The following is a 72,089-nucleotide window of genomic DNA, read 5'->3' on the forward strand; positions in this document are numbered from 1 at the left end:
TGTCCAGGGCACTGCAATGGGATACATTTATGTACAGCCGGTGGGTTCCAGGGAGCCACCCTTGCTGTGGGTGCACACGGAATACCCATTTCGGAGTTGTACCTGCCTGTGACTATTTATAAAAAACCGCGGTCTGACTGGGGCATGCAGACACCTTTACAGAATGAATAGTGTGTGGCACATAGGTTCCCCGTTGCTATGCCCACGTGTGCAGATCCCGATGGAGGTGGCACTGGATTGGATTTCTCATTGCTTCTGTACAGCATTGTGGGCTATCGCCCCGCCCTTTTAAAGAGGGTCGCTGCCTAGCCGTGCCAACTCTCTGCAGTGTGTGCCTGCGGTTTCTCCTCATGGCAGACGCACTTTTTAATAGACATGAGGGTGGTGTGGCATGAGGGCAGCTGAAGGCTGCACAGGGACACTTTGGTGTGTGCTGTGGACATTGGGTCGTGCGGGGTTGGGGGGGGGGGGGGGGTGTTGGGCAGCATGTAACCCAGGAGAAGTGGCAGCGGAGTGTCATGCAGGCAGTGATTGTGCTTTGTTGGAGGTAGTGTGGTGCTTAGCTAAGGTATGCATTGCTAATGAGGGCTTTTCAAAAGGAAAAGTTGTTGGGAGGGGCCCACTCTTGCCGCTATTGTGGCTTAATAGTGGGACCTGGGAACTTGAGATGCAGCCCAACATGTAGCCCCTCGCCTGCCCTATCCGTTTCTGTGTCGTTCCCATCACTTTCTTGAATTGCCCAGATTTTCACAAATGGAAACCTTAGTGAGCATCGGCGATATACAAAAATGCTCGGGTCGCCCATTGACCTCAATGGGGTTCGTTATTCGAAACGAACCCTCGAGCATCGTGAAATTTTTGTCCCGAGTAACGAGCACCCGAGCATTTTGGTGCTCGCTCATCTCTAATCCTAACCAATCCAAAAAACAGGAGACGGGTCAGTCGCTGAGTGAGTGGAGCGAAGGTTGCGTAGGTGCATAGCAGCTCCATTGACTTCAATGACATAGCTGGATATTACTAAGTTCAAGTGCTTTGGCAATCTGTGGCGCTGTCTTTGAAGTGAATGGAGCAGTGCTTGCATGACCTCTGCTCCATTCACTTGGGAACCAATTGGTTCCTTGGGAGCTTTGGAGGTCCCAGTGGTCAGTCGTCTACCAATCATATAATTATTGCATAAGGGATAATTTTATAACTTAGTATAACCTCTTTAATAAAATTAGAGGTCCCTACATGCTTAGTCAGCTACAAAATAACAAAATAGGTAAAGGGGAGGGAGTTTAGCAAAGCTGAACTCTATTTCCCCAGCTGACGGTATTCCGGGCTGCAGTGTATACACATCGCACCCGGCCGTCTGAATGGGCAAGAAAACGGTAGAAGCAGACGCTTCTTGGTGGCTACTGGCTCTCTTTCATGTGATTTACGGCCACGATTCAGGCGGAAAATCGCATGAACGCAGAACATCACAGTGCTCAGAGCGTTAAATGTTGTAGACCAAGCCCCCTCACAGCAAATCTGTCCCCTTTTCAAAAGTGGCAAATGCCAACAAAAGAAGCAATAATGAAGCTTGGGGCCCAAAACTGGTGGATACTGATTAAAAAATGTGTACCTTCCTGGATGGTATTTTAGATAGGTTATGAGGGTAACACTAAAGTACATTATTGCATTAGTATTTAGAAAAGAGTTTTCAAATCCCATCTCCTGGGTGACTCTGAGTAGGGCAAAGACAAGCCATCAAAAGTTTTTTTTTAAGCCTTTAAGCTTTATGCTTTTTCAATATTTAGGGCAAGAATTACCAAAGCGGTGTTAGATTTATTAGTGATATGAATAGAATTAAAACATTTCTGGACACCATCAGGGGCTTACCTTCCAAAAGTAAATCATGTCTGATCATGGTGACTTATAGAAGGAGGAAGTTTTAGTCTGTTGGAGATGAAGATTTCAGAGTCTGCATTCAAAAGAGAGACAGATTGACAGTTTAGAGATTGTAGAACAAGGCTATCTTCACATGGGCAGTAAACGCTGTGGAATGTCTGCAGCGGATTTATTCGTACTGAACCAAACTTTTTTCAAAAGTTGCACATTGCTACTTACAACGATAATCTATAGCTAAACATATCAGAGATTTTATATAGGGCTTGCTGCTGAAATATGCTCACTTCAGTCAAGAAATAATACACAGTAGTCATTAAAGGGGTTGTCCAGACATACTCTCCTACCCGATCTGAGATTGTTAATGTAGAGATGCAACTGCACTCTGGACAGAACAGCTGCTGAGGCAGCCATGTGACAGCCAGCGACTATTGTGCATGAGTCCCGCTATAATTGATGGGACCCTTTGCACAATACTTACTGGGTTTCGGGATGGTTGTCTGAGCAACTGTCCCATCTAGTGTGCAGTTGCCTCTCTACATGATTAATAACAGATCAGGTAGGAGAGTATGCCTATATTACCCATGTAATGCATTGAACCTGTACATGAAATGCTTAGCCTGGATTCACACAGGGCGGATTTGCTGTGGTTTTGCTGCGGATTGCCGTTGCATATCCGCACTGCGGCAAAGCCGCTGAATTTGCAGTGCAATGCAGCACAAATGAGTTTTGGAAAAAAGCTGTTCTCACAGGGCGGATTTTTTCCGCACAGCCGCAGTGCGGAAATGCAACTGTGGCGCGGTTTTAAAAGAAGCAGCATGTCCATTCTTCTGTCTTTTCCGCAGCGCTTTTTTGTCCATAGACCTCTATGGATGCAGCTAAATCCGCACCAAAATATGCTGCAAAATGGAAAAAAGCGCTGCGGAAAAAAACACTTGCAAATTTTTCCGCAGGAAAATCGGTCAGCCAAAATTAACCTTTGAAGCGGTTTTGCCGCAGAAGCAGTTCTTCTGCGGCAAAACCGCAACGGAAAAACAATAATATAAAAGTGACAATTATCACTGGTTGTTTTTAAAAGTGCATATTCTCTGTAAGAAACCTGAGGGAAAAAGTCAGCTTTTTACTAACATACACCTATTCCGTGCTATAGTTGTCTGAAAAGTACAACAGAAGAAACAACCCTCTGCTGTTATAACCAACGCGATTATATTGTCCACTGATATGTGGAGTAAAGTTAGAGATGTTAAAAACATCTGAGTCTTATGAGTCTCATGATACAAATTGGCATATTGTAACTGGGGGCAAACTTGATCCCTATGGCAGTTTTCTGACAACTGTAGGGAAAAAAGTCAGATCCAAGATGGAAAGTGGTCCAAAAAAACAATATTATATAGAATTGATCCTCATTGTAAAAAATCCTAATTGTCTAGTCAATAATAACGTCACTTTTATTAGATTTTACAGAGCTGCTCTATGCTTTTTATTACAAATGCAGGCTGTTCATCTGATATTTTTTAACTAAGGCCTGGCTCACACGAGCGTAATTTAATTGCGTATTACACGTGCAAAATACGCCGAGAATGGAGTCAATGAAAGTACATTGATTTTCATTGATCCACTCACACTTGCGTACATGGATTGTGTAAAATATGCGCATAAAAAAGAATGCAGCAAGTTCTATTTTACCATGTATTATGTGCGATAGAGCCCTATTCTTAGTGACTGCACATGAAATGCTGCACATACGCAAATACATTACGTATGTGCGCTGTTTATACAAAACATTGTTAAGTGACGGAGGGGAAAATTTTAAAAAAATGAAACAAGGAAGACTGTGCATGACAGAGCTTGTAGAAACAAAGATGGGTGAATTGCTTCTCTGACAAACTGATAAACGCTGTACATAGTATTCATCGGTCTAAGGCCTTAGTCAGACGGGCGTTTTTTCGCGCGATTTGCGGATCGCATGACGGATGCGCATCCGCAAATCGCGTGACCGGTGCGCGCAAGTCGCCCGCAAATCGCCCGAAAATCTGCTCCTAGCCGCGTTTCATTAGAAACGGGCCGGAGCTGTCCAGCGCATTGCATTCAATGGAGACGGCAATAGAGCCGCCTCCATTTAAAGCAATGCGCTGCGGGCGAGCCCGGGATGAATTGTCGGTAAGGGCTTAAATATATAAGCCCTTCCCTGCAATTCATCCTAAAATGTGTTAAAATAAAAAAAAATTGTATACTCACCTTCTCCCGGCAGCCGGAGCTCCGCGTGGCCGTCCTGCAGTGGGTGTGAAGGGGGTGTGAGTCAGAACTGCCCCCTGATTGGCTCAGCGCTGAGCCAATCAGAGGCATGCCTCACTCACACCCATTCATGAATTCATGAATGGATGTGAGTCAGACCTGCCCCTGATTGGCTCAGTGCTGAGAGGCAGCAGTCACTCACCCATTCATGAATTCATGAATGGGTGTGTGAGTGAAACCGGCCTCTGATTGGTCAGGGCTGTGACCAATCAGAGGCAGATCATTCAGCAGGCGGGGATTTTAAAGCCCCGCCGGCTGAATAGTGCCGAGAAGCAGTTCAGGAGAACTGACAGCGGCCGCGGCTGGACTCCGGCTGCAGCGGAAAGGTGAGTATACAATTGTTTTTTATTTTAACACATTTTAGGATGAATTGCAGGGAAGGGCTTATATATTTAACCCCTTCCCGACAATTCACCCCGCGCACGCCGGCAGCCCATTGCTTTCAATGGAGCGGCTGTATTGCCGCTCCATTGAATTCAATGGGAAAACATTGTTCTTCTCTGCCACAGCTGTTACAGCTGTGGCAGAGAAGAATGATTTGTCTTCTATATGTTCTCAATGGGGTCGGCGCTGCTGCCGCCGGCCCCATTGAGCGCATATACAGAAGAGAACAGGAATCGCAGATCGCAGATAGGTGCGATCTGCGATTTTTTGTTCTTTAATTTATCGGACAAGCGCATAAAAAGCGCTCATGTGTCCGATACCATTGCAAAGCAATGGTTTTATAAAATCGCCGGACGCATGCGCAAATCGCGGCTAAAAACGCCCGTCTGACTAAGGCCTTAGACACAACATGCTGCTCTGGCTGGTCAGTACCGTTCACGTGGGCAGCACTGGTTAAGCAAAGCAGGTGCAGTGTCTTAGACTTACAATACATACAGTGTGCATCAGGTAGTCAGAGAAGCTGGTGTGACCAACTTTTTTTTCTCCAGGCCTAGAGAGTCTCTTTAAATGCTACACAGAGACTCATAAACATTACTTTAGGCTTTCTCATTTCTCATTTACTTTAGGCTCTTTCATTTTGGCAATGCAGAATGCTTGCCAGGGATCCCTAGAACTTAAGGCCCATTTACACACAAAGCCAAACTTTCAAATGACTGAAATATTGAAAGATTTTGCGATCTATTTGCATAAAGTGTTAATGGCCATTAATGGCCTTAACACTTTATCGTCTTCATTTGCATGTAAAAGGGCCTCCAGGAGCTGTTTGCAGAGCCCAGCTTGTGATTAATGTGTGCACACAGCTGCATTGTTCTGCACGAGGCTGCCTGCAGCTTGCAATGCTATCTGCCAACTCCTGTGGAGTTAACAGCCTGCGGTCTGTTGGAAGATACTTTATCTCTCAGTAGCTGAACAATGGATTTTAACTTCACCTTAAAATCATCATTCAATCAAAAAGTGTAATGATTATCGCCAATTTTCAGTTGTTTGAACAAATTTTGAACAATAATTATAATTGTTACGTGTAAATGGGCCTCTACTGTTGATTCTCTCTCAGCCTACAGCCACCACTAGTGGAAGCTTACTGTTTATGAATTTGTGCAGCTATTGTTGAGTTCATTGGTTGCTGAATAACTTTGCATGGAGTGAGCTCCCCTAGTAGTGGCTGCAGATAGCCAGGTTTTTATCATTTAACCGTTTAAAAAAAACAAGGGATTTGGAGTTATCAGAACAAGTGGAACGCTAACCAATATGAAGATATATGTTATTTAGAGATGAGCGAGCACCAAAATGCTCGGGTGCTCGTTACTCGGGACGAAATTATCGCGATGCTCGAGGGTTCGTTTCGAGTAACGAACCCCATTGAAGTCAATGGGCGACCCGAGCATTTTTGTATTTCGCCGATGCTCGCTAAGGTTTTCATGTGTGAAAATCTGGGCAATTCGAGAAAGTGATGGGAACGACACGGCAACGGATAGGGCAGGCGAGAGGCTACATGTTGGGCTGCATCTCAAGTTCACAGGTCCCACTATTAAGCCACAATACCGGCAAGAGTGCCCCCCCCCCCCTCCCAACAACTTTTACTTCTGAAAAGCCCTCATTAGCATGGCATACCTTAGCTAAGCACCACACTACCTCCAACAAAGCACAATCACTGCCTGCATGACACTCCGCTGCCACTTCTCCTGGGTTACATGCTGACCCCCCCCCCCCCCACAGCGCACACCAAACTGTCCCTGCGCAGCCTTCAGCTGCCCTCATGCCACACCACCCTCATGTCTATTTATAAGTGCGTCTGCCATGAGGAGGAACCGCAGGCACACACTGCAGAGGGTTGGCACGGCTAGGCAGCGACCCTCTTTAAAAGGGGCGGGGCGATAGCCCACAATGCTGTACAGAAGCAATGAGAAATATAATCCTGTGCCACCGCCATCAGGAGCTGCACACGTGGGCATAGCAATGGGGAACCTACGTGCCACACACTATTCATTCTGTCAAGGTGTCTGCATGCCCCAGTCAGACCGCGGTTTTTAATTCATAGACACAGGCAGGTACAACTCCCTATTGTGAAGTCCCTGTGGACCGACAGCATGGGTGGCTCCCTGGAACCCACTGGCGGTACATAAAAATATCCCATTGCATTGCCCAACACAGCTGAGGTAGTAATGTTGTGCTTAATGCAGGTGGGCTTCGGCCCACACTGCATGCCCCAGTCAGACTGGGGTTCTTTACAAGTGGAAACAGATGCATTTATAATTCCCTGTGGACCCACAGCATGGGTGGCTCCCTGGAACCCACCGGCGGTACATAAAAATATCCCATTGCATTGCCCAACACAGCTGAGGTAGTAATGTCGTGCTTAATGCAGGTGGGCTTCGGCCCACACTGCATGCCCCAGTCAGACTGGGGTTCTTTAGAAGTGGAAACAGATGCATTTATAATTCCCTGTGGACCCACAGCATGGGTGGCTCCCTGGAACCCACCGGCGGTACATAAAAATATCCCATTGCATTGCCCAACACAGCTGAGGTAGTAATGTCGTGCTTAATGCAGGTGGGCTTCGGCCCACACTGCATGCCCCAGTCTGACTGGGGTTCTTTAGATGTGGAAACAGATGCATTTATAATTCTCTGTGGACCCACAGCATGGGTGGGTGCCAGGAAGCCACCGGCGGTACATAAATATATCCCATTGCATTGCCCAACACAGCTGAGGTAGTAATGTCGTGCTTAATGCAGGTGGGCTTCGGCCCACACTGCATGCCCCAGTCTGACTGGGGTTCTTTAGATGTGGAAACAGAAGCATTTATAATTCTCTGTGGACCCACAGCATGGGTGGGTGCCAGGAAGCCACCGGCGGTACATAAATATATCCCATTGCATTGCCCAACACAGCGGATGTAACGTCAGCTGTAATGCAGGTGGGCTAAAAATTCATTTGATTACACTGTAGGCGAGGGCCCACAAAAATTGCTGTATCAACAGTACTAATGTACATCCAAAAAATTGGCCATGGCCAACCAAGAGTGCAGGTGAAACCCATAAATCGCTTTGGTTAATGTGGCTTAAGTGGTAACTAGGCCTGGAGGCAGCCCAGTTTAACGAAAAATTGGTTCAAGTTAAAGTTTCAACGCTTTTAAGAGCATTGAAACGTTTAAAAATTGTTTAGAAAAATTATATGAGTGAGCCTTGTGGCCCTAAGAAAAATTGCCCGTTCGGCGTGATTACGTGAGGTTTCAGGAGGAGGAGCAGGAGGAGGAGGAATATTATACACAGATTGATGAAGCAGAAATGTCCCCGTTTTGGATGGTGAGAGAGAACGATGCTTCCATCCGCGGGTGCAGCCTACGTATTGCTTAGGTATCGCTGCTGTCCGCTGGTGGAGAAGAGAAGTCTGGGGAAATCCAGGCTTTGTTCATCTTGATGAGTGTAAGCCTGTCGGCACTGTCGGTTGACAGGTGGGTACGCTTATCCGTGATGATTCCCCCAGCCACACTAAACACACTCTCTGACAAGACGCTAGCCGCAGGACAAGCAAGCACCTCCAGGGCATACAGCGCGAGTTCAGGCCACGTGTCCAGCTTCGACACCCAGTAGTTGTAGGTGGCAGAGGCGTCACGGAGGACGGTCGTGCGATCGGCTACGTACTCCCTCACCATCCTTTTACAGTGCTCCCGCCGACTCAGCCTTGACTGGGGAGTGGTGACACAGTCTTGCTGGGGAGCCATAAAGCTGGCAAAGGCCTTGGAGAATGTTCCCCTGCCTGCGCTGTACATGCTGCCTGATCTCTGCGCCTCCCCTGCTACCTGGGCCTCGGAACTGCGCCTTCTGCCACTAGCGCTGTCGGATGGGAAGTTTACCATCAGTTTGTCCACCAGCGCCCTGTGGTATAGCATCATTCTCGAACCCCTTTCCTCTTCGGGAATGAGAGTGCAAAGGCTCTCCTTATACCGTGGATCGAGCAGTGTGTACACCCAGTAATCCGTAGTGGCCAGAATGCGTGTAACGCGAGGGTCACGAGAAAGGCATCCTAACATGAAGTCAGCCATGTGTGCCAGGGTACCTGTACGCAACACATGGCTGTCTTCACTAGGAAGATCACTTTCAGGATCCTCCTCCTCCTCCTCTTCCTCTTCCTCTGGCCATACACGCTGAAAGGATGACAGGCAAGCAGCATGGGTACCGTCAGCAGTGGGCCAAGCTGTCTCTTCCCCCTCCTCCTCATCCTCCTCATGCTCCTCCTCCTCCTCCTCCTGAACGCGCTGAGATATAGACAGGAGGGTGCTCTGACTATCCAGCGACATACTGTCTTCCCCCGGCTCTGTTTCCGAGCGCAAAGCATCTGCCTTTATGCTTTGCAGGGAACTTCTCAAGATGCATAGCAGAGGAATGGTGACGCTAATGATTGCAGCATCGCCGCTCACCACCTGGGTAGACTCCTCAAAGTTTCCAAGGACCTGGCAGATGGCTGCCAACCAGGCCCACTCTTCTGTAAATAATTGAGGAGGCTGACTCCCACTGCGCCGCGCAAGTTGGAGTTGGTATTTCACTATAGCTCTACGCTGCTCATAGAGTCTGACCAACATGTGGAGCGTAGAGTTCCACTGTGTGGGCACGTCGCACAGCAGTCGGTGCACTGGCAGATTAAACCGATGTTGCAGGGTCCGCAGGGTGGCAGCGTGCGTGTGTGATTTGCGGAAATGTGCGCAGATCCGGCGCAACTTTCCTAGCAGGTATGACAAGTGGGGATAGCTTTTCAGAAAGCGCTGAACCACCAAATTAAACACATGGGCCAGGCATGGCACGTGCGTGAGGCTGCCGAGCTGCAGAGCCGCCACCAGCTTACGGCCGTTGTCACACACGACCATGCCCGGTTGGAGGCTCAGCGGCGAAAGCCAGCGGTCGGTCTGCTCTGTCAGACCCTGCAGCAGTTCGTGGGCCGTGTGCCTCTTCTCTCCTAAGCTGAGTAGTTTCAGCACGGCCTGCTGACGCTTGCCCACCGCTGTACTGCCACGCCGCGTGACACCGACTGCTGGCGACGTGCTGCTGCTGACACATCTTGATTGCGAGACAGAGGTTGCGTAGGAGGAGGAGGAGGGTGGTTTAGTGGAGGAAGCATACACCCCCGCAGATACCACCACCGAGCTGGGGCACGCAATTCGGGGGGTGGGTAGGACGTGAGCGGTCCCAGGCTCTGACTCTGTCCCAGCCTCCACTAAATTCACCCAATGTGCCGTCAGGGAGATATAGTGGCCCTGCCCGCCTGTGCTTGTCCACGTGTCCGTTGTTAAGTGGACCTTGGCAGTAACCGCGTTGGTGTGGGCGCGTACAATGTTGCGGGAGACGTGGTCGTGCAGGCCTGGGACGGCACATCGGGAAAAATAGTGGCGACTGGGAACCGAGTAGCGCGGGGCCGCCGCCGCCATCATGCTTTTGAAAGCCTCCGTTTCCACAAGCCTATACGGCAGCATCTCTAGGCTGATCAATTTTGCAATGTGCACGTTTAACGCTTGAGCGTGCGGGTGCGTGGCGTAGTACTTGCGCTTGCGCTCAAACTGTGGCACTAGCGACGTCTGAACGCTACGCTGAGAGACATTGCTGGATTGGGCCGAGGACAGCGGAGGTGAGGGTGTGGGTGCAGGCCAGGAGACGGTAGTGCCTGTGTCCTCAGAGGGGGGTTGGATCTCAGTGGCAGGTTGGGGCACAGGGGGAGAGGCAGTGGTGCAAACCGGAGGCGGTGAAGGGGCATCGTCCCACCTTGTGGGGTGCTTGGCCATCATATGCCTGCGCATGCTGTTGGTGGTGCCTCCCCAGCTGATCTTGGCGCGACAAAGGTTGCACACCACTGTTCGTCGGTCGTCAGGCGTCTCTGTGAAAAACTGCCACACCGTAGAGCACCCTGACCTGTGCAGGGTGGCATGGCGCGAGGGGGCGCTTTGGGAAACAGTTGGTGGATTATTCGGTCTGGCCCTGCCTCTACGGTCTGGCCCTGGCCCTGCCTCGGCCTGTGCCCACACCCTGACTTGGGCCTCCGCGTCCTCGCCCGCGTCCACGTCCTATAGGCCTACCCCTACCCCTCAGCATGGTGTATTACTAGTGATTTGATTTCCCAGGCAGGAAATAAATTGGCGCAAGCCTGCTGTTAAACGTAGCTGGCTGCGTATGATTTGTTTACTATCTCCACCCACCACACACGTACACAGAATGCTGAGGACTGACAGAGGCAGGGCACATAGAATTTTTCCCTTTTTTTAAAAAGAAAAGGCCCACTGACTATATTCAATCAGATAAGAAATCTGTTCCACAGAAATGCAGTTATATGAAGTGCAGCAGAGCGGAGACTTTTCACAGGCAGCAAATAAATTGGCGCAAGCCTGCAGGACAAATAGAATGTTTCCCTTTTTGGGAAACGGAGGGCCCACTGACTATATTCAATCAGATAAGATATGTGTTGCACAGAAATGCAGTTATATGAAGTGCAGCAGAGCGGTTACTTTCCACAGCCAGCAAATAAATTGGCGCAAGCCTGCAGGACAAATAGAATGTTTCCCTTTTTGGGAAACGGAGGGCCCTCTGACTATATTCATCAGATAAGATATGTGTTGCACAGAAATGCAGTTATATGAAGTGCAGCAGAGCAGTTACTTTTCACAGGCAGCAAATAAATTGGCGCAAGCCTGCAGGACAAATAGAATGTTTCCCTTTTTGGGAAACGGAGGGCCCACTGACTATATTCAATCAGATAAGATATGTGTTGCACAGAAATGCAGTTATATGAAGTGCAGCACAGCGGAGACTTTTCACAGGCAGCAAATAAATTGGCGCAAGCCTGCAGGACAAATAGAATGTTTCCCTTTTTGGGAAACGGAGGGCCCACTGACTATATTCAATCAGATAAGATATGTGTTGCACAGAAATGCAGTTATATGAAGTGCAGCAGAGCGGTTACTTTTCACAGGCAGCAAATAAATTGGCGCAAGCCTGCAGGACAAATAGAATGTTTCCCTTTTTGGGAAACGGAGGGCCCACTGACTATATTCAATCAGATAAGATATGTGTTGCACAGAAATGCAGTTATATGAAGTGCAGCAGAGCGGTTACTTTTCACAGGCAGCAAATAAATTGGCGCAAGCCTGCAGGACAAATAGAATGTTTCCCTTTTTGGGAAACGGAGGGCCCACTGACTATATTCAATCAGATAAGATATGTGTTGCACAGAAATGCAGTTATATGAAGTGCAGCAGAGCAGTTACTTTTCACAGGCAGCAAATAAATTGGCGCAAGCCTGCAGGACAAATAGAATGTTTCCCTTTTTGGGAAACGGAGGGCCCACTGACTATATTCAATCAGATAAGATATGTGTTGCACAGAAATGCAGTTATATGAAGTGCAGCACAGCGGAGACTTTTCACAGGCAGCAAATAAATTGGCGCAAGCCTGCAGGACAAATAGAATGTTTCCCTTTTTGGGAAACGGAGGGCCCACTGACTATATTCAATCAATAATATATGTCTTCTGGCCCTGCCTACACAATTCTCTCCCTGTAGTATTATTGCAAGGCGCAATGCTCTGCAGACAGCCGATTTTGAAAAGAAAAAAATATGCAACACTGCTAACAGCAGCCTGCACAGTACTGCACACGGATAGATGTGGCCCTAAGAAGGACCGTTGGGGTTCTTGAAGCCTACACTCACTCCTAACACTCTCCCTACCTAAGTACCACTTCTGTCCCTGTAGTATTACTGCAAGGCGCAATGCTCTGCAGACTGCCGATTTTGGAAAAAAAAAATTTGTGCAACACTGCTAACAGCACCCTCCACAGTACTGCACACGGATAGATGTGGCCCTGAGAAGGACCGTTGGGGTTCTTGAAGCCTACACTCACTACTAACACTCTCCCTACAGCAGCTCCGGCACCAGCAGCACTTTCCCTCAGCTAACTCACAAGACATCTGTGGCGAGCCGCGGGAGGGGCCGACTTTTATACTCAGGTGACATCTGATCGCCCCAGCCACTCACAGCAGGGGGGTGGTATAGGGCTTGAACGTCACAGGGGGAAGTTGTAATGCCTTCCCTGTCTTTCAATTGGCCAGAAAAGCGCGCTAACGTCTCAGAGAGGAAACTGAAAGTAACCGGAACACCGCGTGGTGCTCGTTAAGAGTAACGAGCATCGCGAACACCCTAATATTCGCACGAATATCAAGCTCGGACGAGTACGTTCGCTCATCTCTAATGTTATTACATTAATAAACACCTGTTTCAATTAACTGAAATGCATTTACATTATCTAAAGTACTTGAAAGTTATATTTTCTTGAAACGCCAGTGACATTTTTGTTTGTCAGAATAAGGAATGTGGTTTAAGATTTTTGACCTACACTTGTCTTTGCAAACCACAATTTTTTGAACCACATTCTGTGCCCTACTGAGTAATGACGCATGCTACACAATAATTACACACTTACGTCCTGTAGAGTAGTAAATCATTGTTAGTAAAAATGTTATATCGATCATGTAGTAAACGCATGGTAAATTGTGGAGGAAAGCCACTGAAAAAATGAGTAACATGATTATTAACTCCTTCTCCCTGCAGCCAGTCTTGACCTTCCTGACCAGGCTTCATTCTTTAAATTTGACATATGTCACTCTAAGGCTAGTTTCATATGACCTAGAATCTCGAGTGAGATTTGTGCGTTGCGAGACTCACAAATCTCATGCAAATATGAACCCCATTCTTTTAAATGGAGTCATATATATGAGCAATTCGATGCAGGGAAAAAAATTGTTGCATGTCCCATCTTTTCACATTCCTTGGATCGTCCATGGTTTACAATGAGACAGTAAAACACATTGTATGGCGTGTGATGGGAGATTTCCTATTGAGAACAATGGGAGAGACTTGCTGATCCTCTGATGCACCTGAAAGCTGTGCCTGAGCATCGTTACTTCACAGAAATGATTAGAGATGTTTTTGGCAGAAAAACGCCTTGCATCGGTGTGAAAACGCACATTGCCTGGCCCGTGTGTAGGTAGCCTAAGTAATAATAACTTTGGAATGCTTTTACTTATGCAAGTGCTTTCGAGAGTGTTTTTGCATAAACAGTATTTAGAGAGTTGGACCTATGAAAGGACAGGATTTTTACAGGCCAAGTTGATATTTTCTTTCGTACCATATTGGGATGCATACAACTTTGATTGCTTTTTTTCTTTAACACTATTCCACAACCTCAGAGGAATAATATGATAATTTTATAGTACCAGTTGTTACGAATGCATCAATACCAAATCTTTGTGGGTAAATTTTTATTTAGCATTTTTCCAATAATTGCGTTTCATTGGAAAAACTGTGATTTTAAGATTTTTTTATTCTTTTTTTTTTGGGGGGGGGGCAGGGTTTGCACGTAAAATATTTTTTTATTATATCTTTTAATGTACCACATTTGTTCGTTCTATAAGTATACAGTGTAATACATATGTAGTACAGTATAATAACTCACATTGGCTGTCTGCAGGTGCCCGGGTCGGATCCCCTGCGAGGATTCTCGCAGCGGTTCCGACCTGCGTTCCTTCGGAGACCAGTGCGGCTCACACCTGCTCCCGCGGCTCTGGCTCTATGATGTGCCGGCTGCTGCCCAGCTGGCGCGCCGGGAGTGACATTACTGTGCGGGCCTCTGCGAGACCCGCACAGAAATAGAAGATGCCACGATTTGTTTTCTGCGTGTATTTTTACTCCTGCAATCTTATGCAGGCGGGCACGGGCGGAAATTCTGTGGGAAATCCTGCCACGGAATTTCCACACCTTGTGCAGGGGGCCATTGGCAGTTCATCACTGACAGTAACAAGCTGTACTGACATTCACAGACCACCGTACATGGCAGACCTGGAAGTCATGGTCTAAGCACTGCTTGCCATGGCATTCATTGCCTCTTCCCCCCAGTAATCTCTTGGCAGAAGTGCCAATGGGGAGAAGAAAGGAGCCCTTTCTCTTTCCAAACCCTATAGATGCCGCTGTCTACATATGCAGGGTTAAATCACCAGGATCGGAGCTAAGCTTTAAGTTACAGCCGAGATCTCACTCTGAGGTTTAGTTTCTGAGAACCCGGTATTCAGTGGTGTGCATGTGTGGTGCGATGCAGAAACTACTGGCCCATGAATTGCCCGTGTTGGGAAGGAGATGAAGGAGTTTTCCGCACTAGTTTTTTTTATAAAAATATACTGTGCATGTTAAAAGGTAGCAAACCATCGATGGTGGTGGCCCTGGGACCACGGGATGTTACACTTTCATAGCTTTTTTTTCTTTTATAAAGAGGTATTGTAGACATTATCAATTATAGATGGGTGATAAATATTATAGGTGGGGTCTGGCTGCTGGGACTGCCATAGTTGTTAGAATGGATGACTCCCATCCCCAGTCCTTCCTAACCTGCTGTCATGTCCATTCAGGCTGTGAGGACAATGACCTACACGGACCCAACGCAAACATGGGCTAGACATTCACCCTGAGTATTGGACGCACCACTCTCACACCGCCCAAGATGAAAGTAAGGTTGTGTTCACACAGGGAAAGAGAACACGCATATACAACAACAATCTGTACTGTAATGCTATAACAGATACACCGAATGTGCATGCAAAAAAACAACGACTGACAAGCGCCCAAAAAACACAATGTTACGCCTGTCAGCTCATAGTTAATCTTGCCAGCACACCTTGCTCTGTCCAGACAAGCCAGGGTTAACAGCTTCTGTGCCTTTCAGTCAGGTTAATTACTATGTGTCTGAGTAGTGTGCTGGTGATTGACAGGTCTATCTACCTATCTGCTCCTCCCGCCTCCCTATAAGATCCAGCTCTGGCTGCCTGGGAGGGGCCGATTATTGTTCAGTTTTTCAGTGACCTTAGAGTAGTCCAGCTGCTCTGACCTGCTGGCTGTCGGTCCTGTACTTTGTTCTATTGTTCAGTTTTTCTGTGGCTTGTACTTTGTGTTCAGTTTTCAGTGTCTTATACTTTGTGTTCAGTTTTCAGTGTCTTATACTTTGTCTTCAGTTTTCAGTGTCTTATACTTTGTCTTCAGTTTTCAGTGTCTTATACTTTGTCTTCAGTTTTCAGTGTCTTATACTTTGTCTTCAGTTTTCAGTGTCTTATACTTTGTCTTCAGTTTTCAGTGTCTTATACTTTGTCTTCAGTTTTCAGTGTCTTATACTTTGTCTTCAGTTTTCAGTGTCTTATACTTTGTCTTCAGTTTTCAGTGTCTTATACTTTGTCTTCAGTTTTCAGTGTCTTATACTTTGTCTTCAGTTTTCAGTGTCTTATACTTTGTCTTCAGTTTTCAGTGTCTTATACTTTGTCTTCAGTTTTCAGTGTCTTATACTTTGTCTTCAGTTTTCAGTGTCAGCTTAGTAGCCCAGCTACACTGACCTGCTGGTAATCTGGACCCCTTGCTGTAATCAGCCAGGGTTTTCCAGTCTGCCTTGTTTTGCTTCTGTTAGCTTGTCCTCTAGACCTTGCTATTGCCTGCTTTACTTTCTGTTATCAGCCAGGGTTTTGTCATCTGCCTTCCTGTCTGTACTAGTGGGTAGTATTCTCTTGCATAGGTACTGCGGTCCCTGCGTTTCCCCTCTAGGAAGTGTAGGGTCAGAGTTGGCGGCCTGGACGTGTCCACCATCAGGGATATCTCCAGAAAGGGACAGTGGCGTGGGTTTAGATCAGGGAGCTCCGCGCTGTGCGTACCTACGCACCCCACTAGTACCGTAACACAATTTACCAATAATATCAACATACATCAGCAGATAGAACTGCTAATAAATACAAGGTATTAGTCAGTAATTTGTCCAAAGTACGTAAACTCACAAGCCCATTACAAGGGACTCTACTCCAACAAGATAACTTAACCCCAGGAGTCCTGCCTACAAGCAAGGTGATCATCCCAATAGGGATGACTGCACACTGGAACCTAGGGTCTTAATTTGCCATAGATGGTAAGAGTCAGAACACCATTCACATGCACCAATAAACAAGGGACATACACCCGGAACAAGTAACTGTTCACACCCAATGTCTGGTCACCCACAGAGACACTGAACACATTGCTATTCACACCACCAAACATACAGAAACCCCACTCAGAATTCTCAGACATACATATATAAAACAGAAACTAGTGCAAGTGTTATGGGGGCCACACTTGTCAAAGGGAAAGGGAGAAGGGGCCTGCATAACATGCAAGTGGGGAATGCAAGTGTCCAGGTCATCCTCAGGGTAGGTGGAAGAAACACTTCAGACTAACATCACATATAACCGCAAGCTCTGAGTGGGAATGGGATAAAGGAAGAATAACTGACTAGCACTCTCTAGTAAGAGGGGCTGGTAATTATATGCAGCAGACCAATGGTGATTGGCTGGAGAACTCCACACCATCAGCCAGCCATATCAATCACACCTGCAGTAGTGTGCTCCTGGAAACCCACAGAACCACAAGTCCCAAGAGCACAAAGAGGACAGCAGCATTACCACAGCTGAAAGAAGCTCTACGGGAGGTAGGGGGCACTATTAGAATTATTCCCTTTGGTGGACTCAAATTACTCCAGTTGCATATATTTGATTCTTTTTAATTTTTGCATCCTATATTATGTACTCCATCTATTGGGCAAAACACTGTGCTGGGGTATTTATCTAGGTTGGTACTGTATATTGTATAAGTATGCTCATTTACTTTGTGTTGTAATATGCAACTGCTATTTATGTATTTTGATATGATGCTTGTTATACATTGTAACACGCATATGGGACATCAACCATTATACTAATGCATATTTGACTGATGATGCACTGTTTTTGTGTGAGGGCTGCACTCTTGTGAAACTGGTAAATTTTAAATAGAAATGTTTTAATATGACTGGTAAATAAAGATTTTTTTATATATATTCCTAATCTGTGTATTGAAACTATCTTTTTGGGGTTAATCTATATTTTGTGCAAAAGTTTCCCAAAACTAATGGGTTCACTGCCAAAGTCCTTGAAACCAGGGGTGTAACTATAGAGGATGCAGTTGCGCCCAGGCGCCTTAGGGGGCTCATAAGGCCTCTCGTCTCCATATAAGGAGCCAAATACTATGAATAAAGCATTATAGTTGGGGGCCCTGTTACAAATTTTACATTGGGGCCCAGGAGCTTTAATTTACGCCTCTGCTTGGAACCATACTTTTAGAACAAGCCGAGAAAGTTGTCCAGCATCTTATTAGGCTTCATACAGGAGTATGCGCAATTGTGTACGCTTCAGCACAACATATTTGCGCAGTGAACAAGTTTGATCAAGATATAGCACTATACTTTTTAAGCACGCAGGGCCTGTTCACACACTCATTCAAAACAGCTTAATTCAAATTAGCTTAATGAGGTCCAGATGTGTTCTCTCATTCACAGAATTGTGTGGTGTATTGGGCATTTGTATGCACATTGAAAGGAAATGAGAATGAACCCATTGAAATCATTGTATTGTCTGTTTTACACACACATTTTTGGGCGCAAATACGTTTGCCCGAAGTATCTCTTAATATGAAATCAATTAGCCATTTATATAATGTGCTTAGTCTTTTTCAGAAATAGATGTACAGCTGATAGGGTTTTCATAAATTGTGAATTTTCTGCTGTTTTTGCCCATTGCTACATTTGGTTTAGCATTAGGAAGGTCACACAGAAGTCCTAATATGGCACTGATTCAAAATGCATTGAGGTGTTTTCTACAAAGGAGGCTGAGTCTCCTGTTATTGCCCTGCTATTACAAAGAGATTCTTTTGCAATGGGTGGAGTAAAAGCACAACATTTGCCAAAAGGAATGTTGCAAATTATAAGAGACTTCAAAAGAGCACAATATGTTCTTGTACTCTCCTTTCACTGTATTCACAAGCATTACTCTTGTCAAGTAAAGGATACTTGTCTGTCTTCATCTAGAATAAGGATCTGGCATCAAATAGTAAGTGTGTATTTCTATTGCTTTTATTACTTTCCTAATATTCTGTATATCTGAAGTTTCTGAGTTCATAAAGTTCTATAAGACAATTAAAAACACCTGATATGCATTAAGTCTGTAATGTCATCTAACCCCAGCTATTGTATATCTGCTCTCCCTGTAAGGGGCTGTTTGGTTTGTTGATTAACACCCATGTGGTTGTAATTTATACAAAGAGATCAATGTCTGATTAAGATGCTACAAGTTTTGGCATGTGTACAAAAAGACATTTCAAAGAGAGAGACCTTTAAATCGCTTCAGTTTGTGGCTTGGTGTGTAGATAAATACATATTCCAATATGCTTTCATTTTAAATCAGTCTGGAAATCAGACAATCCACAAAGTAAAAACTTGATTTGACTGTAACTTTATTGTCATTATACATAGAAGGTTAAATCCTTCCTATTTAAATGGGACTTTTATAACCATTTTATTAACCCTGAATTTGCAAGACTTTAGCCACCTTACTTTTATTTTATATTGATCTTTCTAATAATTTTATGGATATTTGTTAACCCCTTAACGACCAGCCCATAGTCTTTTTACATCCTACCTAAGTGGGCTTTATTCTCTAAGGACGTAAAAACATGCGTCCTGCAGAGAATAAAGCCCCGTGGGCTCTGGACGTGACAGCTCCATGCTGTCAGTGCCCGCAGGTAGCTGACAGCATGGAGCTGTCATCCTGGGCTGCGGGCAGTCCCCCACGGCATTGCGATCAGCGCTATCCGATGGATAGCGCCGATCGCAATAAAGTTTTTAAAAAAAGTTTAAAAAGTTAAAGATTCAGCTGCCCTGATGGATTGGATCCATCAGGGCAGCTGAAAATACTCACCCGGCTTCCCTGATGTCTGCCGCGGAGAATGGGTCCTCCGGGACCCGGCGCGGCTCTTCTGTGCATGCGTACGCCAGACGAATGACGTCACGCGTTTGCACAGAAGAATAGGAACCCCGGGGAGTTTGAAATTTCCTGGTTCCCGCCTCTGAAGGTAGCCGGGAACCAGCAGATGCCCCGGGGACCGCGGCGAGTGGTCCCCGGACCCGCAATCGGCGATCACGAAAAAGTTTTAAAAAAGTAAAAATAAAGTTAATTTCACCTCCCCTCATGGATCGGATCCATGAGGGGAGGTGAAAATACTCACCCCCGGTCCTCAGCGGTGTGCCGGTCTTCCAGGACCAGAGTCCCCTTCTGCTCATGTGCGCCCGATGATTGACATCGGGCGCGTGCACAGAGGGGCTCAGGACCTGGGAAATTTAACATCCCTCTGCTCCTGGCTGCCATGTAGCCAGGAGCAGAGGGATGTCCCTGCAGAGATGATCACTGTTATCCAATGGATAGCAGTGATCATTTAAAGTAAAAAAAAAGTGTAAAAAAGTTTTAAAACAATTTTTTTTACTTTAAAAAGTTTAAAACGCTTACATTTCATCTCCCCTCATGGATCATATACGTGAGGGAGGATGAAATTACGTACCTGAGGCCCCCAGATTTATCCGCGGACCTTACCACAGCTTCTGCGCATGTGGCCGTCGCCAAAGCGGCAGACGCATGCGCAAAAGCCGTAGATTGCCAGGATAACTTAAAATCTCCCTGCTCTTGGCTACAAAACTTAGCCAAGAGCCTGGAAATTTCACGGGGGGCCGCGGTTAGCGGTTCCTGATCATGTGTTCGCCATTATCCAATGGATAATGGCGATCACGTAAAAAAAATTTTAAAAAGTTAGTTTCATCTCCCCTCACCGATGTGATCGGAGGCCTCTGTATTTGCACCCTGACGCGATCCTCATCCGTGAACTTACCCGGATTCTGCACATGCGACCGCCGGCAAAATACCAGACATATGCGCAGGAGTCGGGGAAACTTAAAATCTCCTTACTCCCAGCGACCAACGGTCGCTGAGAGCCAGGAGCAGTGAGAGGTGGCCTCGTTGAGCGGTCCCTGGTCACGTAATAAAAAAAAGTAGCGATCTACCTTAGGTCGGTCTCACATGGCTGGATAGGAATTACGGATTCCGCATGCGTCTGATCCGCGGTATTATGCAGATCAATCGCATTGGATTACACAATTCCGCTCACATTCGTGGGGTCGGAACTGCGTAATCCACTCGCAGTAAAGAGAACGCAGCAGGTTCTATTTTACCGCGGCTATCCGCAGCATAGAGCCTATTATGCTCCATGGTCATGGATATACCCGCTGCCCATACGCAACTACGTTGTATACGGGCTGCGGGTACCCACGTCATCGCTAAGTGACGGTGCGGGAACTGCAAAAAAGAAAAAGGTACTGCGCATGACCGCCTGTGTGAGTAGGCAGTTATGTGCAGTACATTACGCGGCCGTACGCATGGTCACAGCCGGGCTCACAGCTGGGATTCGCTGCGGGCCTCTGCAAGCAGATTCCACCTACGGCTGCGTGAGCTCGGCGTTATTCAGACCGCTACCTGTAATGCGTATTTTACGCACCTTGTTGAGCGCCTTCTGTGTGAGACCGCCGCACCTCAGCAAACTTACGGAGACTCACAGAGTGCCAATTTTTACACCCCATACCCACCACTGAGGTCAAGAAATGACCCCCAAAAAGCATGAGAGGAAGGGGGATACACGGTTTTATTGCCCCATGGGCCCATTCCAAACAGCCTCCGTAATTACCCATGTCTTCGGAAATACCACACAGTTCACATCATAACTTTTATCTAAGACTTGTGAACGCTGAAAAGGGCACGGAGTGTGTGTGTGTGTGGGGGGGGGGGATTTTTAGGGAGTCAATTTTTATTCCGTACAAATAAGCAATGGGGCCTGGAATTTATTCAGTTGTGCCCTGAAATCCAATGGGTGTTCCCTCCTTTATAGGCCTTGCCATGGGTCCTGTAAGTAAATTAGGGCCATAATAGGTATGTTTCTGAACACAGGACAAACGGGGGTATCCATTTTGGGGTGAACATCTTCATTTATACATGTGCTGTAAAAAAAAAACCTGTTTTTAAATTAACGCAATAGCCCAAAAAATGAAAATCGTAATTTTTTTCTTACTGCTTTGCTTAGATCTATTCAAAAAATATAGGGTTAAAATACACAGTACACCGCTAGATAAATTCATTAAGGGGTCTAGTTTTCAAAATGGGGTCATTTGTGGGGGTTCTCTTTGGTTTTGGGCGCTCAAGAACTCTACAAGTGGGCAATGGGGCCTAAAAGGAGTTCAAGCAAAATCTATGTTCTGAAAGCCACTGACTACTCCTTTCATTTTGGGCCCTGTTGTGCATCCAGACATAAGATTAGGGCCACAATGGGTATGTCTCTGAACACAGGACCAACAGGGGTATCCATTTTTGTGTGCAAGTCTTCATTCATATGTGTGCTGTACAAAAAAAGCTGTTTTTAAAATGACAGAATTGCCAAAAAAAACGAAAATCACAATTTTTTCCTTCTGCTTTGCTTAAATTCATTCAAAAACTGTGGGGTCAAAATATGCAGTACACCCCTAGAAAAATTCCTTAACGGGTCTTGTTTTCAAAATGGGGTCATTTGTGGGTGCTTTTTATGGTTTTGGGCGCTCAAGAACTCTACATGTGTGCTATGGGGCTACTCCTTTCATTTTGGGCCCCGTTGTGGACTTAGATATAACATTAGGGCCACAATGGGTATATTTCTGAACAAGGGAGAAACGGGTATCCATTTTGGGGTGTAAATCCTCATTTTCATGTAAACTATAGGAAACAAAATATGTCTTTAAAATGACAGATTTGCAAAAATATGAAATTTTACTTTTTCTCCTCTAAATTGAATTAATTCCTGAAAAAAAATTTGGGGTCAAAATACTCATGACACCCCTCAGTGAATACACTAAGGGGTGTAGTTTTTAAAATGGGGTCATTTGTGGGGGTATCTGTTATTCTGACACTCATGAGCCTTTTCAATCTTGGCTTGGTGTAGAAAAACAAAGTGTTCCTCCAAATGCTAAAAAGTAATGTTAAATTTGTACGTCTCCTAAATGGTTAAAAAAACGAAAGTTTTTCCAATGTGCGCCCAAAATAAAGTAAACTGGTGGAAATATATATCTTAGCAAAAATTTCTATATTATGTTTGCACATATTTAAGATATTGCAGTTGGAAATGTAAAAAAATGACGATTTTTTTCAAAACTTTCCCAATTTTGGCGCTTTTAATAAAGAAACACAAATTCTATTGATCTATTTTTTCTGCCTAAATGAAGTACAACATGTGGCGAAAAAACAATGTCAGAATCGCTTGGATATGCAAAACCTTTCTGGTGTTTTTCCATGTTAAAGTGACACGTGTCAGATTTGCAAAATTTGGCCTGGTCATTAAGGCGCAAACAGGCTTGGTCACTAAGGGGTTAAAAAAACTATATTAACCTCACTACATCAATAGACACAGAACAAATCAGTCTTGGCATGCATGCCTGATGGTATTCTGGTTTTTAAATTCATTATCCAAAAAGCCTCTCGTTTAAGAATTGTCTCATGACTAACACTTTGTCTCCTTATATCTGTGACTAATTCTGTGGCATATAATTTAAAATTGTGTGTGTCACCTCCGTGTTGCTCAGTAAAATGCTTGGCCGTACCAGAATAAGAAGAAATTAAGTTTCTAATACTTCTTAAATGTTCACTTATGCGTATTTTTGCTTTTCTGGAAGTGCAACCAACATATTGTATATTGCATTCAAAACATTCTATGATGTGTATTAAATTAGTTGAATTGCAATTGATGTATTTTTTTTTATTTTCTATTCCTTATTATTTTGGTTATTCAAAAAAAAAATTGGTTTAATAGCTATGCCGCATGCACTGCATTTTAAACCTCCACATTAGAAAAAAACAGCCTTGGTTAACCAGTTTTTCTTGTCACTGGATACAAAAAAGCCTGGAGACAAAATGTTACTCAGACTTCTATTTTTACGTGCTACTACGGAGACTCCACCTTCAAGAATGCTGCAAATGTCGGCATCTTGTTGTAAAATAGGTAAATGAGCACAAAAAAGTTTTTTTTATGCTATAAAAACTGTTGCTTTACTGAGTTGAGAGAAACAATTTTTTTCCTTCAATTTCAGAACCACTTTGTATTCTATTGCCTAACAATTCGTCCCAACCTCGATGTTTGATTTTATTACATGCTCTATTTAGGATGCACTTAGAATAACCCCGTTTATATAATCTTTCACAAATTGATCTTTCTGTTTCTTTATAAGTAACTTCAAATGAGCAGGCTCTTCGGCTCCCTTTTTCTAGACCTCACTATACGAGAAAATAAACTAACAAATGAAATTATTACTGGGCTCTATCGTAAACCATCTGCCAGTAATACGATTTTGCATGCTAACCGTAGCCACCTGAACCATATATTCAAAGCAATTCCCGTAAGAGAGCTCACAAGAGCCAAAAGAGCCTGCTCTTGGCGCACAACTCTAAAGTTTGTGCACCCGTTCAGATGGCACAGGCCCTGGTGCATATACGCCGAGGCCACAATGCCATTGCCTCCCCTTCCCTCTCCCTCACCAGCTCACCACCTCTCTCCTTCCCTCTGGCTGTTTGCAATGGGAGTAGGTGGGGCATAGATGGAGCTAAGCACCCTCTCTGCCCCTGGTCGACAGCCAGGAATGGTAGGGGGAGGAGCAGGGGGAGCTTAGCTCCGACCCTGTCCCGCCCCATTCCATGGCGATCAGCCAGAGGGGAGGAGAGAAGAGGCAGGGAGTTGAGCAGTCCCGCTGCTAAGCTCCCTCCACCTCCCTTCTCTGGCCGCTATCATTGGCTCCCATAGGAGCCAATGCAGTGGCCAACGAATTTCGGCCAGAAAAATAGTTCCAGGACTATCTTTTCAGCTCTACGTGAAAGCGCCCGGCACTATATTGGACCAGCCAGGCGCTTTTACGCCACAGGAATATGGCCATGTATTCTCATGCATTGGAATCTAATACATCAGATCGTAGCGAATATTGTCCGGACGTGAAAACGGCGGCCAATACACGTTCGTGTGAAAGAACCCTAAGGGCTCATTTACACAAGCAGTGTTTTAGAGAAATATAGGCGTGTGAAAAGATCATGGCTACGCTGCACTAAAGATTGCGTGAAGGGGTGATCTACAGCTATTTTAGTTAGCTGTTAAATTGCCTGCTCACACGATCGGAGGTGCGTGTTTTCCAGCTCCCTATGGAAAGCACACATCGAAGATGGGTCAGGTCCTATCTTTTCTCGCACCACAGACCTTAGATGAGCGCATTGCAGGCACATGTCTTATCTTTGTTAGGTGTGAGTATTTAGCGCACCTACAATTCCTTCATCTAAACGTTTCTATAGGAAACCATTGGTTCTATTAAACACAATCTCTTCACACGTCTAAACTGCGCTAAAACAGCGCTTGTGTGAATGAGGCCTAATATGCATAGAACATTACCTCACCAAAACAATACGATCAATCAGAACTATATTTAAGCAAATCATAATCACCACTACCCCACACCCACATAAAAAAAAAAACATTTTAGGTACATAGAAAAAAGCCCAAACACCTAAGGGCTTCTTCTTATGGGTTCTCTTACATTATTCATTTTTTTCACACAAATTTTTCACTCTCAAAAAAATACATGACATGCTGTATAGGAGTCTATGGGTTAACAAAATCACAGTCCTGCACCGATGTGAACAGTCTTGGCAGCGCAGAAAAGTAAAGAAAAGAGCGTCAATACACATGTAATAGCCCACGATAGCGCTCCCTTCACAGCTTAGATGCATCAGGCTATCGCAAGGAAATCTATGCCTGTGCTCATCTGCAGGAGCTCTAACTCTTCTTTGTCTTCTCGACCCTCTCTGCTCTCTAAAACCCATCAACTTTTCTGCAATATCATTCTTGACGCAACCAGGACTCAATTCATTCTATATATTGGACCATCTCCTCAAATTTTATCAAACTTTCTCAAACAGCCTCTTTTTTGATATATCCCCCATTCTCTTATTTTTGCAACAAAATTTCCTAATTTCGGAGAGTCAGGCTGCATCCAAAGGGCAGTAATCAACTTCTGCACCTGATGTCCAAATGGTGTGGATTTTGACATAGATTTTGTCACACCAAAATAGGCTGTTGATTTTGGTGAAGATTTGCACCAAAATCTGCTACATGTGAATATACCCTTATGAATTTATTTCTAAATAAATTGTTAAAAATGAACCCTTAACTTTACAATCACCTATACTAACTAAATAGTATAGGTGACTGTAGTAGACCTAGTTGGGCTTTATTCCCACAAGTGTATATCGGCTGCCGTTTTCACGGCGGCCGATTACACTACGATCTGGGGAGTAAAAACTCGTGATTGGGCACACAAATCTAACGTTTGTGTGCTCGTTCAGATGTCATGGTCCTCGGCGTATATATGCCAAGGTCGCCATTCCATGGCCCTTCCTTTCCCTCGCTGGCTCACCTCCTCTCTCCTCCCCTCTAGCTGCTTGCAATGGGAGGGGATGAGGCGGAGGTAAGCTACTGCCCCCTCCCACCCCTTGTCCACAGCCAGCAATGGGAGGGGGTAGAGCTAATCGCCGCCCTGTTCCGTCTCCTCACATTGCAGTCTGCGGACAAGGGGGGGGGGGGGGGCAGGAGCTTATCTCTGCCCCCCATCCCACACCCTTCTATTGCAAGCAGATGGAGAAGAGGGAGGGAGTTTAGCAATCACGCTCCCCTCTTCGGCTGCTGTCATTGGCTCCCATAGGAGGCCATGCAGTGGCCGACCTATTCCGACCCAAAAGATGGTACTGGAACTATCTTTTGGGCCCGACGTAAAAATGCATGGTGCTATATTGGCTGGGCGCTTTTACGACACAGGAATACGGCCATGTGATCTGATTCATTGATATCCAATGCATCATATTGTACCGGATATAGGCCGACTGTGAAAATGGCTGTCCGATATACACTCGTGGGAAAGAACCCTTGATGTGTGGAAGAGGTTCATTTAGGGTTAATGTGTGGTGTTTTACATACTACATTCTCATTCTCTCTCCTCCAATCTCACACGAACAGGAGAACATGAGAGAGAGAAACAGCACTGAAAAGCTGGGAAGGTTTACAGTGTACAAACATTTCCAGCCAATGCTGTGATTGGCTGTCACTGATAACATCATCGGACCTGAATCAATCTGGTCCCGATGATGGCATCCAAACAGGCTGTTAGTAACAGCCTGTTTGGGTGTTTACTAGAGATGAGCAAGCACCAAAATGCTCGGGTGCTCGTTACTCGAGTCGAACTTCCCGCGATGCTCGAGGGTTCGTTTCGAGTAACGAACCCCATTGAAGTCAATGGGCGACTCGAGCATTTTTGTATGGGACCTATGCTCCGCTAAGGTTTTCATTTGTGAAAATCTGGGAAATTCAAGAAAGTGATGGGAACGACACAGAAACAGATAGGGCAGGCGAGGGGCTACATGTTGGGCTGCATCTCAAGTTCCCAGGTCCCACTATTAAGCCACAATAGCGGCAAGAGTGCCCCCCCCCCCCCAACAATTTTTAATTCTGAAAAACCCTCATTAGCAAGGCATACCTTAGCTAAGCACCACACTACCTCCAACAAAGCACAATCACTGCCTGCATGACACTCCGCTGCCACTTCTCCTGGGTAACATGCTGCCCAACCGCCCATTTCAGTAATAGTAGCAGTCAAGACAGGCCCCAGTAACAATTCCAAAGCAGCAGTATAGGGGAAGCACAGTATTAGTTCCATTTCAGTAGTAGTAGCAGTCTAGACAGGCCCCAGTAACATATCACTAGCAGCAGTATAGGGGGAGCACAGTATTAGATCCATTTGAGTAGTAGTAGCAGTCTGGACAGGCCCCAGTAACATAATGAGCGACTACTACCCCCAGCAGACACGCAGTAAACTGAAGACGGTCACAGGCAGCCCAAATATAGTATTTTTTTCCAATTTTTGGGAAAAAGCCCACTGCCTATATAGCCTGTATATGGATTTCCCTGTTGGAGGATGACTGTGGTTATTGAAAGCACAGTGCAGCCAGAAAAAATTATGCGCAAGGCTGCAGTAACACCTAGCTGGGTAATAGTGAGCGACTACTACCCCCAGCAGACACGCAGTAAACTGAACACGGTCACAGGCAGCCCAAATATAGTATTTTTTTTCCCAATTTTTTTGAAAAAGCCCACTGCCTATGTAGCCAGTATATCTCTTTTCCTGTACCACTGTCCCTGCCTCACCAGTACTGCCCCTATACTCAGTAAAATGACTGCAGACTGAGGACGCTATGCTGCCCCTGAGCCAATCAGAGGCAGCACTCACTCACCCATTCATGAATTCATGAATGGGTGTGAGTGAGACCTGCCTCTGATTGGCTCAGCGCTGAGCCAATCAGGGGCAGGTCTGACTCACACCCCCTTCACACCCACTGCAGGCCGGCCGTGCTGAACTCCGTCTGCCGGGACAAGGTGAGTATATATATTTTTTTTATTTTTACACATTTCTGGATGAATTGTAGGGAAGGGCTTATATATTTAAGCCCTTCCCCGACAATTCATCCTGCGATCGCCGGCAGCCCATTGCTTTCTATGGAGCCGGCTATATTGCCGGCTCCATTGAATTCAATGGGCTAACATCGTTCTTCTCTGCCACAGCTGTTACAACTGTGGCAGAGGAGAACGATTTTTATGCTGACAGTGCGCGGGGGGGGGGGGGGGGGGGGTCTCACTCTTGCCACTATTGTGGCTTAATAGTGGGACCTGGGAACTTGAGATGCAGCCCAACATGTAGCCCCTCGCCTGCCCTATCCGTTTCTGTGTTGTTCCCATCACTTTCTTGAATTTCCCAGGTTTTCACAAATGAAAACCTTAGCGAGCATCGGCAATATACGAAAATGCTCGAGTCGCCCATTGACTTCAATGGGGTTCGTTACTCGAAACGAACTCTCGAGCATCACTGAAAGTTCGACTCGAGTAACGAGCACCCGAGCATTTTGGTGCTCGCTCATCTCTACAGCCTAACACTCTCCCTTTAGCAGCTACAGCAGGACGGCACTTTCCCTAATGTTTATGTACCGCCGGTGGGTTCCAGGGAGCCACCCATGCTGTGGGTGCACACGGAATTCCCATTGCGGAGTTGTACCTGCCTGTGACTATTTATAAAAAAAACCCGGTCTGACTGGGGCATGCAGTGTTGGCCGAAGCCCACCTGTATTTAATCTGACGTTAGCTCTACTATCCGGGGCACTGCATTGGGACAAACTACAGGAGCAATACAGCGCTAATGAGACGTGCACAGCTACGCTAGCATAGGAGTCCGCTGTAGGCCCGCGATTGCTGAGGGTTTGTGCAGAGGCCTATGTCCTGGGTGCAGTTAAAGTCCGCTTCCTGCCTAGGATTGCTGAAGCTGTGGGCCGAGGCCTATGTCGTGGGCGCGGTGCAAGTCTGCCATGTTTGGTCGCTCAGATCAATTTTTGGTTCATGTCTTGGGTTTCCTAGGACCCACCTATGCTGTTGGTGCAAACGTATCTCCCATCGCAGTGTTTGACCTGTCTGGCACAAAGACACTGACTGACTTGGGTAGGGGGCAGAGCGCAGATGGCTTTCCCCTTGCAGTGTGGATTGAGCTATGCGAGACCTTGACAGAATGAATAGTGTGTGGCACATGGGTTCCCCATTGCTATGCCCACGTGTGCAGCTCCTGATGGAGGTGGCACAGGATTGGATTTATCATTGCTTCTCTACAGCATTGTGGGCTATCGCCCCGCCCCTTTTAAAGAGGGTCACTGCCTGGCCCTGCCAACCCTATGCAGTGTGTGCCTCCGGTTCATCCTCATGGCAGATGCACTTATACACTGGGTCGTGCGTGGGGGGGGGGGGGGGGGGGGGTTGGGCAGCACATAACCCAGGAGAAGTGACAGCGGAGTGTCATGCAGGCAGTGATTGTGCTTGGTTTGGAGGTAGTGTGGTGCTCAGCTAAGGTATGCCTTGCTAATGAGGGTTTTTCAGAAGTAAAAATTGTTGGGGGGGGGCCCACTCTTGCCGCTATTGTGGCTTAATAGTGAGACCTGGGAACTTGAGATGCAGCCCAACATGTAGCCCCTCGCCTGCTCTATCCGTTTCTGTGTTGTTCCCATCACTTTCTTGAATTTCCCAGGTTTTCACAAATGGAAACCTTAGCGAGCATCGGCGATATACGAAAATGCTCGAGTCGCCCATTGACTTCAATGGGGTTCGTTACTCGAAACGAACTCTCGAGCATCACTGAAAGTTCGACTCGAGTAACGAGCACCCGAGCATTTTGGTGCTCGCTCATCTCTACAGCCTAACACTCTCCCTTTAGCAGCTACAGCAGGACGTGTGCTGCTCGTCTCGAGTAACGAGCATCTTGAGTACCCTAATACTCGAACGAGCATCAAGCTCGGACGACTACGCTCGCTCATCTCTAGTGTTTACCAGCTGGGAAGGGTTGTGAAGTGCCTGACATAAATTTATGTTGCTGCTGCACAGAGCCCAGGCAGCGGTGAGATACGTTTACCATCAGTGGTCACAAAAGGATTAATAATTGAAAGATTGCCTGTTTTCAGATAATTCTGCACACAAATCATATGATTAAATGGGACAATTAGATTATCTTATAAATCCAAGGGGGCTGTCCAGGATTAGAAAAACATGCATGCTGTCTTCCAAAAACAATACTACACATCTCCATTGGTTGTATTTGGTATTGCAGCAGAGCTCTATGCAACTTAATGAGAATAAGCTGCAATACCACAACAACCTCTGCATTGGTGTGGCACTGTTTTTGGAAGATAGAAGCCATGTTTCTGTTCTCTTCAATAATCTCCATAACTAATTTATTAGTATACCCACAAGTGCCTGGAGAGTTAAAGGGAACATGTAATCAGGTATGAGCACCCTAAACTACATTATGTGCTCATTCAGCAGGTGCCCTTGAGTCCGGGGAGGTTTTTCTTATATTGATCTGGCTCCCCAATTCAGTGCTGTCCTCTCCGAAAGTCTGCACGGACCATGCAACCAGACTGCTGTCTGTCTGCTGCGTGCACACTCCCATAGAGATCAATGGAAGTGCGCACACAGCAAACAGTCCGGCAGGGGAACTAGTTAAATATAAGAAATGCCTTTTCAGACTCCATGGAACCTACCATATGAGCAACATAATTTATGGTGCTCATATCTGATGACGGGTTCCTTTTAAAAGACCTTTTCCATGGCTCAATGATGGAGCAAGGACATTTGTAAAGTTTGCCTGATCATCAGGCTGTGCCACTGTTCACCTAATCATCTCGTTTATTGGGTGATTGCATCTTTCATGCAAGACCTAAAATAAATGTTATTGGCAGCACAAATGGGGGATGTATAAAGGGGAGATGTGCTGCCAACAGCCGTGAAACACTACGAGGGCTGAACAAGCACATGAACAATTCATTCCCCATACTGTCTGAACTGGCTGGTGTCAAAGCCAGGTAAGAGTGCCGACCTTATTGATCAACGTGTGTCATCTAGAACAAGAGGAGTGTGTAAGAGGACCCTTACGCCCCTTTTTTTACAAAAGCCGATTGTCATTTGGACGAGCGAGTGACATCATCACTAATTTGTTTACAGTTGTTTGCGCTCATGCAGAATGTTTATACAGGCAGATCATCCCTGAGACTCGCTCACTACTTGTTCTTGAGTAAGGAATGTTTGGACGTAACGAGAAGTAAGTGAACCAGCTATGACTTTTATGCAGGCTGAAACTGAGTGACGAAATGAAAAGTGAGCTAAAAGTGCACAATGGCTCACATTTAGAAGTAACGATTACCGCACGCTTTCCTTAGTTTGAATGAATTTTGAGCGACAATCGTGAGCCTTTACGGAGAGGATATCTTAGTATTGCTGATACTACCTGATCTCTAGCAATTGTAGAATTTACAATATCTAGGTGCTTTTGAGTTACAGAGGGTAGTTCAGTTTGGTCTTAAAACTTTCTCTCTGCTTGCATTCTCTATATGAGTGGTGCATAAATTCCTAAAATAATCAGCCCAACTTGACTTTATCTGAAGTAGTTCTGTAAATGTTTGCCCTTTTCAATATCATTGTCCTAATTTGTTCAAAAAAATATTTTATTAAGCTTGGTAATAAGTGATCTGATTTCCAAATCTTAATAGTTGAGGCTTTTCTTAATAGCCAGAGTTCTATCCATTTGCAGGTCATTTTCAGTTTGACTTGATCATGTCTTTGTGGGACTTTTAGCCAATGTACATAATTATATCTTGTATATTAGAACTAGCGAATGAGCAGAAAAATCAAGGAACACATGGCCAGTGCTGGATGGAGGAGAGAGACTTGTATCCAGTGAAATTCAGTTTGTTTCAAGACTATGCATTTCAGCATCTGGCAGGTGCCTTCCTCAGGCCCAATAACTAGTGCACATAAAACAATAGTATATACAGTGGTGAAAGAAGGGAAATTACATAATAGGGTCAAAGGTAAAAGTTATATAGATCACGCAAAATTGCGAATAAGATTGCCAAAAAATAAATGTATGATTAAATAAAAGCATTATGCATAAATATGGTGCACTGGCAATGTGTAGATGAAAAACATACATTAAATTAATATTCAAAAAGAAAACAAATTAAGTATTTAATGTATCATTTAGACATGAAGAGCACAGTGAGACCAGTGAATACATTAACAAATACTTGGCAGAGCTGGATTGAGACAAACAATAGAGGCAAATAGGATGCTCAGATCTAGTATGTATGCAAGTTGGTTAACTTACTATATACCAGTCTCAGTATATTAGTAAGTTACACTGTAGACCTCTAAAGAGCCCCCACCCACCCCCCATAAGCATAATTAGTGCATAGGTTACGTTAACATCACACAATAATAAATTAGAGCATTACTGAAACATATAAAAAACTGATAATTTAAAAAATTAAATAAAAGTTGTGCAGCGCAAAAGTTATCATAGAGAAAAACCCTGCATTAATTAGCATAGAGTCCGGCAGCGGTGGTGTTGTCCTGAAAACGGGACACTATGAAGTGCCTAGTGTGGATGCCAATGTAGGTTAAAAGAGAATTGTCATCCCCACTGTAGAAAGAGAAGCTGCAGGGGTCAAAAAAAGTATAAAGTATCAGACAAATAATGACATAGAAACTCTTTTTACTATTACAAGAGAAACATCCATAAATTGTGAATCAGACTTTTTTTTTAATATTGCCATGTATATACAATCTACTGAAGTTCAGATATGGTTTTAAAGGGTGTAAGACAATATGGAAGATTTAACAATAATAGTTTATTCTAATAAGTGATCGAGCACAGTGATGAATAATTGTCCTTTTGTAGATACAAAGGAAATATATATATAAAGGATAATATCTATATACAAAGTATAAAGATTGCAAATTACATCACATCATTATCTATATATAAAGATTACTGCTTACATGGCATCACTGGGAGGTAGCATCATCTGATTTGTATATCGGCAGCCAGAGAAGCCCCCTTTCAAACAGTGCCAAGACAGATAAATTTTCCAGGAACTGGATAAGTAGTGCGTCCCCTTACTTGTCTCTGCATGGCTTCTGTCTTAGTTCCAGAAAGTAAAACTTCTACACTATCTTAGCAAAAAATGCCTACGAGTCGATTTCCTATTCTTCATGACAAAATGACATCATAATCTGCCATAAGACAGAAAAACAAACCTATTATGTGCAATCTTTATCTAAAACATACACAACTGATCCTCCTCCCAGATGCACAATAACATGACTCTTTAATGTGTGCTAATTTACTCTTAATAAATGCACAGCTTCATTTTATTACACAGCCATAAATACCTCTTTTCTGACAGTCCATAAATATGGACTTTAGCGCTCTGCTCAGAACAGAAGATGACTTTTTTGTTCATGCATGCCTGAGAGAAGTGAAATGGAGTCTAAATAATCATACAGTCAGCATATTCCTGACACACATATTCATATTCCAGAATAATACAAATCTACTATTCACCTGCCCACTCGTGTCTTAGACATCATCATCCTCCCCCAACATACTTCTTACATACCCAAATTATATGACCATTAAAAGGAATGTGCCATCGTGAAATGACTAGAGATGAGCGAACGTACTCGTCCGAGCTTGATATTCGTGCGAATATTAGGGTGTTCGGGATGCTCGTTACTCTTAACGAGCACCACGCGGTGTTCCGGTTACTTTCAGTTTCCTCTCTGAGACGTTAGCGCGCTTTTCTGGCCAATTGAAAGACAGGGAAGGCATTACAACTTCCCCCTGTGACGTTCAAGCCCTATACCACCCCCCTGCTGTGAGTGGCTGGGGCGATCAGATGTCACCCGAGTATAAAAGTCGGCCCCTCCCGCGGCTCGCCACACATGCCTTGTGAGTTAGCTGAGGGAAAGTACTATCGTGCTGGTGCTGCTGTAGGGAGAGCGTTAGGAGTCAGTGTAGGCTTCAAGAACCCCAAAGGTCCTTCTTAGGGCCACATCTACCTGTGTGCAGGCTGCTGCTAGCAGTGGTTTTTTTTTCTCAAAATCGGCAGTGCAGAGCATTGCACCCGGTTTTAGGGACAGAAGTGGTGCTTAGGCAGGGAGAGTGTTAGGAGTGAGTGTAGCCTTCAAGAACCTCAACGGTCCTTTCTAGGGCCAAATTTAACCGTGTGCAGTACTGTGCTGGCTGCTGTTAGCAGTGTTGCATTTTTTTTTTTTTTCTAAAAATCGTCTGTGCAGAGCATTGCACCCTCCATTGATACTACAGGGACAGAATTGTGTAGGCAGGGCCACAACACAGTTAATGTTCATTGAATATACGCAGTGGGTCCTTCCCTTTGCAAAGAAGGAAAAGAAATTATATTTGGCCTGCCTGTGTCAGTCCTAAGGTCTCCGTGTACGTGTGTGCTGCGTGGACAACGTACAAAAATCAGACGCAACCAGTTACAGTTTACTGCAGGCTTGCGCCATTGTCTTTCCTGACTGGCAAATACCTGCTCTGCCAGAGTTAATAACTCTGCTACACTAAAGTTGTGTGACACTTTTTCAGGGCCACACCACAGTTATTAAACTTCTTGTTCATTGAATATACGCAGTGGGGTCTTCCCTTTGCTAAAAAGGACAAAAAATTATATTTGGCCTGCCTGTGTCAGTCCTAAGGTCTCCGTGTACGTGTGTGCTGCGTGGAGAACGTACAAAAATCAGACGCAACCAGCTACGGTTTACTGCAGGCTTGCACCATTGTCTTTCCTGACTGGCAAATACCTGCTCTGCTAGAGTTAATAACTCTGCTACACTATAGTTGTGTGACACTTTTTGAGGGCCACACCACAGATATTAAACTTCTTGTTCATTGAATATACGCAGTGGGTCCTTCCCTTTGCAAAAAAGCGAAAACATTATATTTGGCTGCAGGCTTGCGCCAATTTATTTCCTGCCTGGGAAATCAAATCACTGGTAATACAGCATGCTGAGGGGTAGGGGTAAGCCTAGAGGACGTGGACGTGGCCGAGGACGCGTAGGCCCAAGTGAGGGTGTGGGCACAGGCCGAGCTCCTGATCCAGGTGTGTCGCAGCCGACTGCTGCGCGATTTGGAGAGAGGCACATTTCTGGCGTCCCCACATTCATCGCCCAATTAATGGGTCCACGCGGGAGACCTTTATTAGAAAATGAGCAGTGTGAGCAGGTCCTGTCCTGGATGGCAGAAAGTGCTTCGAGCAACCTATCGTCCAGCCACAGTTCTGCGCCGTCCACTGCTGCAAATCCGAATCCTCTGTCTGCTGCTCCTCCTTCCTCCCAGCCTCCTGACTCCACTACAATGACACCTGCTCAGGAGCGGGAACACTCCCAGGAACTGTTCTCGGGCCCCTGCTTAGATTGGGCAGCAGTGGTTCCTCTCCCATCAGAGGAGTTTATCGTCACTGATGCCCAACCATTCGAAAGTTCCCGGGGTCCGGGGGAAGAGGCTGGGGACTTCCGCCAACTGTCTCAAGAAGTTTCTGTGGGTGAGGAGGACGATGACGATGAGACACAGTTGTCTTGCAGTGAGGTAGTAGTAAGGGCAGTAAGTCCAAGGGAGGAGCGCACAGAGGATTCGGAGGAAGAGCAGCAGGACGATGAGGTGACTGACCCCACCTGGTGTGCAACGCCTACTCAGGACAGGTCTTCAGAGGGGGAGGCAAGGGCAGCAGCAGGGCAGGTTGCAAGAGGCAGTGCGGTGGCCTGGGGTAGAGGCAGGGCCAGACCGAATAATCCACCAACTGTTTCCCAAAGCGCACCCTCGCGACATGCGACCCTGCAGAGGCCAAGGTGCTCTAAGGTCTGGCACTTTTTCACAGAGACGCCTGACGACCGACGAACAGTGGTGTGCAACCTTTGTCGCGACAAGATCAGCCGGGGAGCCACCACCAACAGCCTCACCACCACCAGCATGCGCAGACATATGATGGCCAAGCACCCCACAAGGTGGGACGAAGGCCATTCACCGCCTCCGGTTTGCACCGCTGCCTCTCCCCCTGTGCCCCAACCTGCCACTGAGATCCAACCTCCCTCTCAGGACACAGGCACAAACGTCTCATGGCCTGCACCCACACCCTCACCTCCGCTGTCCTCGGCCCCATCCAGCAATGTGTCGCACCGCACAGTCCAGCCGTCGCTAGCGCAAGTACGCCACCACGCACCCGCACGCTCAATCGTTAACCGTCCACATAGCCAAATTTATCAGCCTTGAGATGCTGCCGTATAGGGTTGTGGAAACGGAGTCCTTCAAAGCTATGATGGCGGCGGCGGCCCCGCGCTACTCAGTTCCCAGTCGCCACTACTTTTCCCGATGTGCCGTCCCAGCCCTGCACGACCACGTCTCCCGCAACATTGTACGCGCCCTCACCAATGCGGTTAGTGGCAAGGTCCACTTAACTACAGACACGTGGACAAGCACAGGCGGGCAGGGCCACTACATCTCCCTGACGGCACATTGGGTGAATTTAGTGGAGGCTGGGACAGAGTCAGAGCCTGGGACGGCTCACGTCCTACCCACCCCCAGAATTGCGGGCCCCAGCTCGGTGGTGGTATCTGCGGCGGTGTATGCTTCTTCCACTAAAGCACCCTCCTCCTCCTCCTCCTCCTCCTCCTCCTCCTCCTCCTCCTCCTCAACCTCTGTCTCGCAATCTAGATGTGTCAGCAGCAGCAGGACGTCGCCAGCAGTCGGTGTCGCGCGGCGTGGCAGCACAGCGGTGGGCAAGCGTCAGCAGGCCGTGCTGAAACTACTCAGCTTAGGAGATAGGAGGCACACGGCCCACGAATTGCTGCAGGGTCTGACAGAGCAGACGGACCGTTGGCTTGCGCCGCTGAGCCTCCAACCGGGCATGGTCGTGTGTGACAACGGCCGTAACCTGGTGGCGGCTCTGCAGCTCGGCAGCCTCACGCACGTGCCATGCCTGGCCCACGTCTTTAATTTGGTGGTTCAGCGCTTTCTGAAAAGCTACCCACGCATGTCAGACCTGCTCGTAAAGGTGCGCCGGCTCTGCGCACATTTCCGCAAGTCCCACACGGACGCTGCCACCCTGCGCACCCTGCAACATCGCTTTAATCTGCCAGTGCACCGACTGCTGTGCGACGTGCCCACACGGTGGAACTCTACGCTCCACATGTTGGCTAGGCTCTATGAGCAGCGTAGAGCTATAGTGGAATACCAACTCCAACATGGGCGGCGCAGTGGGAGTCAGCCTCCTCAATTCTTTTCAGAAGAGTGGGCCTGGTTGGCAGACATCTGCCAGGTCCTTCGAAACTTTGATCAGTCTACTCAGGTGGTGAGCGGCGATGCTGCAATCATTAGCGTCACTATTCCTCTGCTATGCATCTTGAGAAGTTCCCTGCAAACCATAAAGGCAGCCGCTTTGCGCTCGGAAACAGAGCCGGGGGAAGACAGTATGTCGCTGGATAGTCAGAGCACCCTCCTGTCTATATCTCAGCGCGTTCAGGAGGAGGAGGAGGAGGAAGAGGATGAGGAGGATGAGGAGGAGGGGGAAGAGACAGCTTGGCCCACTGCTGACGGTACACATGCTGCTGGGCTGTCATCATTTCAGCGTGTATGGCCTGAGGAGGAGGAGGAGGAGGAGGAGGAGGAGGATCCTGAAAGTGATCTTCCTAGTGCGGACAGCCATGTGTTGCGTACAGGTACCCTGGCACACATGGCTGACTTCATGTTAGGATGCCTTTCTCGTGACCCTCGCATTCAACGCATTCTGGCCACTACGGATTACTGGGTGTACACACTGCTCGACCCACGCTATAAGGAGAACCTTCCCAGTCTCATTCCCGAAGAGGAAAGGGGTTCGAGAGTGTTGCTATACCACAGGACCCTGGCGGACAAGCTGATGGTAAAATTCCCATCCGACAGCGCTAGTGGCAGAAGGCGCAGTTCCGAGGGCCAGGTAGCAAGGAGGTGCGTAGATCGAGCAGCATGTACAGCCCAGACAGTGCAACAGTCTGTAAGGGCCTGGCCAGCTTTATGGCTCCCCAGCAAGACTGTGTCACCGCTCCCCAGTCAAGGCTGAGTCGGCGGGAGCACTGTAAAAGGATGGTGAGGGAGTACGTAGCGGATCGCACGACCATCCTCGGTGACGCCTCGGCCCCCTACAACTACTGGGTGTCGAAGCTGGACACGTGGCCTGAACTAGCGCTGTATGCCCTGGAGGTGCTTGCTTGTCCTGCGGCTAATGTCTTGTCGGAGAGGGTGTTTAGTGCGGCTGGGGGAATCATCACAGATAAGCGTACCCGCCTGTCAACCGACAGTGCCGACAGGCTAACACTTATCAAGATGAACAAAGCCTGGATTTCCCCAGACTTCTCTTCTCCACCAGCGGACAGCAGCGATACGTAAGCAATACGTAGGCTGCACCCGCGGATGGAAGCTATGTTCTCTCTCACCATCCAAAACGGGGACATTTCTGCTTCATCAATCTGTGTCTCCCACTATACTGCTGCTTCGGAATTGTTACTGGGGCCTGTCTTGAGTGCTACTATTGCTGACATGGAACGAAGACTGCGCTCCCGCTATAATGCTGCTTCGGAATTGTTACTGGGGCCTGTCTTGAGTGTTACTATTGCTGACATGGAACGAAGACTGCGCTCCCGCTATAATGCTGCTTCGGAATTGTTACTGGGGCCTGTCTTGAGTGCTACTATTGCTGACATGGAACGAAGACTGCACTCCCGCTATAATGCTGCTAGTGATATGTTACTGGGGCCTGTCCTAATGCTACGGCTGAAATGTTACGAATTCTGGGCTCTGCCTATACCGCTGCTAATGGTATGTCTCTGGGGTGTGGAAACAGAGGCTTCCCAAAGACATGATGGCGGCGAGGCCATTTCCCACCAACGCGGTTACTGTTAAGGTGCATATAACCACGGACACGTGTAGAGGACACGTAGTGCCTCAAAAACATCCCCCTCCTCCTCCAACAGGGAAAACAAACATTCTTGGCAAATGCCTTTGCATTGGTTCGTCTGGTGGCAGTCCAAGAATTTCACCTTTACCGACACTACAAGAGAGCCCCCCCACCATCCCCCCGCCACGGCCCACTTAATCCTGGCCACATTCCGAAAACCAACAAAATAAAACCGCGCTACTAGGTCCGCAGTCACCACCACATTACCACCAACGCGGTTACTGTTAAGGTGCATATAACCACGGACACGTGTAGAGGACACGTAGTGCCTCAAAAACATCCCCCTCCTCCTCCAACAGGGAAAACAAACATTCTTGGCAAATGCCTTAGCATTGGTTCGTCTGGTGGCAGTCCAAGAATTTCACCTTTACCGACACTACAAGAGAGCCCCCCCACCATCCCCCCGCCACGGCCCACTTAATCCTGGCCACATTCCGAAAACCAACAAAATAAAACCGCGCTACTAGGTCCGCAGTCACCACCACATTACCACCAACGCGGTTACTGTTAAGGTGCATATAACCACGGACACGTGTAGAGGACACGTAGTGCCTCAAAAACATCCCCCTCCTCCTCCAACAGGGAAAACAAACATTCTTGGCAAATGCCTTTGCATTGGTTCGTCTGGTGGCAGTCCAAGAATTTCACCTTTACCGACACTACGAGAGACCCCCCACCATCCCCCCGCCACGGCCCACTTAATCCTGGCCACATTCCGAAAACCAACAAAATAAAACCGCGCTACTAGGTCCGCAGTCACCACCACATTACCACCAACGCGGTTACTGTTAAGGTGCATATTACCAGTCTGACTGGGGCATGCAGAGACACCTTGACAGAATGAATAGTGTGTGGCATATAGTTTCCCCATTGCTATGCCCACGTGTGCAGCTCCTGATGGCGGTGGCACAGGATTCTATTTCTCATTGCTTCTGTACAGCATTGTGGGCTATCGCCCCGCCCCTTTTAAAGAGGGTCGCTGCCTAGCCGTGCCAACCCTCTGCAGTGTGTGCCTGCGGTTCCTCCTCATGGCAGACGCACTTCTAAATAGACATGAGTGTGGCGTGGCATGAGGGCAGCTGAAGGCTGCGCAGGGACACTTTGGTGTGCGCTGTGGGGGGAAGGGGGGGCGGTTGGGCAGCATGTAAGCCAGGAGAAGTGGCAGTGGAGTGTCATGCAGGCAGTGATTGTGCTTTGTTGGAAGTAGTGTGGTGCTTAGCTAAGGTATGCATTGCTAATGAGGGCTTTTCAGAAGTAAAAGTTTTTGGGAGGGGGGGGCCCCACTCTTGCCGCTATTGTGGCTTAATAGTGGGACCTGTGAACTTGAGATGCAGCCCAACATGTAGCCCCTCGCCTGCCCTGTTCATTGCTGTGTCGTTCCCATCACTTTCTTGAATTGCCCAGATTTTCACACAAGGAAACCTTAGCGAGCATCGGCGAAATACAAAAATGCTCGGGTCGCCCATTGACTTCAATGGGGTTCGTTATTCGAAACGAACCCTCGAGCATCGCGAAAAGTTCATTCCGAGTAACGAGCACCCGAGCATTTTGGTGCTCGCTCATCTCTAGAAATGACCAATTGAAAAAAATCAAGATTTTATGTTAAACATATGATAACGGGGTTTAATATCAAAACAAAGAAGTTTTGACGTCTATCCCTCTATCAAGTATGAGTATATTACTCTTTAGTTTTATTTAAGCTGGATATTCATTGGTCATCAGCCCTGAGCGCTGCCTAATTTTTTTTATTCTTTGATACTACATTCAGGACATACACAAATTATAAAACATGGAATATGTTTCACTGTCTGATTTTAATTTGTAACAATTTAGGGGATCATTTTACGAATAGCATGACTTTATTCATTTTCTGTTCTGTATTTTTCATTTCAAAATTCAGATTGAATATGAAGATTGCTGTAATTGGAGCTGGATTAAGCGGCTTGACATGCATTAAGTGCTGTCTGGATGAAGGGTTGGATCCCACCTGCTTTGAAAGGAGTGATGATATTGGAGGGGTATGGAGGTTTTCAGTAAGTAGGAGTGGACTTCATATTTTTCATACTTATTCTTCCTTACTATTATACATGTTTTTGTTTCCTACCTATAATCATACTTCTTACATTCTTTATAATTGTTTTTCTGTAAGCACCTTTGTGCCTGTGACTACAGTTGTGAAATATGTTTGAATGATAGCATGACCAATACATGAACAATATAGGATATATTTTCACTATTGGCATTTGATCGCACATTTTTTGGGAGGGAAAGTGTTTGGAGTCGGTACTAAGGGCTAAAATGGTGCCCACTTTTGCAACCAATACATTTTTTAATCCATTTAGCAAAACTTTTGAATACAAATTTTATGTCTTCAACTCCAATGCAGTCTTTTGTGTCTCCATGGTTACATACTACAAACAAACCTTGTGTTTGCTCTGATCCTGCAGTTGTGTTATTCTCTTCTAAGTTGGGCAACAACTGTGGCACACAGGCCATCATTAACTTTCCACCTATGTATTGGGGATCACTGTCTCTGAAAGACAACCATTTTTAAATTGAAGTCTTCACGGTGATGAAATATTTATGTGGATCCAGATTCTCTAATCCCCAAGATCAGCTATTATCACTTTTCTGGCATAAAATATTTGTGTTGAGGTTGAGTGCATGGCTCGATAGGGCTCTCCAACCTCTCATCGCACGCACCCCAGGATATTTAAAGGATAGTGGAAATGTATTAAAACAATTGGAGGATTTCCCGTGAAATACAGAATATATGTGGGTTACTTGTGATGTGGTTGGCTTAAAACTCATTCAACTATTTGGCTATTTCAATGGCTGCATATTTTTTTGTGCTTGCATATCATAACCCTGATCTGAAGGGTATGTTCACACATAGCTTATTTCCTGAGAACTTTCCACCTGGATTTCCAGGCTGAAACATTAGCAGCAAACTGGAAGAGACATTTGACATCATTCACATACTGTTGGAAAATATGTGTAGAGATGGACCTGCGGTGTAGTTTTTAAATCTGCAAAATGTCCATATTTTCTGCAGATTTCGCAAAAACATGCAGATCTTGCCATGGATTCCCGGGGGAATTTTACATCTCTTGTAGATGTACTCTAATGCCCCATAATGCTGAATAGAATTTGTGCTGCACTGGGGTATTTGTTTGGCACCTTAATACCTGGGAAAGTATTTAACATGTTGTTATTTGGCTCTGCTACACCTTCACCTCTAGGCAGACAGGGTGAATGGACTTTTACAAAACGTAGTTGGGTTCCTCTATTCTATATGGGAAAAATAACAGTAGGCTTCCTTCACAAATACTGTAGTTTTGTTTTGTGGCATTTTTTACAGCTTATAAACTCTTCTAAGTCAGAAGCAGTCAGTTCATTGTAATCACAGCCAGAGAAGTAAAGCTGGAGTGTCTAGCCAGGGGTCAACAAAGGAGGAAGTTAACCCACACCTCCTAAGTCTACTCAAAGTGTTTGTCTACTGTCCAAGTGTCTTAATCCACTTCCAGTAAATGCAATTCAAGTGTGTAACTGCTACCAAGAAAAGAACTCTCTGAATAAAACTGTTAAACTATTTTCATCATACCAATCTGCTTCCTGGAGTGCTTCACATCACTTATTACCCTACGCGAGCTGGCGTCACAATAAACTAACATCTTTCCCTACCCGACTCCGCAGGTAGCAGTAAAGAACTGCCAAGATATTTGCAACTGCAGTTTTACCAGCCCCAGATCTCCTTTACCACCTCTTCAGGAGGAGCAGTAGAGCCACCGTGACTACCATCCTAATCTCCCCTCGCTGCTTTAACCCTCCTGGGTTTGGGGCGCTGCATATGCATGATACGAATTTCCTTAGCTGTTTGATTTTGGCCTAAACTTTGTGTATAAGAAGCTGTGTTATGGCTGTACAGGCAGGGAACACAGCCTGAGGGTTTGGGAGAACTAAATCTCCATCAATTTTTGCAGTCTACAATATTGCCTTGTTAATAAACTATGGTTTAACTTTTCTTATATAAGCTTGACACTTGAATCAGTGCTTTCTTTGGCTCTAAAAAAAAAAATATCCATAAGCACTTATTTTTATGCTCCACTTAGTTGTACTTGATTGATTTCACACAATTGGAGTTTTAGAATCCAAGAAATATGTCTTTAGAAAAGAATCATGCATTCAGCAAGTTTGAGCTTGCGTGGTGGCACAAAAAGGTCATACAGGCCTGAATTATGGATTCAGTTTGTCATCATTTGACATGTGATGAATGTGTGAGAAAAACGTTATACAACATGGGTCTGTAGCAGTCTATAGGCACATTGGTATAAATCCCTACAACACAGATCTGTAATACAGCTGGGACCAGATATTTATAAATTTGTTCTGCTTTCTGCACTGTGCGAAGTGGGAATCATGTAAGGCTAGATTTTTATTACATATTTTGCTTTATGTATTTCTTGTGCTTATTTTATTAATAATTTGTAGTTCTATCTATCCCATCTATCGGAGTTGGCCCGAATTTTCTGTTCCTGTTAAATTGTTTTGTTTTTCTTAATATAATTTCTTTTATGTTGTCTTTTTTGTATTGTTTATCTTATTTGAGAAAAACTTTTCAATAAAACTGATTAAACAAAAATTTGTACAGTCAATAGTAGAAAAACATAAATCTACTGCAACAAAAAATGTTCCTCAGGCTACTTTCCCATTTGTGTATTTTCAGTATTTCGGTAGAATTTTGTAATGTAATCTAAGAGCAGTTCTGCAATATACACATTGCTATGTTTTTAAATGTTGTTTTTCCTTGCTCCAATAATAAAAGCATTTTTGACTAATTTTGGGTTTAAAGTGGTCCTGGGCTGTTTCTAAATTATGCAGAGCGGTCTGGTGGGTGGGCTGGACTGTCTCTGCGTGCATCACCTAATTCCGTCCCTCTGTCTCTGTCATATAGAGCAGCAAAGTCTTACCTGTGCGGCCTAGGTTCTTCAGCCAGCACATGTGCAGAAGAGCATGTTGAAGCTGCTCACAAAAGGTAAAGTTCTTTTGAACATGTGCCATCTGATGAACGCTCAGTGCACACCTGATATGTCGCTGCGCTACCTGAAGGGGAGGCAGAGAGGGGTGGAATTAGATGAGGAGCAGGCTGCAAGAAGAGATTGTCTGGACCACCCTCTGGACTACTCTGCATCATTCACATACGGCACGGGACACAACTTACTCAGGTTTGCTTTTATTATCGGAGCAAGGGAAAAGACTACGTTACGTAAAACAGAGCAATGTGCATATTTCAGCACTGCTCTTGGATTACATTACAAAATTCTGCTGACAGGCTCCCTTTAACCATTTTTTCTTGAGCATTTCTTCTAGGGGTTTTCATATATATTATTTTAATGGCATGACAATCAGATATATTAAAATGGCATTTGTGGATGTATGCTAGCTGGGTCCATCATTGCTACCAAGATTCTTTGTAGAAGGGTCACTGTGCAAGCATGACGACGACCTCTCATTCAAAACTGATTAGACCTAAGGACATCTACAATAATTGCTTCACATAAATAAGCTTCTTTCTTTTTTCATCTTCTTTGCTAGAACGACATAGAGGATGGCAGAGCCAGCATCTATCAATCTGTAGTCAGCAATACCAGCAAAGAAATGATGTGTTTTAGCGATTTCCCATTCCCAGAGAACTATCCAAACTTTGTTCATAATTCCAAAATGTTGGAGTACCAAAGAAAATATGCAGAAGAGTTTAATCTACTGAAGTATATCCAATTCAAGGTAAAATGGAAACTTTCACTTTCAAAGCTGGAGGCTATTCCCTTCCTGCCTGCTGGGGTCACTTTAATTATCATTACCTTCTATATTCACCTAAGTAACTACAGGCCATAAGTTTACAGCCAGGAGGCTGTGCTGTGATCTCCTCTATTATAACAGTGACAGGAGCTGTGTGATCATCATTAATAACCGTGGCAGGAGAATTTCTGTGGCAGGATCTATGCAACAGCCTAAGGGCTTATTTAGATGACCGTATATCAGCTCAGTTTTCACGCCGAGCCGATATACGGTGTCCTTGTCTGCAGGGGGGGGGATGGAAGAGCCAGGAGCAGGAACTGAGCTCCCGCCCCTTCCCCGCCCCTCGCCACTATTTGCAATGTGAGGGGCCATTCATTATGTGCCTATACCCCTATATATATATTTTGGGGTACAGGTACATAATGAATGGGGAAAAAATCACTGGAGTGGTCCTTTAAAAAATAGTATCACACCCGAACAACCCCTTTAAAGAGTTAGCTGGCCCCCATTTGTCATCCATGTCTGAGATAGTCCCTTTAAGGACATGACCACCCTCATGTGAATAAAGTTTAGAGAAATATTATGCTAATATTCTGTGTGTTTCATTTCCTTGCTTTTTACTATCAAGATCTCCTGGATAAAACCGATCCTGAACATCCCTGTTTAGGCTCTGTTCATGAATTGACAGAATCAAAATGACAGAATCTGGTAGCGCCTGCCAGAACCCATTGTTTATAATGTGTTTTGGTGCAAACAGAGTTGGTGTAAACTCAAAAAAAAACTCCATAAAAAATTGTGACTTTTCTTGGCATTTGCTAAATTTGAAATATGCTGAGAAAAGTGGCTGTGCTCTCCAAGTATTAGACATATTTATTAGTAGATATGCAAAACATTTTGGAGCAAATCTACACCTCCTCAAAGCATGCATAAATTGTTGTGTTGATTTTCTTAAGAGACTTTGGTTCAAATCATTCCAACTGTCTTTTTGGGGGGGATAGTAGGGAGTAGGCTCATGATGAAATACACTTTTGGACTTTTATGGGTGGATACAACCTCAAAATCCATGGCAGAAATCCATGGCTAAATCACGCATTTCTGCCTTGGATTTAGGCCACGTTCACATGGGCGACAAGATTGCACGCTTTTCTTGCGATGCAACAGTGCTGCTGCATCATACATGTGATGCTACTAATGGCATGCATCTAAAGCCCATGCCTTCCTATGAGTTTCATCACATTAGCAAAGTTCTGATTGATGCGATGTTGTGAGAAAAAAAAATTGTGGCATGCTCTATACTGCTGCAATTTGCAATGTGTTTGTAGTTCATTTTTCCCTATGGAGCCTCCTTGTTTATCACATCTAGCAATTTTCGAGAGATGCGATGCATTTCCCTACTCCTAATATAAGCCTTAGCTGCATTTCCATAAAAATAGGAATACTTAACCAGCAGGCTGGATCCGGGTCCTCCCGCTGCTCTCTGAAGCTCTACCGGGTGTTCTGCAGTCCTCGTTTGGCCACAGAAGTTAACTTCCTGGTTGCTGGATTGATAAAACCTGACTTCAGGAAGCGATGTCTCTGATTGGTTCATCCAGTGCTACTCAGCCAATTGATTGGCTGAGCAGAGTTTGAAGAGCCAATCACGTTGTGGAGGCAGGATTTATGAATTGGCCAATCAATGCAGTGGCTCAGCCAATTCATAGATCCTGCCTCCACACCTTGATTGGTTTTTCAAACTCTGCTTAGCAAATCAATGCAGAGCTGGATAAATCAATCACAGCCCTCGCATTGGTTCATCGAGCACTGCATTGATTGGCGGAATTTTAAAAAAATGGGGCTAGCGCTATCTGGAGGTGTGATTTTTGAATCCCACAACCAGGAAGTGATCTTCTGTTGGTGAACGAGGACTGCAGGACACCTATCGGAGCTGCGGAGAGCAGCGCGAGGACCTGGACTGAGCCTTTTAGGTAAGCATTCCCTTTTTTCTCAGGGAATTCAGCTACAGCTTATTTTAGGGGGAGGGCTCAGCCTTCTCACAATAAAACCATACGATTTTTATTTCTGGCGGCAGAGAAGCAAGAAAAATGCATCACTGATGCTACAAAATAGTGGGAACACAACTGCAATATCACCGCAACTTTGTAGCGCCGATATCGATGTTGCCCATGTGAAAGTGGCCTTACATTTGAGTTTACCATGGATCTGCACAGAGATTTAGTCCTTCTCAATGGGGCAAATCAATGTGCAGATTTCCTGAAATAGAATTCATGTTAAGAAGTATATATGCCACTTCTTTTGTTCTGCATGCAGATTTTAAATTCACGCATGGAAAATAGACTATAGAAAATATAGAGTATGGTGTGGATTTGCATTATAGTCTATGGAAGACCATTAGAACATGAATTTACAATGGATTACCTAATGACTTCTAATGCCTAAACTACAGACACCTGTTTTCTTTTCCAAGTGGTGGATGCTGCTATACTCCCCCCCCCCCCCCCCTCTCTTTTTGTTCTACTCCTGTGCATCGTGCAGCAAAGATAAGCCAGATCTTATCTTTTCATGCAGCACAGATCTTAGATGCGTGCATTGTAGCCAAGCATGTCCTAACTTTTAAGGTGCAAGTTTTTTGCGCTTCTATAGGAAACCATTGGTTCTGATAGATGCGACTTTTTTTTAAGGAACCTATTCTGTGTGAAAACAACCCCCATGTAAAAGAGCCCTAAGACTTGCAAACCTACTTTTAATTTGGATATGGTAAAATAAGCACATAAATCTGTTCTTCAGATGTCTTTCCTTATGACTTTCCTCTTAACATATCCAAGATGAGTGGCACAGGATAACCTGCCTTGAGATAAAACATGATTTTGTGATACTTTGTCAGGAGATGTCTATGCTATATATGGCCATCAAGTGGTTGTAATATGAACTGCAGCCTGTTGAGAATTTTGCTAGAATGTGGCAATAAAATATTGAATTTGTATTGTATGAAATTGGAGTCCTGCACAAAATTCAGAGAACTAAGGCAATGTAATGTGGACTTTGGTTACATTAGCCATTATCTATTTTGTCTTTCTTAAGACTATAGTCATCAGTGCAAAAAAATGCAAAGATTTTGAAAGCAGTGGGAGGTGGAACGTCACCACCGAGAAGGATGGTAAGCAGGAAACGACCATTTTTGATGGTGTTATGGTTTGTTCTGGTCACCACATCGATCCATACTATCCTCTTGAATCTTATCCAGGTAAGTTCATTTCAGAAATGCATTTCATAATTATTATCCATCGTTAATATAAAGGGCATTTCGTATAATAAATACAGGTCGTGTGATCAGTACTGTGACAAATGTTGGAAATCTTGAATTTGTCGTCCTTTCATGCATATAGATCATCTGTTTGTGCAAACAAGTGTTGACTGGCAATGAGCTTGTTGGTCAGCACTTGTTTATGTTGTTCTCACGGGCAGATGATTTGCTATATGGGGATTAACACAGGAATATGTACAGTTGACGTGAAATCAAGTTTATGCTCCTATAAAGAATGTGATTAGCCAACAAACAGGCGTTTGCTTGTTCATTTGCTAATTGTTTGTCTTTTCACAGTCCAACAATACTAGATACAAACATTGAGACAAATGTTTTTGCTTGATCGAGCCATGTAAAAGGCTGTTTATGGTACCTTCACATAGGCCCAATTAACCTGCAATATGCCCCAAAAGACACGTCTTACTCTACTGCTGTGAAATCCCGCTACAAAACCCACGGCTCCACCTACATTTTTTGATGCAGAGCTGATGGCAAAATTAAGCCATTTTCAATTCTGCATCACAATCTGCACCGAGGCTGCACATTTTGGTGCCAAATTTTTTTGTATCTTTGGTGTATATTTCAGGCTAATTCTGCTTCAGTGAAAGCACCCTAAGGACTCAGTCAGACAAGTGGTGTTTTTTTAAATTTTTTAAAGCACAAGAATAGCCACGCAAAAAATTCCACACATCTCATGTAGAAAAAATTGGGTGAACGGGTGTATTTGCACTCACGTGTGCTATCTTCTGCAGGTGCAATTTTTTTTAGCGCTTCTAAAAAAAACCATACGCTTTCATTAGAAAACATTGGTTGTAATAGAGCAGCTTTTTAACTTGCTTGTCTGACCGAGCCCTAAGGGTGGATTCACATGAGCGTGTGTGTATGCGTACATAGGTACGCACAAAACCGTGCACCCATGTACGTGTACAAACATGCATGAATGCAGGTCCGTGCAGCATCGCTTTCAACGGGGCCACGGCTGCTGCCGGCGGACGCATTGAAAGCAAAAGGATGCCGTCAACTCCTGCGGTGATTTTCAGGGAAGGGCTTGAAATATAAGCCCTTCCCTGAAAATCATCCCTGGCTTGCGTAGAAAAAAATAATTAATTAAAAGTCACAGCGCTCTGCCAATCACAGGCAGCGTTTGGCCATTTATTGAATTCACAGCTATGGCAGGGGATTCTCTACCCCCGCGGGAGTCCCCTTGTCACTGAACACTGTGACAGTGTTCAGTGACAAAGGGACTCCACGCTGGGGAATATTGACACGCACCACGGACCTATGATGCACAAATGTCCTATGTTTTACAGGTACGTGTGTTTGCATAGACGTATGGTTTTAATAGACGCATGTTTTTGTGCGCACCTATGTACGCACACGCTCGTGTGAATTCACCCTAAAGCTGAGTCCATCTGCAATGAGATCGGTGATTACAGTCAAACAATTGCTTCTCTAGTCATATCATAATAGCTGGGTGACAAAATTATAAATTACCTTTTTATCATATTTTATGCACCAAAACATTAACCTATAAACATTAATTATACTTGGACATGACATCATGTCATTGTTTTACAGGCATTAAACAGTTTAGAGGACAGTACTTCCATAGCCATCAATACAAGAATTCTGATGGCTTCAAAGGCAAACGAGTTGTTATTGTTGGGATGGGGAATTCTGCAGCTGATATTGCTGTTGAACTCAGTCGTACGGCCTCCCAGGTAAGGAAAAACGGAGATTATAGTGAATTTTAGTGGTTTGAAAATGGCAAAATATAATTATAATCTTTTTTAGTTAATTAAATATACAATTCAGCGGCACTTTAACATGTGACAAGTGAATAAAAATATAAATGATAAGCTTTATGAAGATTTAGTATCTAGTAAAAATAATCTTAACATACAGTAATTTAAATATAACTTTTTACTTACTTTCAAATACAATTTGCAATTGCTATATCCAGAAGGCAATCCCTGTCCATATATCCTAGTATGTCTTCTATCAATGAATCTGAATGGCCACTATAGTGGCTGTTCTGAATACGGCAGCAGTGTCCTTTTTCACTTCAATGCAGGCTGCAATGGTGCTTTTTCTTTTTTTTTGTCATGTCACTATGTGTATTTAACAAATCTTAATATCCTGCCGTTTCACTCTGACTTCTAAGCCTAAAAATAGGCTGAGACATCCTGTTCTCTACAGTAACCTCATGGACCACAGAAAAATATACTGAACTGTACTCGCTGATACCTATGTTGTGGGCATGCTCTGTGACCTGTACAGAATTAATTGTGCAGCGAGGAGAGGAGGTGAACTGTGACCTTCGCCTATTGTTAATGATGGATCCTGTGTTATTTATATAAAGCTGTTACTTTTCATTGTAATCCTGCCTGTGATGATGAGATGACTGCTGAAATGTTTTCTCTACAGAATTTGAAGTGTCAGACTATGTTGATGCCTATTGTAGAGATGGCAAAATGCCTCTGATTCATTATTTTACCTATAATTTAATCGATGAAAATAGGGATTAGAGTTTTTTATGTTTTCTCTCACACATCCATGGAAAAGGATGCTAAAATTCTGCCGTCCTACAGCTACTGCAAAGGAAGGTCACTATATAAGGAAATATACGGCTCCAACTTCTATAGAGACCACAGAAAATCTTATTGTTTAACTCGACTTCTCAGAAATGGCTCAGATAGAGTATCCAGCTAACACCCCCCCCCCACCCCCACCCCCTTCCCCATCCATCCTGCAATTGCAGTCTTGCATTTGGTATGCCAATTACAAGACTGCAAGCGAACAGAGTCGCTAGAAAAATCTATAATGCTTGGATAGATCAGTGGCAAAAAAAGACTCTGCCGCCAAAGGACACGATGGCTGATACTGTCAGAGCCGATACTGGCATGGATATCGCACAACTGGAAGAAGCAGTGCAAAACCAAAAAACATGGAGGGAGCTCGCCTTTATTGTCGCCGAGGGTCGTGAACAACACTATTTGGCATGCCACTGCATTGAAATGTGCTTTCTTTCCTTATGTGCAGGTGTTTCTCAGTACCAGGAGAGGAGCATGGGTTATCAGTCGTGTGTTTGATCAAGGATACCCATGGGATATCTGCTTTGATACACGGTTTGAAAATTTTAAAAGAAACACACTTCCTATGGGAATTACGGCATTTCTGATTGAGGCAAAGATGAATCAATGGTTTTGCCATGCTAACTATGGGCTTCAACCAGTTGATCGGTACAGTATATTTATTAGCTAATGTTCTAGTCCTGTGCAACCAGGTAGTTTCCTTCTGTCTGTCTTTCTTTTTCTTCCTCTTTCTTATCAGTCTTGATGATCTTTTTCATTCGATCCAAAAAATTTGAAAAGACATGGTTCTAATAAAATAATCAAATTGACAGTTTAGCAGGCAGTCAAATCAGTACTGCCTTTATTGTTTCTTGTATTTGCAGAACACAATTTAAAGAGCCTTTGATCAATGATGAGCTGCCAAGCCGTATTACATGTGGATTCGTAGTGGTAAAACCAGCTGTGATAGACTTCACTGAAACTGCTGCAAAATTTGATGATGGATCAATTGAGGAGAACATTGATGTAGTGATATTTGCTACAGGATATTCCTTTTCTTTCCCATTTTTGGATGAATCTATTATCAAAATGGAGAACAACAAAGCCAACTTGTACAAATATATTGTCCCTCCCACCCTAGAAAAGCCAACGCTGGGCATTATTGGCCTTATTCAACCTCTTGGACCCATAATGCCAACAGCAGAACTACAGGGACGCTGGCTCACCAGAGTTTTCAAAGGTATAATAAAGTAATTGCATGATTACCTGAGTATAAGTAATATGCACTAAGGCAATGTAAATGATAATGGTAGCAATTCTAATTTATGTTAAATTGCCTCCTTCAGCACCAATAGTCCTCACCCCACACACATGTCATATGCCTTGATAAAGGCGTAATAGCCCAAAATGTTGTATGATGCCTCTGGAGCTTTAATAATCCATAAGCTAACTGTACTGATACAGGAGGTGCTGTTCCACTCTTTGGAATTTGGCTGACTACTTTGGGTCTGTGTTAATTGGATCCACTCCATTACCCTCTGGGACTTGTGAAAGTACTGCCACCAATTAGCATCTAATTTATGGTAGAGAGAGCTCTTAGAGAAATGTACTCAACTAGCATAACTGTACACCTAACAAATGGAATTGCTATGAAAGTAGGAGGTATTGGTTCATGAATTGGCCAAGTCACTTAAGCCCGCAAGCCAATTCTAGGCTCCTCGTCTCGTGGGTCCCTACTCTGAGACACCATACACCAGAACCCTGCCTGCAAGCAGGGATTTTTTGCCCTGATAAGGGCGTCTCTGCACTAGAACCTAAGGGCCACACTAGCCCAGAAATGACAATCCAGCAGGACAGAGAAAAGACAAACTGACATGAAACTAACAGAAAATAAACATAAAAACACACACAGAACAAGACTATTCACAGGTTCCAGCAGCATAACCTAACACAACCAGTACAACCTAACAGTTTCTAACTCTTGACCACTTACAGCGATGGGTAATGAATACAAACCAGACGAGCTGGCAGAAATACCAACTGGACAGTGAACTGCATACTGGGAACTGAACTTATGGAAAGACATAACATAGGGACTGACAAACGACAAAAACACTCACCTAGCATAACTGTACGCATAACAGATGGAATTGCTATGGAAGTATGAGGTATTGGTTCATGAATTAACCAAGTCACTTAAGCCTGCAAGCCACTTCAAGGCTCCTCATCTCACAGGTCCCTACTCTAATGAGACAACAGACACCAGAACCCTGCCTGCAAGCAAGGTGATCGCCGCGATAACGGCGGCCCCGCACTGGAACCTAAGGGGCACACTTAGCCCAGAAATGACAAATATTTCAGCAGCACAGAGCTTAAACAAACTGAAATGAAACTGACAGAAAATAAACATAGAAACACACAAACCAAGACTATCCACTGCCTCCAGCAGCACAACCTAACACAACCAGCACAACCTAACCGTTTCTAACTCTTGACCACTTACAGCTACGAATGAAGGGCCAGTGTTAGGGGGCGGAAAACCTGTCAAATGCCCAGGGCCCCATCCCCAAAGGGCCACTGCCTATAGCACCGCCACTGCAATTCAGAAGCAGCATTGTTACCATATGTTCAAAAGACTGTGCAGCCAGCTTAACTTCCTTACTTTACGGCTGTGCTGTATTTCCAATCCTCTTCCCTTGTCTCCTGCACTCTGGTACTTTAGTGCAGATGAACCAGAGAGGAGGAGACGGGGGCAAGTAGAATCAAAGATGCATAGCATCACACAATCACAGCACAACTGGGGACTACGGAAGAAAACGGGACTGAAATTTCTAAAGGTGCATGTACATGGAATGATTATCATTCAAAAATTGTCTAGAGCATTCAAATTTGAATGATAATTAAAATGATAATTTGAATGATGATTGTTCAGTGTAAACAATCAAATGATGAACAATAATTGTTCGCTTATCGTTCATCTTTTATTTCATACAAGCATGGTATTGATTATTGGCTCGTTCACTAATCGTTCAGTTTAAATACCGATTGTTCAGTCATTTTCATTCACTGATACAGTGATTTGCAAATGAATGAATGATTTGCAAGCGAATGAGAAAATTATTTATCTGCCTGTATAAACAGGCTGAACGAGTGAGCAAGCAAACTCTGTCATCATTCACTTGTGTGTGTGATAAATCTTCCATCCAAAAGCACCATAGCAGCCGAGAGCGAGCTGCCTGACTAGTCTTTTGCAAGTATGGCAGCAATGGACTAGAGGACACTACTGACTTATAGTGACATTAATGAGGCACTGTACATTTGTGGGGGCATTGGAGAAGCACTGTAAATTTGTGGAGATACCAAAAGGCCACAATACATTTGTGAGGGCAACACTGTAAACTTTTGGGGGCACTGGATGAGAGGAGCAGGGTTTAGTGTAAATGAGGATTATCTTTCTCCCCTCCTTTGTGGGAACGGGGAGCAGGGCATAGCCAGAGTGGGAGTAGCTGTAGGAGAAGTCTTCCTTCTATATACTGGATTTGCAAGCTGGTCTGAGGTAATATGTCAGAATGTGTTTATAATCTTGCCCAGGGCCACACTCTATCTGCATGGAGGCCAAGATAAACAAGAAAACTGCCCAATTTGTCTGGAAACTCCACAAAACACAAAGACCTCATTGCCTACAGTACAAGAAAGATACTAAAGACATGTTTTTACATTTGTAATATATCTCCAGTCTCCTTGCATCCTTATAATGTACTGATAATTTGTCGTGTTTACATGTCATATTTTCATCTTAGGACTTTGCCCATATCCTCCATTAAATATGGTGATGGATGACATTGCAAAGAAAAATAAAACCTTTATAAAAAGGTATGTGATTATTATCTTTATGGTAAAATCTAGTCCAACGTAATAATATAGAATATCACAGGGGCCGGCGAAGCAAGAATAATTATAAAATGTGACACTGAACAGATTCCTAAAACGTAACCTTTAATTTAATTTAAAAATCCCTGCCTCCTGAAAGGGCTGTGCTGATTCGCTGAGCGCTCAGCCGATTACAGATAGTGCTTAGCTATTCATTCATGAATAGCACTATCTTAGCTATGAATGAATAGCTAAGCACTATCTGTAATTGGCTGAGTGCTCAGCCAATAGCTAAGCACTAGCTGTTATTAGCTGAGCGCTCAGCCAATCAGCACAGCCCTTTCAGGAGGCAGGGATTTTTAAATCCCTGCCTGCTGAAAGTGCTGGATAGCAGTGTCGGGGAGCCAGCCGGAGGATGCATGTGAGCGGCGGATAGGTAAGTACTTTTTTTAAAACTTTTTTAACCTCTTATTGATGATTTTCAGGGAAGGGCTTCTATTTCAAGCCCTTCCCCAAAAATCATACTGCAGCCAATAGCTAAGCACTAGCTGTTGTTGGCTGAGCGCTCAGCCAATTAGCACAGCCCTTTCAGAAGGTAGGGATTTTTAAATCCCTGCCTGCTGAAAGTGCTGGATAGCAGTGTCGGGGAGCCAGCCGGAGGACGCGTGTGAGCAGCGCATAGAGTCCCTTTTTTTTTTTTTTAACCACTTATTGATTATTTTCAGGGAAGGGCTTATATTTCAAGCCCTTCCCCGAAAATCATACTGCAGGGTTTGCCAAAAACCACTGCTTTCAATGGGACCGGCAGCAGTGCCGATCCCATTGAAACCAATGGGATAGCATGCTGCACGTCTGCCACATCTGTCACATGGGGATAAAGGAAACTTCTGCGGTATTCTCCACATCTTTTCAATGGGGCTAGCGCTATCCCGGCCTCGTTCCGGCGTCTTTCTTGCACTGCGAGGTGAGTGTTTTCACTTGCTCTCGCAGTGCAAGATAGAAAATATCGCCAGTAGTTGTCCACTCTAAGGCCCAATGCACACAGGCGGATTATTGCTGCAGATTCTGCAGCAATGTTTGTCCATAGAATGCAATGTAATCACTTGCAATTTAAGCTCGCATCGGAGGAATCACAGCATGTTCTATTTTCATGCGGGAGCATTGTAGTCAATTAAAGTCGTCCGACCCGTGGGGATTCCAAAATGTCAATTTTGAAATCGCCACGGATCCGCATCATCGTCGGCGCAATGGCGTGGCATTCTCTACACTGCACATGTGTGCCGGACATGTGGGACAGTCCCTTTTTAATGTATGTAGTTTGATAGGAGTCCCCCAGTGGTTAAGATAGTAACTGCATACACTGTGTAGAATATTTGCTGTAAGGGGGTTGTAACGCAGTGTAACCGGATGGATATTATCAAGGCTATCCTAACCATACCGGACCATTTATGGGGCTCCGTGGAGAAACACTGTTCTGTTCATGTACTAGTCAAATTGTCGTTATGACAAATAAGTGTAGTGGATGCTGTAACAAATACATAGTTCACTTGTAACACTTAATGCTCCAGTAAATTGTGTTCTGGGTGTCGTTTAATAGCTGCAGTCATCCTCTTTCATAATCATGAATGTTTGTTCCCTTCCCTACTGCTGGTATCACATAGTGATAATACGATACAATCATATAATCTGCTCCTGGCCTGCAACAATAGATGTGTAATATAATTAAACTCTCAACCCCCCCCCCCCCCCCGCCCACCACCCCAAGATCATTTCTACGCCGAATGTAGTTATACATGGCGATAATCACATATTAAGCTTTTGAAAAACTAGCAGTTTTCTAACTTTATATTCATTTTGCACTATTTCTTTTCTCTGCAATAATGTATGACAACTTGTGGGGCTGCATTATTCCACATTTGCACCAGTATTGATCCATTGCATGAAATGCAATTTTCTATTAAAACTCTACAGCACCACTGCTGTCCAGGGTCTCCACGGGTAGGCTACAGACCAGCCCTGTATAATATTAGAAAAAACTTTCGGACAGTGAGGGTGATCAATGAGGGGAACAGGTTACCACAGGAAGTGGTGAGTTCTCCTTCAATGGAAGTGTTCAAAGGCTGGACAAATATCTATCTGGGATGATTTAGTGAATCCTGCACGGAGCATGGGGTTGGACTAGATGACCCTGGAGGTCTCTTCCAACTCTACCATTCTATGATTACAGCTCTATGATTACAGCACAGGGAGGAAGAATCCGGAGAGTTATGTGGGAGGTCACTAGAGATGAGCGAACGTACTCGTCCGAGCTTGATGCTCGGGCGAATATTAGGGTGTTCGGGATGTTCGTTATTCGTAACGAACACCACACGATGTTCGGATGTTCGTCTATATGCGCTCAATGGGGCCGGCGGCAGCAGCGCCAACCCCATTGAGAACATATAGAAGACAAATCCTTCTTCTCTGCCACAGCTGTAACAGCTGTGACAGAGAAGAACGATGTTTGCCCATTGAATTCAATGGAACCGGCAATACAGCCGACTCCACTGAATGCAATGGGCTGCCGGCGATCGCGGGATGAATTGTCGGAAAGGGGTTAAATATATAAGCCCTTTCCTGCAATTCATCCAGAAATGTGTAAAAATAAAAAATATATATATACTCACCTGGTGCCGACAGACGGAGTTCAGCGCGGCAGGCTGCAGTTCTCCTGAACTGCTCTGAACAGCTGTGAGTAGTATTCAGCAGCCGGGGATTTAAAATCCCCGCCTGCTGAATAAGATGCCTCTGAATGGTCACAGCCTGACCAATCAGAGGCCAGCCCTCACTCACACCCATTCATGAATTCATGAATGGGTGAGTGAGGGCTGCCTCTGATTGGCTCAGGGGCAGGAGAGCTGAATACTACTAACAGCTGTTCAGAGCAGTTCAGGAGAACTGCAGCCTGCCGCGCTGAACTCCGTCTGTCGGCACCAGGTGAGTATATATATATTTTTTATTTTTACACATTTCTGGATGAATTGCAGGAAAGGGCTTATATAGTTAACCCCTTTCCGACAATTCATCCCGCGATCGCCGGCAGCCCATTGCATTCAGTGGAGTTGGCTGTATTGACGGCTCCATTGAATTCAATGGGCTAACATCGTTCTTCTCTGCCACAGCTGTTACAGCTGTGGCAGAGGAGAACTTGCTGTGTCGTTCCCATCATTTTCTTGAATTGCCAAGATTTTCACACATGAAAACCTTAGCGAGCATCGGCGAAATACAAAAATGTTCCGGTCGCCCATTGACTTCAATGGGGTTCGTTATTCGAAACGAACACCCGAACATCGCGGGAAGTTCGTTTCGAATAACGCGAACCCGAACATTTTGGTGTTCGCTCATCTTTAGAGGTCACCGATCGGCATAGGGTCTGATTCCGCTGCAGAATCCTGCATGTGGAATCCTACCCGGCCGTGTGCAGTCGGCCTAAGGCTACATTCTCACGGGCGTACACAATATATGCTAAGATATGATGAGTTGAACATTTGAATATAATAGTTGGAAACAAACTTTTAGTGATCCCTGTGGCTTCCATAGTGATCACATGCTCAGTAAGAGGCCCTTCTGGGTAATTTATAATTGTGCAGATGCGGGGGGAGAGATCAGGTTTGGAATCGTATTGATAAGACACTGCAGGCAAATTTCACTGTTACTTAGAAGAAGGACCTTAGATTTGCGAGGCTGCTGCACGGGGCATGTGCTCTGGTCTAAGTATCCTACATATCTTGGAATAAAACGATTTTTCTTCACAATTCTGCAGTAAAACAGTTGTGTGTAATGAGGCCTCTTGGTGTTTCATAATGCTCATTGTTAGGCAGCATGAATATCCTGACAGTAAAGGGAATAAATAGAAAAAAAAATGATGAAACTAAACATGCGTTATGAATAAGTAATATTAAGGGATTATTTAATGTATTTATTTGTACCTGATTATTTTTTATTTTCTTTAATCACAGATTTGGAACAAAAAGAGAGAACCGTTTGCAGGTGGATTTTATTGAATACCTGGATGAACTGGCAGCTGACATTGGAGTGCTGCCAAATATTTATTCATTGTTTCTATCTGATCCTCTGCTTGCTCTGGCACTCTACTTTGGTCCTTGCACACCAATGCACTACCGATTGGTTGGCCCAGGGAAGTGGAGACCTGCCAGAGAAATTATTATGACCACATGGGATCGTATTGTGAAGGCAACAAAGACTCGTGTTTTAAAAAAAAGAGAATCAAGTTTCTCGTTCGTTACTAAAGTACTTGGAGCTCTGTGTGTCTTGGCAGTTTTTGTGGCCATGGTTATGTGCAAATATTGAATGCTGTAGTTAATGGTACTTGGACAAGAACAGCCTGCAATTATCAATGTGCTTCTTATACAGTAATTTTCAAGGTGTTTAATTTAAAGGGGTTGTCTATGTTATAGAATATAACAGACAAAGGCTACCCTACTAGGCTCACATCCTCTAACCAGAGTGGAAAATGGCTACTATAAGTGCCCTTCACTCTGGAAAAGCCAACATATCCTTTTTAAACAAATAGTCCATTAAGTTCAACAGGGGCTGTATAATGCTTTACTTCCCTTTTGGTGGTGGTGCAGCAGAATTTAACACCTATGATATATTACAACTGGATGCTGGGAGTTTGAGCAGATGGACATACCCTAATCAGTTTATTAGCAAACCAGTCCAAAGATGAAAAACCCTTTATATCATAGACTGGTAGAGTTGGAAGGGACCTCCAGGGTCATCGGGTCCAACCCCCTGCTCAGTGCAGGATTTACTAAATCATCCCAGACAGATATTTGTCCAGCCTTCATTGAACACTTTATAAATGACAATGTCATAAAATGTCCAATTACTGTGCATAATCATATAAAAGTGTTGCTTTAATTAGTGCAGTAGATAAGTACAGTTGTTTTTTGTTTTTTTTTTTGGGGGGGGGGGGGGTTCTAGATTAGTCAACAGAGACTTTATTTACATGTGATAAGATATTTTTCTTTATGCAAAGGTGACCTTTGAAAAGTTTAGTTCGATCAGTTAGCTGAACTTTTGCAGAAAGTTAGGTTCAATCAAAATTAGATTGAATCGAACTGGAAGTTCACTAAAACCATTAAAACTGGTGTATAACACTGTCTAAGTACCATAAGAGTCCTGTATAATACTCTTGAGAGTGTTATACAGGACTTTTACGGCTCTTAGGCAGTGTTATACTTGCATGGTTAGGAATAGTGTTGAGTGAAATGAACCAGACTAGTATAACCCTGTTTTGGATAGAACTTTACTAAAAGCTTGGTCAGGTTTGTGCAGAACTGACGTTTTAGCAAAGTTTGACTTGAAACAGTGCTGCACTGGTTCAGTTAGCTGAAAATGAGTTATTATAATTTCTAATTTTTTGCAGCTCTCACTTAGTACATGAGGTGAAGCAGAGTAATATCAATTCAATGAATGGAATAAATGAACTTGCACACAGCTATTCACATAGTTACAATATTAACCAGCTTCTATAACTTAATATAACAAACATGACTATTTTATCACAGTGGAGTTTAACATGTGGTTTGTTTTTTACGGGGTGCCATAATTCATTCTGAATTGTAATTCTGCTAATTGTTCCATTCTCCTGCATTTGCATTCTGTCTGGTTACTGGGCATCCAATACATTTTCCTACTACAATTTCAATGTCTCCCTGTGGTTTGCAGAAATTATAGCAATAATTACTAAATAAAGGAATGGAACCAGAAAGTGGTAAATCAAGTGAATTAATGGATAGGTCTACCTCTAACTATTATTTTACTCTAATGCATCTAAAATTTAACCTCCGCTCATTGAGCAATTCTCGCTCTTGTGTGAAAGCACAGGAGCGATTATCGACAGGAAGACTGTTGGATGCTGAAGCTCCTGACAGTCATTCCATGTAAAAGGACCCATACATTTTGTTGGTTTGCAGGTAGTAGGGGGGACAACTGGAAGAGTATAATTGCAGGATTAGACTACATGAGGCTCATTTGTAGTCTATTATTACGCAGCTACAGAGCCTGCATATAAGCTGAACACCTAAAAGTTTGAGTGTTTTCCAAGATTTCCATGCCTAGTAGCCTATAGTAAAATAAAGTTTAGAATACTGTAATCCTAACTACTGTGAGTAGCTTCCAAGAAAATTATAGCTTTCTGTGGTCAGAAAACTATGCAATATGAGTTTCTCAGAACCTCGAGTAATCAGAAAAAGCAATTTGTGGGCTGTGATAATGATTTGCTGAAGTTGATCATACTGACCCAATTGATATCAACATAAATTCTTATCCAGAACACACAAACTCGAGACAGTGACAACATATTTGGCATTTGGTGACCTATGATCCACAACCTTTCAAAACTGCGTGGGGAAACTTGTGGAAAAAACTATTGCAAGCTAAAATGGTGTCATGTATAGATACTATTTCATATCCTGCCCTCTGGCAAGGAAGGTAATATGCTCTTCATTGGGCTAAGTTGATGATATTCACAAAGACTGTAATGTTTTGAAAACAATGTGAATCGTCATGTTTTGGCTTTTCCAACTTTGTTTAGGTTTTCCAACTTGAGGTTTCCTCAACCCCTATTATCCAGATTGTTAACTGTTGCAAGGATCTAGCACAGTGGTCGTAGACTGGGCATTCCCTGTGATGATCCTATTTCTCCAATTCCATGCAATAGGCAATGGTTCAGATGCACTTATTTCTAGGCACATCATTGATCACATCAAGAAAGAGGCAATTCCATCAATTAGCTCATCATCATAAACTGCAGTCCATGTGAATGCTAAAAGCATTAATTGCTTAAAAAATGACTCAATAGCTATTTTGTTTATCGCAACTTGATAGAATTTCTGAGCCATTTTAAAATGTAGCTACTTTTTTCTCCATATTATAGAATATGAAAATTACTTGGAAATCCCTTTTAAACCGCTAATGAATGTTTTGCCTACTCTGTGAATAAAAGCCTTGCTGCAAAAGTCTGTGTGTAACTATGGCCTCATTCAAAGTACAAAGAGTACAAAGTTTGGTTTATAAGGGGTAGGTATGAAAGTGTAAGGAAAAAATACACAAAAAGAAGGTGGTGGGGATGAATGTCTTAGTTCCTTAGGGATAGAGAGTTGTTGTAGCTAAATATGGTACTTTATATAGGCTAAGTGTTTTACAAAAGTCAGGACTATTAAAATGAATCTCTCACCACGTTCACGCTCTCCTGTCTGAGGGTGGCATTAAGTAGTAATCAGCATACTGATTGTAATCAGCAGTGATATGTGACTTACGTATCTGTAAGGGAGTGGTGGTTCCCAGCTCTCACTTACTAGTGGCTTTCAGTTGCTATCAGAGCTGTAAGCCACTAGTAAGTGGGAGCTGGGCACAAAATGTTAAACCTCCGCCCCTCCCGATTAAAAATGTGTCTGAGAGAGAGGGACCAGGTGCAGGCAGTGCCAGGAAAGAACAGCACCTGCCGTGCTGCTTGGGAGACTCTCCTCTGGCGTCCAAAGGAAAGTTTAGGCAAGGGAAAGAGACATGTGACAGGTGCCGGAGGGACCATTTTCCTCTAGCCTCTAAAAGGCTGTAGAAGAGTGGTTCCACCCCCATAGTGATGCAGGTGGTGATGTAGCTAGCAAGTCATTGCCCAGAAGAACACTCCTTCCATAGGGAAACATTGAGACTAATTTTTTACCCAGCAGGAAAGTCCTCGAGACTTGGAGAGGCCTGCAGGTGGACTAGATAAAGAAAAAAAAAGCTGCATCACAGGGGTTAGTCTGAGCAGCATAGCAGAGAGAAGAGTGCAACAGCAAACCCAGCCTGTGTCTTAAAGTGGCGAAGGCTACTCATGATACTAATGCAGTGCTATCCTCATGGAAGGGAACAGTACTAAGAAACTAAAAGGCCCTGAAGATGTGGGGGTCCAAAGAAGCCGTGCATAATAAATCCTCTCCAGGCCCTCTTCCCTGCAGTGCTGGACACTGTGGTGGCAGTGCCAAAGGGATGCCAGCAAGCAGTGAAAGGTGCATAGACTGAGCGTGAGCAGACTACAATCCTTAGAACTGTATAAGTTTAAATTCCCTGGCCACAGTAGAGGATCATGAACTCGCTGAAACTGTGATGATGGTTACGCCATAGTTAAGAGCAGTTGTAAAAGATGCTGTCAATTATATGAGATTTCATGTGCCTTGCTGCTGCCAAGAGGAAATAAGGAGATGAGACAATGTGTAAAGAGAAACATATACAGAGTAAAACAAACTCTGCGCTCATAGGAGTACTGACATTCCGTGTTTCCACGAAAATAAGACACTGTCTTACAATTTTTGCCCCAAAAGAGGCACAGTGCCTTATTTTTGGGGGTATGGGGCGGGGCTTATACTCACCTGGTTCGCAACATCCCGATGGTCTTCCGCGGCGCTGAGTGGAGTGACATTACTGAGTGGTTGTGATTGGGTCATCGAGTGCCGGCTGTGATTGGTTGCTGGCGCTCGATTAGCCAATCAAAGCGCTCGCTTTGCAGGTGGTGGGGTATTCCAAGCCCTGTCACCAGAAGAAGCTGAGATGGCAGACGGGGAGGAATCTGCAGTTTGCTGCAGCACCGCCGGAGACCATCGGCACACCCCAGACCAGGTAAGTAGTGTGTGTGTGTGTGTGTGTGTGTTGGGGGGGTTAGCTAGGTCTTATTTTCAGGGGAGGTCTTATATATCAAGCCTACCCTGAAAACCGGGGCAGGTCTTACTCTCTGGGTAGGACCTACTTTTGGGAAAACACTATCTGAATTGTGTTCAATTTAGCAAGGATAAGAGTTATAGTTGTTACCACTTACTTTGAAGGAGGGGGTGTGGTGTACAAAAGTTCCCTCCTAGTAGTAGTAACAATAGATCTTAATTACTTGCAATAAATTATGGAGGCAAAAATAATTTTTACCACTTATTTTGAAAGGAGGGGGTGTAGATTACAGAAGCCCCCCCCCCCCCCCCCCTAGTAATAGTAACCACAGAATTTAGATACTTTGCATCAAGTCCATAGATTTAATTTCAAGACAGAGAGACAAGTGACAATAGTACAGGTAATACAGGCCGTGCAGGCAATGCATTTCTGTGTGTTCAAAGCAGAAAAGGGAAGCATACTGTACTGGACAAGCAGAAAAGGGAAGAATTTTATATCAATATGCAGGAAAGAAGGGCCATCTATGCACTCAAAAACAACAAGGAGATCAACCTTTAAACCTGCAGATAAAGGTAGTGTTAGTGTTATAGTCCTCACGAATACATCGGACTTCGAGAAATAAGCAGAAAGGCAGCTGATGGACAGCAAATACTACACCAAAGTGGATCAAGACCCAACTCAGAAATATGTGAGGGAATTGAGAAGGGTCATCAGAAAGCTATCGGTGGGCTCCACAAAACTTCTGGAATTGATACCAGAGAAACCCAGGGTTAGAGTATTCTATATGCTTCCAAAACTACAGAAAGCTTGCAACTAAGGGAAGCTAATTATCTCAGGTGTGGGCACCCTCACTGAAGAAATCTCAGGATGGGTGGAAGGTGTCCTCAAACCACTGGTGAGGAATACAACCAGCTACTTGCAGGACACCATAGACCTATTGAACAAACTCAACCATAGGCCCCATCCAGATGGCGCAATCCTGGCCACAATGGATGTGAAGTCCTTATACTTCAACATCCCACATGAAGATGGACTGACCACCTGCCAGGCACACCTTGAGGCCAATGAGGTTACCTCTGAGTCAGTGTTACAACCTACAAGATTCATACTCGCACACCATTGTTCTTCTTTGACAAAAGAGATCTTCTTGCAACTTACTGGGACCGCCATGGGCCGTAAAATGGCACCACAACATGCCAATCTTTTCATGGCAACACTGGAGAGTGATTGATGAGGCAGGAGGCCAAAAAAATCAAACCATTGGCCTACTTCCACTACATTGATGACATCATAATCATCTGGACCAACACCGAACAAGAACTAATAAAATTCCATGAGAGATGCAGTGTATTCCACCCCACCTAAAACCTGACATTAAGCCACTTGTATACAGAAATCTACTTTTTGGACACCACCAAAAAATTTTGAACAACTCAATACAGACATCCCTATACTGGAAACCGACTGATTGACCAACATACCTCAGATGCAACAATTCCTATCCTAAACACATCAAAAAGTCCATAGTCTACAGCCAGGCCATCAGATACCACCGGATCTGCTCAAAACACACCAGACAGTGAGGAACATTTACACAATCTCAAAAAGACATTTTTAAATCAGGGCTACTATCCTACCTCAATTGACAAGCAAGCCACCAGGTTACCCAGAAATCAACTACTCCAATACAAGTAGAAAAGAAAAAAAATGGACGTGTGCCTCTAGTAGCGACCTAGAATTCACAGCTAGAGGTACTAAAGCAGACTGCAAAGAAACTCCATCATACCCTACACAAGGATGACCATGGGAAAACCATATTCCTGGACCCTCACTTTCTATGTTACAGGCAACCTTCTAATTTGAGGAACTATGTAATCAGGAGTGCATTGCCCTCTGACTCACAAAAAGGAACTTATCCATGTAAGGTAAGGAGTTGCAATACTTGCCCACATATACTGACTGCAGACAGGATACGGATCCCCAACACACAGCAGGACTATAAGATCCCTGGGACATTCACATGTTCCACGTCCAATATTGTGTACCTGATCTGGTGCAGTAAATGTCCCGTTGGGGGGGTTTATATTGGGAAAACAGGACGAAAACTGCGAGCCAGGATGAGATCTCATTGTCACTCAATTAGAGAGGGAAAGACTGAACTACCTGTGGAAAAATATTTTTGTGGTCAGGGACATAGAGCAGATGAGTTATTATACTGATGGGCAATTTCAAGTCACAGTGTCACAGAAGAATTTGGGAGTATAAATTTATAGTCATGTTTGATACCCTCAAGAATGGAATGAACCTCAGCCCGGGATTCTTACATAGGTGGAAAATATGAAGGGTCTAAAGGAGGTCGAGAGGGATGTCCTCTTCACAATCATTATATTTTTTTCTTTCTTTAAAACTTCATAAAAATTCAGAACTTGACTTGTAATAATGTTGCCATCCAATGGGTGGTGCTGCATCTCCTTCCATTTGCAGGTTGAAGGAGAGATAAGACACATCATAAAACTGTCCTGATCTCAGTGGACTGATTTGGGATTTATGGCTCAGCTCACTTTGACTGTTGTTTTAAGTTTTAAAGTGGAAAAAAAAACCGGTCTTGAATTTCTGTGTGTGAACATTTATTTAGATCAAGAGGAGTGTGTTCCCTTCCCCTCTGCATCTGTATGTTATAATTATGTGCCATCCAAACTAGTTTCATTCATTAGCCTGATGAAGGGTGCAAGATGTCCTCGAAAGCTCGCTATAACATCATGTATTTTTATTAGCCATTAAAAGGTATCATATCTACAAGATTATTTGGTTTCTCTTACTGAGAACAATCACACTTTGCTCTACTGGCTAACACCGTACCAAACCTTTTTTTTCCACTGTGCATTCAAATGCACCTTCCTCAAGCCTTCCTTTACTTTTCTTTGCATGTTCCAAAACTCTGTGGGAGTTTATTGGATTCCTCTGCGGCTCTCTTGTTTTGTGGATGCTTCTGGTGGCATAGGAGCACTAGTTATCAGTAAAGCCAGGACTGCAGATGTGGAGGCCTGGTCCCTACCCTTTGGGCTCTAGGCATCCACACCAGGTAAGTTCGCCCTTTAATTCACCTATATGCTTTTGAGTATTAGATTTTTTCCTTTGTGGCGCTACTCCATTTTTACTACTTTTAATATACAGAGTACAGTCACTTTAGGGAGAGTTAATGCCATTTTGTTAAGTAATGTTAAAGTACCTGAACCCTGCTATTGAGCGCAATACTGTCCATTATGCACATGTTCACTGATTTTTTTTTAAATATTTTTTAATATTCCACCTCTGCCTCAATCTGTCGACTGCTGCGCCATCCTGAGCCTGCCACCACCTAAGACTTGATTGTAAAGTAGTTTATCAGTAACTTACATTTTATCAGTAATAGAACAGATACAAGATTACGTAAAGATAGTGACAGATTCTCTTTAAAGGGGTTGTCCCGCGCCGAAACGGTTTTTTTTTTTTTTTTTAACCCCCCCCCCCCCCCCGTTCGGCGCGAGACAACCCCGATGCAGGGGTTAAAAAAACAAACCGCTCAGCGCTTACCTGAATCCCGGCGGTCCGTCGTCTTCATACTTACCTGCTGAAGATGGCCACCGGGGTCTGCTCCCTCGGTGGACCGCAGCTCTTCTGTGCGGTCCATTGCCGATTCCAGCCTCCTGATTGGCTGGAATCGGCACGTGACGGGGCGGAGCTACACGGAGCCGGCATTCTGCACGAGCGGCTCCATTGAAGAGAGCAGAAGACCCGGACTGCGCAAGCGCGGCTAATTTGGCCATCGGAGGGCGAAAATTAGTCGGCTCCATGGGAACGAGGACGCTAGCAACGGAGCAGGTAAGTAAAAAACTTTTTATAACTTCTGTATGGCTCATAATTAATGCACGATGTACATTACAAAGTGCATTAATATGGCCATACAGAAGTGTATAGACCCACTTGCTGCCGCGGGACAACCCCTTTAAGCATGAAATAGTTATTGCTCCATTAGCTCTCTCAAGTTCAAAATCCATTTCATAAATGTAAAATTTATTGTAAGAAAAGCCTTTATTAAATAATTACAGAAATAATTGTTAACCTCCTATAATCCCATTATTAGCATGTATGTAGTTTTTTTTTTTTAATAATACCATAGAATGAGATATAAAACATCACACATGTAATGGTGTGTTGAGAGGAAGCATACATAGCATATAATTCACCATAATAATGTACGACTATTCTACTTATCAAAATTCAATGGAAATCTGTTAGAATAGAACTGACACAAGTGTGAAGAGAGCCTAAGATATATAAATGGGTGTTATACAATAATGGAAAAAAATTCTAAATTGTATTATATAGATGATGACAAGTTCTCAGTAAACCTGAACTGTATGTTGTTACATATTACCATCTTAGAATAATGGCTAAAAGCAGAATGCCAAAGCAAAGTATCCAAAATATAAGTGATTCCAAATGAGATTTAGGATTTTGCTTTGGCACCCTTGTTCTTAGGGGCTTCTCAATTCGATCCCATTGGGTTAAAATTGCTTCTCGTGCTCCATCCCATTTTCCCGGACCAGTCAGACGGAATTGATAGGGATTGCAGGGCCCAAAGACAACCTTCCATGCCAAAACTGGGTCTGTTAGGAATAGCTTCCATATGTTTAGCTCCACTCCTATATCTGCAGAGAGATCATCCATGTACCCAATGTAATTTGCACGACGGAAATTATTTTCAGCTGTTGCAAACCTTATTGTGTAAAGAAAAGTAATAAAATGTATTAAATACTAATAGAGATCATATCAATATAATTCTAAAACCTTTAAAAATGTATACAGTTTGCATTTATATGTTTACATATCAACAATTTAGGAAAACCATTTACTAAGATCTTTCTAGGAAATACAGAGTTAAAAGGGGTATTCTCATTATTGGCAGGTAGTAAATGTCTAATTGCTGGAAACCAAGCTCTTGCATCCCAACAAATGATAACAGGGTCCCATGACCCCCATTCATCCCCACTGCATTCCCCACAGTGTGTAGGAACCTGTATGGAGCAGCAGCCAATCATTTTGTTTTACTGCTCCATTTAACTCTGTAGAACTGACAGAGATCCCCAAGCACTGTACTTGGCTTCTCTTTCAGCAGTCCCATAGAATTGAATGAAGTGGCAGCATGCATGGCCGGGCATTGCTCCATTGAAGCTCTTCCTCATTGCAAAGGACGGAGTGAGGGAAAAAAGGGGACATGGCATCTCTGTTCTTATGATTGTGAAGGCCCCAGCAGTGTATCCCACAGCAATCATACATTTATCACCTATTGATGAGTGATATCAATTCTTAGTATACCCCTTTAAGATTGGGGGCCACCCGTTCAGAACACCCATCTATTAACCAGATGGAGAGCTGCTTCAAAGAATGTTTCTTTGAAGAACTTGTTGATGTATTACATAAACAGTGCATTGATTTCATTAGACCCTGCATAATGCTGGATTTGCTGGGTTCCACCAGAGATTGTTGCTAATTACTGGGGGTCCCAGTAGAAGGACACCCTGTGATCAACTTATCATCAATGGATGCTTTTAACAAAAAGAGATTGTCTATAGAGAAAAAAAAAACAACAACTTAATTTAATATTGTTTTGTATTTAACATAACAGTCTAGCTGCAAAACATTTGTAGGTTGGGCATAGTAACTTGTTCCAGTAACCATTTGGTATTTGATTACTAAATTGACTCTAATCCTTATATTGTCCATAATATTACAATGAAAGTCGAAGGGGTTGTATCAAAATCACCTTTTATCACCTTAGGATAGGTGATAAAAGTCTAATCGGTGAAGGTTGCACTGCTGAGAACTCCACTGATCCCGAGAATGTGGATCCTGTGTCTCCCTCTGCTCTCTATGGACTCTTGTTCTTAGGATTGATGGGGGTTTCAGCAGTGAGACCACCACCAGTCAGACTTTTATCATCTATCCTATGGAGAGGTGATAAGAGGTGATTTTGGTACAATCCCTTTAAAGCCTTCCTATTCTTATATAAATAAGTAAAATCCTACCTAAGGCAGCTGTAGTTGTATATTAGCTGTAGTGGAGCCAGAAATTATGTGTTTAAGCTGTATATGGTAGGTATTTCCTATGGCGTCTTCCTTTCCTGCTGCTGATTTCTGTAAATACACTTTTCTCTTTCCATGTTCTCCTTCGTTCTGGTCGTATTTTTGTTTTACGCTAGATGGATCTTGGGGGGCTGAATAGGTTTTGTCGAGGGGAATAGAGAACTACAGCTTACGCTACATATTACTGCTGTGTGAGCCAGCTAATCACCACTTATGGCAGCGATTTTGGACTGTGCATGACCGCGTATCTCTCGCAAACGCTATCCTGTGCAGTCTTCCTGGTTTCATTTTGTCTTTTGATTTCCCGCTCTGTCGCTTAGCGACATTGCATATAAAAACTGCACATACACAAAGTAATTGCATATGTACAGCGTTTTATAGGCGCCTTTAGAGAATAGGGCTATATTGCACATAATACGCGTGTACATTATATGCAATTTAAATACGCTCATGTGAATTAGGCCTTAGGTAAGGTAATGAAAATGTCATTTTCCCTTAAAAAGATCTAATACAAAGTTTAACACTTTCATGACCTAGGTTAAGTGATGTTCTTGTGTCCAGGTCACATTCTGCACTTAGACTTTCAAAAAACCATAACACATTTATTATTCTGGGACGTATCTACATGGGGGTTTGTATTTTCCGGGACAAGTTGTATTTTTTAATGGTAATATTTAACCTACCATATAATGTATTGCGAGACTTTTAAAAATGTGAAACATGAAAAAAATGAGTGAAATATAAAAAAAATGAAATTGCACCATTTGGGAGAATGGAGGTAATTTTACAATGTTCATGGTAAAATTGGCATGTCTTTACTCTGTGGGTCAGTACCATTACAGCGATACCAAATTTATATAGTTTTTTTCTGTAATATTATTATTAAAAAAAAAAAATACTGTTAAGAAAAAAAGAATAGCTTTTTGTCGCCATTTTCGACCACCATAACGTTTTCATTTTTTTTCCCGGTAGGTCTGTGTGAGCACTATTTTTCTGCAAGGCGATTTCCAGTTTGTATTAGTACTAGAGATGAGCGAGTATACTCGCTAAAGGCAATTGCTCGAGCGAGCATTGCCCTTAGCGAGTACCTGCCCGCTCGAGGCAAAAGGCTCGGGAGCCGGCGGCGGGCAGGGAGCTGCGGGGGAGAGCGGGGCGGAATGGAGGGGAGATCTCTCTCTCCTTCTCTCCCCCCCGCTCCCTCCTGCTGACTGCCGCTACTCACCGCTCCCCCGCGCCGACACCCGAACCTTTCGTCTCCAGCGGGCAGTTACTCGCTAAAGGCAATGCTCGCTCGAGCAATTGCCTTTAGCGAGTATACTCGCTCATCTCTAATTAGTACCATTTTGGGAACATATGACTTTTAAATTGCGTTGTATTCAGTTTTATCTTGGAGACAGAGTAACCAAATAGACAAAAAACGCAAACTCTGGTGGAGTTAACCATGTGGGATTAATAATGGGATATTTAAACAAACTGTGTTTTATGGATGTAGTGATAACTAACAAATTTTAGATGTAAAACATTTTTTTTTTATTTTTTCATCCAATGAATGGGAAATGTTTTTGTTTTCGTTTTTACTACTTTTTACCATGGTATTGCATTATATATACCTTGTTCGAACAAGCTGCCTATTAAAGATCTGCTAGGGAAATACATGTCAGCCATGGAGATCTTCAGAAGGCCCCCAGGCTGTCACGACACCTAGCCGGCACCCGACTGATTTTATAGAGGGGATCGTTTGGGACATTTAAATCCCAATCGCTCTAGTCATTTAAGTGCTTCTGTCAGTTATCTCTGATCGCGGCTGTTGCAGGCAGCCAATACCCATCATGTATGGAGTATATTCGTTTCCTGAGCCTACTTCATACACAGCATATTCTGGACAGCTATATAAGTGCTAACTGCACAAGGTATGTGCAGTTAGTATGTGAATAGTCATATTATGTCATTGAGGGGTTAATGCGTTCCCATTAACTAATGATAAAAAATATAAAATGAGATAGTAACATAGTATTTTAGGCTGAAAATCGACTTGTGTCCTTGCAGTTCAGCCTATTAACTCCCCAACCTTCTTGTTGATCCAGAGGAAGCCTAACTTTAAACAGGCAAACACATTTATCTCCTGCAGTGAAATCTGCCCTAACTACAAAAATCTCCAATTTGTTTTGGAGTTCCAGAGCGTGGTAAACCCAGACAAACCATGACGATTACCAGATCTATATTTACAATGAGCCATTTGATGAAATAATTAATAAAAATTCTGATTTTCAACTTACCATTTTTTTCTGAGCTGTTCATCCTTTAGCATTTCTTTTTTTATTCCTTCAGTGTCTGGAAGTTTGTGTAATCCTAAAAATAAAATAATTTTGAAAGGATTAAATTAATGTTGGTCATGACTTTCTTCCTTTACTATGGCATTTCCTTGAATATGGTTTCACAATTCCTTACCCTTGAAAAGTTTAGTGGCCCATCGAGACTGAAGTTCAGCGACCACCATTGTTGGTCCAATTGGAAGGATAAATGCAATGAATGCTATTGTGGGCTTTTCGATTCCCAGAGGGATTATCTTTTTGTAAAAAGATCCTTTGTTTTCATCCTTTTTAACAATCGATTCATCCAGAAAAGGAAAACTATAATCATAGCCTGTGGCAAGCAAAACGATATCAAGATTGTCC

At 44.1% G+C, this 72,089-nt stretch overlaps 2 protein-coding genes across 4 annotated transcripts in view; one reads left to right on the forward strand and one right to left on the reverse strand.

The window, feature by feature from the left end:
- The first annotated feature begins 17,029 nt into the window (after positions 1-17,029).
- On the forward strand, positions 17,030-60,362 carry LOC136621639 (dimethylaniline monooxygenase [N-oxide-forming] 2-like). 2 transcript variants are annotated; one of them, XM_066597277.1, is made up of 9 exons: positions 17,030-17,136; positions 40,944-41,076; positions 44,639-44,827; positions 47,921-48,083; positions 49,722-49,864; positions 51,186-51,385; positions 51,601-51,956; positions 54,517-54,589; positions 58,585-60,362. In XM_066597277.1, exons 2-9 carry the CDS (start codon positions 40,951-40,953, stop codon positions 58,934-58,936), a joined length of 1,602 nt encoding a protein of 533 aa, XP_066453374.1. In that variant the 5' UTR covers positions 17,030-17,136; positions 40,944-40,950; the 3' UTR covers positions 58,937-60,362. The 2 variants fall into 2 exon arrangements, with proteins under 2 accessions (XP_066453374.1, XP_066453373.1); XM_066597276.1 differs by lacking the exon at positions 17,030-17,136 and adding an exon at positions 18,418-18,571.
- A 6,971-nt stretch (positions 60,363-67,333) lies between these two features.
- The window catches only part of LOC136621640 (dimethylaniline monooxygenase [N-oxide-forming] 2-like), a 63,277-nt gene continuing 58,521 nt past the window's right edge, over positions 67,334-72,089 (reverse strand). For both annotated transcript variants that reach the window (XM_066597278.1, XM_066597279.1), the window contains exons 7-9: positions 71,863-72,089; positions 71,691-71,763; positions 67,334-68,048 (exon numbers count right to left, since the gene is read on the reverse strand). The exon at positions 71,863-72,089 is cut by the window's right edge and continues 129 nt beyond it. In XM_066597278.1, the coding sequence (XP_066453375.1) occupies positions 67,703-68,048; positions 71,691-71,763; positions 71,863-72,089 (646 nt within the window). In that variant the 3' untranslated portion in view covers positions 67,334-67,702. The remainder of the gene's footprint in view (positions 68,049-71,690; positions 71,764-71,862) is intronic.

This window comes from Eleutherodactylus coqui, chromosome 3 (assembly GCF_035609145.1).
Source record: "Eleutherodactylus coqui strain aEleCoq1 chromosome 3, aEleCoq1.hap1, whole genome shotgun sequence".
Taxonomy (NCBI): Eukaryota; Metazoa; Chordata; class Amphibia; order Anura; family Eleutherodactylidae; genus Eleutherodactylus; species Eleutherodactylus coqui.

Bases quoted from the DNA above. Each gene is read 5' to 3' on its own strand.
- LOC136621639 (XM_066597277.1), top strand. From the start codon at position 40,951: ATGAAGATTGCTGTAATTGGAGCTGGATTAAGCGGCTTGACATGCATT. The intron at 41,077-44,638 runs GTAAGTAGGAGT...CTTCTTTGCTAG, and splicing joins GAGGGGTATGGAGGTTTTCA to AACGACATAGAGGATGGCAG. The intron at 54,590-58,584 runs GTATGTGATTAT...CTTTAATCACAG, and splicing joins AATAAAACCTTTATAAAAAG to ATTTGGAACAAAAAGAGAGA.